The 72,089-nt window shown below is 44.8% G+C and overlaps 1 protein-coding gene across 4 annotated transcripts; it reads right to left on the bottom strand.

The window, feature by feature from the left end:
- Positions 1-13,979: 13,979 nt before the first annotated feature.
- On the bottom strand, positions 13,980-56,766 carry Kctd3 (potassium channel tetramerization domain containing 3). 4 transcript variants are annotated; one of them, XM_038348779.1, is made up of 18 exons: positions 56,479-56,766; positions 50,370-50,423; positions 49,959-50,004; positions 48,944-49,017; positions 46,071-46,129; positions 45,761-45,841; positions 44,668-44,808; positions 44,043-44,133; positions 38,507-38,697; positions 32,772-32,887; positions 28,510-28,597; positions 28,312-28,428; positions 26,716-26,886; positions 22,841-22,996; positions 20,232-20,328; positions 17,580-17,764; positions 17,023-17,161; positions 13,980-15,614 (listed from the first exon to the last, which is right to left on the bottom strand). In XM_038348779.1, the coding sequence occupies exons 1-18, from the start codon at positions 56,559-56,561 to the stop codon at positions 15,056-15,058; spliced, it is 2,448 nt and encodes an 815-aa protein (XP_038204707.1). In that variant the 5' UTR covers positions 56,562-56,766; the 3' UTR covers positions 13,980-15,055. The 4 variants fall into 4 exon arrangements, with proteins under 4 accessions (XP_038204707.1, XP_038204708.1, XP_038204709.1 ...); XM_038348780.2 differs by lacking the exon at positions 56,479-56,766 and adding an exon at positions 55,049-55,176; XM_038348781.1 differs by lacking the exon at positions 56,479-56,766 and adding an exon at positions 55,011-55,094.
- Between the last annotated feature and the right edge of the window lie 15,323 nt (positions 56,767-72,089).

Genomic DNA, 72,089 nt, shown 5'->3' with positions numbered 1-72,089 from the left:
CTGTGTCTGATGGCACTACCTCTTGTAGACCAGGCTGGCCTCGAACTCACAGAGATCCGCCTGCCTCTGCCTCCCAATTGCTAGGATTAAAGGGGTATATGTTCTTTTTGATGTGAAAAAAAAGAAATGTTATTTTATAAGGCAATTTCTAATAATTTCTTCTTCCCTTCCTTCCCCTCCCCCCCTCCCCCCCCCCCTCTCTCTCTCTCTCTCTCTCTCATTTTTTCAAGACAGGGTTTCTCTCTAGTTTTGGAGCCTATCCTAGAACTCACTCTGTAGACCAGGCTGGCCTCAAACTCACAGAAATCCACCTGCCTCTGCCTGCTGAGTGCTGGGATTAAAGGCTTATACCACCAATGCCCAGCTGACTTCTAAAAGGAGTTAAAGATTAGTATCTTATGCAGTTTGCATTTGCAGGTAGGCTGAAATATTGGTTCAGGTCTTATGGTATGTAAGCATCAACTTGAACTTTGATCACTAATATGTAATGAGAATGTTTGCTTCTTTGCCCATTGGGAATATGAGTCTACAGCTATTTTTGTGTGCAATAGCATTGTATGCTCTATTGTATTGGTTTCAGGACCCAGGTAATGTTAGCCTCATAAAGAGTTTGAAAGAGTTTTGGTCAATTTGAATTTCTGGGATAGTTTTTCAAAGTATGAGAAATAGCTAACCTTTAAATGCTTTCAGTAAAGCCATCATCAGATCCAAGATATTTTAGAGATTTAATGTTTTTTAGAGATTTTAACTATATGCTTGTGTGTTTGTATGTAAGTGAGTGCAGGTAGCTTCAGAGGCCAGAAGGTGTCAGATTCCCCTGGAGCTGTAGTAATAGCTGGGAACAAAGCTCAGGTCCTTAAGGGCCATGAACAGTCCTTAGAGTCAAGTCATCATCTTCCCAGTCCCAAGATAAAAGAATCTTGTTTCCACACCAGTTGCTGATTTCCATTTCTCCTGGTATTCTTAGATCGCAGTTTTAATATGTCACAGTCTGAGTAGAACTTTGCTTTGTTGAGATTTAACTGCTCTATCCTCAAGATCCTGATGAAGGGAATCTGTGCTGCTGCTGGAAGAAATGTTCGGTAACTGTTAGGAGTGTTTGCTTTGAAGTGTGGTTCAATGCAGCTGTTTCTTTGGTGATTTTGCATTTGCATGATGTGCCCAATTTGAAATTTGAGTGTTGAAACGTCCAGCTACTACTGAATTAATCTGTCTTTCACTTTAGAGCTAACTTTACTTTGTATTGGAAAGTCCCATGTTGGGCATTGTCTTAGTTACTTTTCTATTGCTGTGGAGAAACACCATGACCAAAGCAACTTAGAAAGGATTTAACTGGGGGCCTTGCCTAACAGTTTTGGAGAGTGAGTTCATGATCATCATAGCAGGAAACATAGTAGCAGGCATGCATGGCACTGGAGCAGCAAAGGAGAGCTTACAAGTTGAGAAAACCATGGTGTGGGGAAGTAAATGGAAATGGCAACACCCTTTGAAACCTCAAAACCCACCCCCTAAGTGATACACCTCTTCCACCAGGGCCAGACCTCCTAATCCTTTCCAAACAATTCCACCAACTGGGGACCATTTTCATTCAGACTAGGACATTTACATATTTTTACATTTTTTTCTGCCATCTCCTTGAGCAGATTCCTTTCTCACTATAATTGCCTCTTTGTAAAGATTTTATTTAGTATCTGTTTTTATCTGAAATGAATGCAGCTTTTCCTGTTTTGTTCAGTACCAGTGACTGAACCTAAGACCTTGAACATACCAGGAAAACATTCTGCCACTGAGCCACATCTGTCCTCCCCCACCCCCTTTTGTCTGCCCGGGGTGGCATTGAATTTTTGATCCTACTGCCTCAGTCCCACAACTACCAGGGGACTAGGAAGCTCAGTTCATTTTTGGTTCCCATTTTGTGTGACATATCTTTTCCCAAACTTTTATTTTTGGTATACTTGGTATATCTTTATAGTGAAGCAATTAAGTGAGTTTCTTGTAGGCAGCATACAGTTGGGTTCTAGGATTTTTGTGGCTTGTTCTTTTTTTTTTTTTTTTAATAACTAGGAATGTCAAAAATAGCTTGCAACTCATAATCCTCCTGCTTCTGGATACCATGTATTTATATATGTGTACCACTATATCTGATTTTTAATTAATTCTTAATTCTGCCATTCTATATTTTTTGATTGGTGAATTTAATCCATTTATGGGCAAGGATGTTATTGATAAACTAACTTAATCCTGTCATTTTAATAACTGTATTTTGCTTATTTGTTTGGCAGCATCTAAGTTTAAATATTTGGGATGCTGTTCCAATGAGTCTTATATATTCTTGTTTTTATAACAGCAGTTACCATCCCTTCATTTCTAGTTAGGATTTCCTAGTGTTGGCAAAGAATTCCCTGAGTTCCTTCTTATGGAAAAGACTTTACTTAGTATTATTTTATGCATGTTTCCTCTTCTGTATTTTAAAAATGTAACATTCTCTTCTAGCTGTAAGTTTTCTGTGAAAATTCTGCTACAGAACTGAGTAGTAGTCCCTTAATGTTTTGAGAATTCTTGGTCAACTACACAATATATACCCTTAAGGTCTATTCTGGATGAAGCTACTTTGGGATGTCTTTCAGACTAGGACATAAATCTGGATATCCATATCTCTGAGGATTTTTTTAAAATATTGTATTTATGTATTTATACAATATATTGATCATAGCCATTCACCATTATCTCTCTAATCCCCACTCCCCAAATCTTCTAAACTTCATGCTTTCCTTTCTAATTTGCTATTAATACTAACCCCAGTACAACTAGTGATGCCCACATATGCACGGATGTGTAGGCCCATCCACTGGGGGCATGGACCTACAGTGGCCACATCCCCAAATAAGAGTATGTTTCCCTCTCTCAGCAGCCACCAACTGCCCATAACTCTTCTGATAGTAGAGATGCATTCTAGAATTTAGACTGCCAACAGCTACACCCTACCCTAAAGTCAGTATTTCACAGATCCCTCCAGCCCCAACCAGCACCAGCTCCTGGGAAATTGTCAGGCATTATTTTATAAAAGTTTTTTTCAGTACCTTTCTCCCTTTCCTTACTTTCTGTAATTCTCAAGATGCAAGGGTTAGGTCACTGGAGGTCTTGTTGGTTCCATCACTCTTGGCTCACTTTCATCTTCACATCCGCTCGTGTGGGAAGTTCCTTCACAATTTTTCATTTCCTTCATGAGACTCCGGATTGGTTCTCTGAATGGTTCCTAACTCTTCGTGGATTCCTTGCTCACCTTCTGCATTGCCCGTCGCTGCTTTGTGCTATTCGTCTGTGTTTGAACCTCTGCTTCTTTAGGATTGTGCTTATTGTTTTGGGCATTTTTAAGATGTGTTCTTGGAGAGTTCTTACTACGAATTGGTCATATATCCTCTCATGTTTGTGTCCTTAGACTTATGCCTACTGTTAACATTTTTCTTCCAGTTTTATATGAAAGGGTTTTGTTGTTTATATGTGATATTGGATGACAGTTTGAAACATTTAGTTATAGGGGAGCTTAAAAACAGTCTCTAACAGTCTAGACTGTGGCAGTTCATGGTGGTACTTATTTGACTTGAGGTACACATAGGCTTAGAAGGGTATGTGTCTTTAGGCCCAACAGAGTCAGCTCTAGTAACACTGATTGGTGAGCAGCTGCCAATCTAGGTGACATGGGTATAGGAAGGACCAAATTCCTTGGGACAAGCACAGGTGGTGCCAAGGATTGAGACACAGGTGTGATAGTTCTTGAGCCCCGAGATGTAGGCTGGGGCCTTTTGAAGGTACCACAGATATTCCAAGAAGGTGCTAGCAGTTATGGACTTCCTTAGGTCCTGTACGCAATGACAGTGCCAGAAGACAAGCTCACAGGGCATCAGCAAGCATAGCCCCAAGTCCACAGGCTGTGATGTTCATTCCCTCTGTCATCTAGTGTATAGTATATAATGTTTTCATTTAGACATGTGTTCTGCCAAACTGGTTTCACAAGCCAATACAGGCTGTTCTGAGGCTTGTGGATTTGGTCTCTTAATAGTCCTAGAGCTTCAGAGACTGGAAGGAGATGATTCTGTAGGGAGAGCTGTTGTGAGGGTAACACTGTTCAGGATTTGATGGACACAGACTCTTTCCCTGATCCCCAGGGAGTCCTTTTCTCCCCATAGCTACAGTCTTAAAATTCCCAACTAGGAGGGAGAACATCTATAGATCCTGTTATGAAGTATAGCTGCTGACTGGTTAGAGCTACTGGCTACTATGTTTCTGTAGTCACAGGGCTTAGCACCCAAAGGCACAGATGCAACTAGCATGTCCCTGCTATTCCAAAGTTGCTGGCTGAGACGGGAACTCCCCTAGCTCACAAGCTGTGAAAGATAGGCGTGTTCCTGGAGCTACCTGCCGGGCTTTCCTGGAACCTTATCAGCTCTAGCTGTGTGAGCATGGATGAGACCAGGGATTTGTGGTGTAGAAAGGTCCTTCCCAATTCATGAGCTCGTTGCCACAGTGGGTACCAGACTATACTGCAGGATCCTGTGAGAGCAATCTTCCTTCCAGGAAGGTGCAGGTATACAATGGCCCAACGCTTTGGGTAGAGTCTATTATTTGACTGCTAAGATGTCATCATGAAGGGGCTGTTATTGTTGCTTGAGTTCTGGGGGTGCGGGGCAACTCAGAGTACCTTCCTTGGTTCATAGGAATCGTTTCTCTTTTTTAATTTGTGCCAAGACTGAGCGCAAGGCCTTGCCTGTGCTAGCGAAGGGGGTCTGTCAATGAACACAGCCCTACCTAGGGAGCTGTAAGTACTATGGATGTGTCTCTTAGGCTGCCTGTTTGCTGTGATGGTCTACATTACCAGCATTTGCTTACATGACGCCAGCAGAATTTGGTTCCATCCTGGCCAGGACCCTGGTGACAATGTCACACATTGCAACTCTCTAGCCTCTAGGTCACTTTCCACTGGTTGTTCTTGCTCTTTGGGGTTCTCACCACTTCTGCTTTGCAGAATTCATTCTCGCTCCTTTAAAGTTTCCCACTAGCGGCTCAAACGCTTCTCTGTGGTACACCTGTGTGAAGGGTACTTCTTGGCCATCTTGGTTCTAATCCCCTGAAACAGCATTAAACAAAGATTGATGCACCCATTTGTTTTTTATTCCCAGTTTGACTCTGTGGCTGATATATCTGATGTGACCAGCAATGTCACCCTAAAAAGTTACACCATGCACTTTGAGGTACCTCTGTGTGCTGCACGGATGCCGTGTGATTTTTGCATGTTGTGTTGACTATCCATGGAGAAGCAGAAATATTTCACTGTTGGGACATTAAATCAGAAACTGGCTGTTTCAGTCAGCTAGGATTCACCCTAAGATCACATCTTATAATTAGCCAATCAGTCAGCTAGGATTTACCCTAAGATCACATCTTATAATTAGCCAGATTTTTGCCTTGCTGGTGGTAATGACAGAGCTGATGACTTATGGACTCTAGATTCCTACAAGAAGGTAAATATCGGGGGAAGGGGGAGGAGGGATCACTTCCTATACCAGTGCAGAACTCTGAAAATGAAATATCTATTGGGCAATCATGAATAACATAGGTTAACTTTTGACAAGAGGGAAGAGAAGTTCAAGAGGCAGGCAGGCTCCATGTCAGTGTATAGTTAGAGTACCTTAATCCAGTCCCACCCCCTGGGTTCACTGCTAGGCACAGCAGTCCAGGGGCTCACAGCTCCCAAGTTCAAGTATTCTGTTATCCTCCCATCTCCAACAGCTGCTTTCCTTTCCAGGGATTGGCTGACACCAGAATCCCTCGGTCTGGGACGCCTTTGAGCATTCGGAGCAGCCGAAGTGTGTCCATATTGCGGATCCCAAGTCAAAGCCAAATCAGCCAGACCTACACCCAGGGCTCTCTCCACCGCAGCGTCAGCCAGCTCATGGACATTCCAGACAAGAAGGGCTTGGTGGACGACTCGCTCTGGGAAACTATTATGGGCCACAGCAGTGGGCTGGTGAGTTGCTGGCCTCCTGTCCACATGGCATGGTCCTTGAGCACTCCCTATAGTACCTGCCCAATTATGTTGTAAACAACTGGCTTGAAGGTGTGGCTGCTGCTGTTTGGTTAGCAGGTTAGAAACTGCTTGTTGACCTGTGTATGATAAAACACTCAGAAAATACAGAAACTGACCTAAATAAGGCATAAAATGCCATACTTGGTTTACTTTTAAACCCCCCAAGCCATGATACATTACTATTTATCCACCCAGTAAGACAAGATCACAGGTGTCTCACGATGACCTTGAACAAGTTTCTCCTTTCTCAACCTTCTAGATGCTGGAATGTGCTTCCAGGTTCTCCCTTTAAAAGTGAACATGCAGCACTGGGGATAAAACCAGGGGCCCTTCGTGCATGCTAGACATGCACTCTACCAACTGAGACCTCACCAGCCCTCAGCCACCACCTATTTGCTCTGTCTTTCAGAAAGTTAGCTCAATAGTAGGAATGATGGCTTTTGACGGGTCACCTGTCATCCCCTTCAAGCTCCCTGGTGGCTGAGGATGAACACAGGATTTTTACCGATGATCCTGCCTTGTCCTCCTAGACACCTATGGGAGTGCCTTTCCATTCAGCTAGCAGGAGGAGAAACTGGGGGTAGAGAGCTTAGCTCTCCTTCACACCCACCGCCTCCAACCAACTGCTTTCCAAGTTTTCTGTCCTTTCCCTTCACGGCATTAGTTCCTGACTAATGGTGAAATGACAAAGGAATTGATTGCTTGGCTCTAGATCTGTGTTCCTGCCATCACCCAAGTCCTTTGTGCTTATTCTGAAAGAGTAAATATATCCTGAAGCTAAACGTTATCTTCCTGGGGCTGGGAAGGCAGCTCAGTTTGCAGAGTGCTCTACAGGCTCGAAGCCCTGGGTCCAATCCCGTGGAACAGTGGTGCACACCTATAGTTCTAGCACCAGGAGGACCAAAAGTTCAAGGTCATCTTTACACTTGGAATACCTGTGAAACTGCCTTGCACACAAAACAAAAAAAACCTCAGGATTCCTTCTTGATCTTGTTACAACTCATTCAGTTACAGAATTCCATTCCAGGCCCAGGTTTTAAATGGCTGGGATGGTTGTTAAATGAATGTTTTTTTGTCAAAACATAAATGTACTCAATGCAACAATGAAGACACAAATGGAACATTTCACATACTCACGCAGTCTAGGAAGGGCTGTTACCATGGTTACAGAAGGAGTGTAAGGTCAGAGGTGAGTGGGGCCTAGCCAAGGACACAGGAGCTGTCTTTTTGTGGAATTGTGATCATAGGCTTTACCTGTGACCACTGCAAACAATGGCCATGTGTGCTTGGCTTGCTTGGTGTTCCAGTCCTAAAAAGGGCAGTGTGCAGGAGTCAGTGGACCCCTGTAATGGTGCCAACCCCTGGCAAGCTACTGCTTGTATGAAATCATAACATTAATCCTGTTGATAAATGCAGCACAGAGCAGGGAGCAACAGGGCATAATAGCTTGTGCCCTGGCTTTTACTCTTTTTGAATGAAGTTTTTTTTAAAAGAAATTTCCCTACTCTACAGTTAACCGAGGCTCACAGAGGCTAAGATATTGTGCAGTGTGACCTCTAGCTGTGTGCTGGCAGCTCATGTGTGTGTGTGATTCCTTCAGGGAAGGGAATTTAGAGGAACGTCTAAATCAAACCACATACCAGTCTTGAACACAGGCAGCCTTTAATTCCCTGAATATGTTTTATATCACAGTGGTAACTGTGAGCGAACATTACTGACAGGAAGTACTGTAACCAATGACTGGTTTGTTTTCAGTATGTGGATGAAGAGGAACTAATGAATGCCATCAAGGGTTTCAGCTCGGTAACCAAGGAACACACCACCTTCACCGACACCCACCTGTGAAGAATGGAAGTTGTAGCAAGGAAACCTGGGGTGCATGGTCTGTACCCTATTTTTTCCAGTTATCACAACATGTCATAAAAGCTGAAAAACAATAAAGAAGCGATTTTTTTTTAATTTTTTAACTTCTCCTATGAGGACCTAAGAACTATTACTTCTCTGATTGTCTCAGATAAGGATTCTACCAACACGTAGATGCTTGCATTGCCTCCTGGTTTTGTGGATGATAAAGCAAGCAGTTCTCTGAGTTCGGCTGGTGACACTGGGCTATTTCCAGATTGCACACACTTGTTATCAGCAATGAGATGCTACTGGTTAAACCCAAGCACGTCTGCTAAGAGGAGACTGAAAGCCCATAAGCAATACCCATGCTAGCGGTCACAGCTCCACACTGAAGCACACATCATGTGGGAAAGGATCCCACAGAGCAGGTGTGGTTCAGCAGCATGCAGCTCTCCTAGCTGCTCCTAAGGGCCAAGCAGCTTATGCCCACAACCCAGGCTGTGACAGCTGGAAAACCTTCGCTTGTTACAGAACTAAAACCTGTGAGATCATCAGTCAACTTTAAATTATGAATTTCTCTTCCTGGAAAACACCATCAGAAAACTTTTCTTCAGTCTTAAAAGTCCTAGGAAAATTTTCCGAGTTTATGTGACAATATCTTGTGGACCTTTATGAAGGACAAACTCACTTATTTTGCTTAAAAGCCACTACTTACTCCCGTGATCCAACAGTCTACGGCTACTGTTCTTTCCAGGGTACCGGACGTCATCCACACTGGAGGCACAGCAGCTCCTAGTCACTTGCTACCCTCCAGTGTCAAAGCACAGACCGGGATTAACACTTCCACCCCTTGTCTCAACTACACACATCGTAACATGCATTTTCCTGCCTTGCCAAAAGTTTTATACCTTTGGAAATGAAAATAGAACTGGCCAGCCTACTAAGCTTTATCTCATTTAATTTGTAGGTTACAGCGACAGGGGGCCTGTCTCTCATGGCTGCAGGTAGGCACTGCTGTGTTGAATTGAAGCATGAGGTCCTACATCTGGGCAGCATTTTTCTGATCATTAGTGAGAAATACTGTCTGAACAACACCTCCTGAGGACTAAGCCCTAGTGTCTAAGAAGGAAACACAGCAATCATTGATTGTATTCTTTGGCGATGCGGGCCTGCTGTGTGTTTTGAACTATTCAGGCAGCCAATCACTTCTTTAACTTCATGTGAAGGCCACTTGAGGTCTGCCCCTCAGGGGCCACCAGGGCTTGAGAGGAACCTCTGGCTCCTCTGGCCTTTCTTTTACAGTTGTTCCATCTACGTTAGGGTGGAACCCTTGTTTGCCCGTGGAAGCACGGAGGAAATTTCCCTCTGCTGACAGGCCTCTCTATGGACTGACCACAGTTAGGGCTGACTGGATGGCTTCTCCAAAGCCTCCCTGAACAAGAGAACAGGTTAGATCCTCTACAGTTAGGCCTCGGAGGTCCCTTGGGACCTAGTTGACCTTGAGAAGAAAGGCGGAAATATCCTTCCTTTAGGCTCCAGGTATGGTTCCCGAACACAAAGTTGGGGGGGATCAAACGCTTAAAACTTTGTTTAGATATGATTTTGTTCTTTAAGCCAGTCCTTGTTATTGTGACAGAGTAGATCAATTAACCCCACTGATTTAAGCAGAAGTTTGACATCAATGTATTGAACTGACCTGTTACACACCTGTAACTTGTCGATGCTTTCCGGCCTTCTTATATTAGATTTAATAACATGAACAAACCTACCTGTGACCATCTTTGCACGTTGGCTGGGCTGATGCCACGGCAGTTTTTAGCTTCAAAGATTAAGTATTGTGTAATAATAGTGCCTAGCGCCTTAATAAAACAAAACTGAATCCAAACTCCATTTGCAGTAACTTAAAATCACCTGTGTACACGCCGCTATACTGAGGGGCTTGGTGAGCTCCCAGGTAAAGCTTACAGAACACACAGTCCTCACACAGCACACGACCCGCCACGACACTAAGTAGTAGTGAAGGAAGCTCTGGCGCTGGGCTTAGGAGGTTTGGTTGGTTTGTTTGTTCACTAGCTGCTTTGTTTTCATCAGGAGACAAGTAAGTCATGACACCTTTACTGTTTGGCTGCTTCTCCTGCCACAGAAACAGAGGGCCAGCCTGACCCAGGAAACGCCTGGGTACGACATCTGCAGAGCCAGCTTCTCAGGGGACTCAAAGAGCACAGGAGAATTGAATGCACACACAAGGCATTATTTGCTCTTTATAAAAAACCGACAGAGTAGTTTACAATAAACTTGAGTGCTTGAGTCCACTGACAACTGGCTGGGCCTTCTAACCAGGAGAGACTGGCTCAGACGAGTCTCATCACCTACTGGGTCGTCCTATATGAACAGGGATGGACAGATACAGAAAAATTTTCTTTTGGAGTCTTTAAACTATAAAACTTTCATTGGGCACTAGAGTGAGCACCCACGATCAGGGAGGATCAAGTTGGTCTGCCTTTCTCAGTGGTCTAACTGGAGACCTTTCCCAGTTAGACTTGAGGGGCAACTGCTTGTACCCACAATTTCTGGGTGTTTGCAAATGGAGGCAGACAACCCGAAAAACTATTTTTCTCTCAGTTCTTCTAATGAGTAGACTCTATAAACAAAGGCGGGTGTGGATTCTCCCATCTCATGTGAGGGGAACATCCCAGAATAAACTGAGGCTAAATCTGGCAAAAAGAGAATCAAAAGGTTTTGTCCTGAGTGTCTAGTTATGCTGAGTGGACAATGGGAGAATCTGGAACCCGTTTGTCCCGTCTGCACTGAGACAGAGGAGGAAAGACAGTGTCCCACCCTGTTCATCCTGGGCAGAGGGATCTGCACACCTACCTGTGCCTCAGTCGTCCCCTACGGCTCCCAGTTCCTCCTCTTGTCTTTCTCGGGGCCATCTTGTCCCCTTGTCTGTCCCTGCATGGTCTTGGGTCCAGGTACTCACAGTTCCATTGGTTTCTAAGGTATCTGATGCCACCATCCCTCAGAATATTTAGCTTGCTTTAAAGAGCCACTTTGTATGCCTCAAAGTGACACTAAGCCACACAAACTTTTGTGCTCAGAGAGCACACACCATGTGATGGGCCAGGCTCTGCTCCGGCTTCACATGATCTGAAGGCCAAGATTAAGACATCTCCAGTACCAAGTAGTTCCCGGAGTGCAGAGCTGGAGGAGAAGCAGATACAGAAATGAGGCAAAGAGGCTCTGCCCTCTGGAGATGGGGGGCGGGCAGAAAGCAGTAAAGAAGACCTATGGAGCCTTCCCCTCCAGCCTCCCAACTGAGCAGGATATCCTTCTTTGTCTGTTGGCTGCAGCAGCTTGTCCTGCACCTGGCGCTGCACTAATGCAAACTCACAAGCGTTTCCCAGGTCTTGCAGTCATAGTCCAGAGGTACATGGCTGGGAAGGCTCTTCAGGCTCCTTCAGGAACCAGTAAGTTTTGAAAGCCTACATGTAAAAATTTAAGTCTTCTGAAGATTAACTTCAATATATAGAACGTAATGGGGCTGGTGAGATGCCTCATCAGTTAAAGGGACTTGTTACCAAGCCTGATGACCTCCGTTTGGTTCCCAGCACACACACACAGCAGGAGAGAACTGACCTTACTTTCTGACCTCCACCTGTGTGCTCTGGTAAGAAGAGCACAGGAACACGGGTGCACATTCAAGTGCACACATAAAATGTAATAAAATGTTTTTCAAAAGAATTAAAGTAATCAGAAGCCTCCATTACCACACTGCTCCTTCAATGTTTCTATTTCCTGCACGGGCTGACTACAACAGTGCTGAAAGCAAGAGCAGACCCAGGGCCTCCTACAAGTGTACTCAGCCCCGCTATTGCCACACCTCCCCCCTGCCCCCCCAGCTCCACAGCCAGTGCTCTTCCCTCTGGGGCCCACTGTCTCTTCCAATGCAAACAGAGTTTTGCACACAGTAAGTGTGTGGGGTGCAGGGCCTGGTCTGGAAAAGGTGTGTGGATGGAGCATTTGTAAGGTCAGAGCTGTCATCCACCAGGCGGTGTAGCTATGGGAGACCCTGTTCCTCGGCCTCCCCCCTCAGTATACATTTTAAGAGCTCCAGTGAAGAGCAAGGATCAGCTTGCAGTAGCCACGGTGTTCTGGACAAACAGCTAAAGCCCCTCTAGGGTACCAGCATGTAAAACCTTTTTTTTTTCCTTACTCAGAGATAGAACTTGTTCCCCCTCCTCTCCCCTCCCTCCCCCCCTCCCTCCAAGCGGCATCAATTGGAATTTCAGGTGCACTCCACCTCAAACCAGGGCAAGCTGGGCACCACTTTCTCTGCTGTCATAAGACAATACTAAGTACTAGAACAGCTCAAGAAATAAAATTGAACAAGTTTTTCCTTGTCCAGGCAGCCCATGCCCAGGTGCCTATACTCAGCTTAAATTTGAGGATGACCCGAGTTACATTCTCCATGCAGACCCAGTGAAGAATCAGCCTTCTCCCAACATCCATCAGGAATATGACCAATGACTATCAATGTTATTATTATTGGGGTCCCACACTTGTACTTTTTGGCTAAGGAGTAGCAGCAGAACTCCCCACCCAATCACAAGATAAAAGTGCACTGCTACCCCCTTCTCAGGGGGGGGAGCACTAACTGGGGATTCTGACCTTGCAGGTAGTGGAGTTCCACTGCAGGAAAGGGGACCCGAGTCCTTCTGATTGTCAGTCAGGCATACTTGCATAGACGTATTCTAAAATCCTGGATGAGTCTCCGAGAAAATGTAATGAGGTGCTGGTTCTTGTCTATGGGATCACTGAGCACTTTCCCAGGACTGGACAAAGAATTCTACATCTGAGAAAAACAGAAGACCCAGTTGCCAGGAAAGCAAAAGGCACAGCTTTATCCCTTCAGGCTGAGGGACACAAAGTCTAGGAGTCTGCTGAAGGGACTCTAAGTTGTACTTTATAAAGCCCTTGAGTCTTTCCCTTCCCAGTCTGTCCTGTCTAGACAACCTTCCCTATGCCTTCCTGCCATTTCTCCTCCCACCGTCTTCTGGGAACAAGATGACTCCAGCCTTCCTGTCCACCTGTGCTCCTCTAGCTCTCCCTCGACATCAGCTACACAGATGAAGAACCCAAGAGTTTAGGAATCTAGAGTTTACCACGCTACTCTGGCATTCATGTTGGCATCTACATAAAAATACAACTGGTGAGAAAAGGACAGGCAAAATAATACAGTCACAATACATGCCAAGGTGCTGCGAACAGATATTTAAATGTGAACTAAGTTTAATAAACTTATGAAGGACTATTTGAGCAACCCTGAATTACACATAGAAAATGAGAGAGGCATACCTATTAAAGAAACCAGAATGTGGGGAGCATGTTCTGATCCAGGGTGCATTAGAACCAATGGCAGCTCTCTTACCAAAATGAGTCCACTACCAGAGACTCAAATTCACCAAAGGTTGGAACGGGGCTAGAACAGCTCTATTTAATGCCAAGTAATCCTGATGAGGGAGCCAAGAAGGAAACTGTAGGCTTTCAAACAGAAGACCTCAGTCCAAAAGCTGGCTCGGCCACTGGCTAAATTTATCCCCTGGTCTGCGATTCCCGTGAGATGAGAACACTTACCTCACTCGGAACTGCAGCAAAACGGCTTGCGCTGTTTTCACCAGATACGTTTCATACTGTACTTGAGTCACAACCTTGGAAAATGGAGGCACAGCGACCTGGAAAAGTGGGATCCACTCTCCTACAGATCGGAGACACAAGGCTAGGCCTGCAGAATCTGCAATCCATGCTTTAGTCAAGGTACTCTTCCATGTTTTTGAGACAGAGGTTCATGATGTAGCCCAGGCTAGTCTCCAATTGTCAGGATGGGATGAAGGTTCACATCATCTTTCTATGAAATTTTAATCCCAACCAATTTGCATTCTGTTCGTTAGTGGTCTTCTTACATGGTAAATACAATGTTGCTTTTCTACAAATACATGTGGGTAGAGCTTAAACAGGATAGTGTTCCTTAAAGAACTGAAGACACACTGCCTTAACCTTTCTCATTTCATTTAATTGACAAATAAATACAAGGGATTTGTTTTTTTATGAAATCACTGACAATATAGTTAATTTTAAAGAATTTTTTTCCAACGTCATTATACTTCTGGGAATGGGAATTATACATCATTACTAGTGAATGCTCATGGGTTTACAGTTACATTTTCTCCATTTGCAGAAATATGTAAACCATTCCAATGGAATGAAGAAAATGTACAAAAATTTTTCTTTTGCCCTCAGAGTTCAAAATAAGTCAAAACAACAGTTTTACAAACGGAAGCATTTAACTCCAAATCTAGAACTGCAATCCCGTGAGACACTGCACAAACATAATGGCTGCTGAAGTAGGGCAGACCAGCAAATGGAGGGTCGCCCTTCTGGACACAAAGCTTCCTGTCATTATTATCTCATCTATTCAAAAACGGATAGTTGTCCCCACTTGACAGACTTCAGGTATCAAACACTGGTGACGCATGCTGCATTATCTCTCAACAAGAATCAGAAATGAGCACAATGAAACAAAACAACCCTAAAGACGTAGTGCACAGTGGAACCTGGGGTCCAAAAATAGTGTTTGAGTTACATGAGACTTCTTCACAACATAGCACCTCATCAGGTATCTAGTAAACACTTTGCAATCACAAGGGTTGGGTGCCACATTCCAAGGAGATTCTATGATTAACATTAGGGTACCACTGCAAGACAAGTCTTGAGCAACTGATTAGGAACATGGCCCGCTGCCTCACATGCTCTAAGGGCACTACCATGGTTACCACGGTGCTGGGACAGAAGAGCAGCACGGAGGGGACACGGAATGATTCCACTTACAAACCGCTGTTACATGTGCCCACCTGCAGGAGTAGGTTACTTCCGAGCTGCCAAGGATTGCACCACTTGCCTCCTTAGGAGAGTATGCTCTGCTCCTGCCTCAGGAGAGCCGGCTCAGAAGACACTTACCTGGTCAAATTGTATCCTATAGTGTTTTGATGTAAAAGCCAATGTAGTGAGAAACCCAGGGAATTTTACTCTCTGTGTAAATTTCCCGAAACTACCATGCACTGGGTGAGTTCACAAGCTGTACTCTTGGCCCGAGGAATCACTCTTTTTGTGCCGAGGTGACGGGGCGGTCTTTGTTGGAGATGGAGATGCTGTACCAGGAGAGTCGGTCCCTCCATCGGAGGTACTTGGTGAGGAAGCCAGATGGGGAACCTTCTTTCTTCCAAGGAATCCTCCTGCTTCAAATCCTTTCTTTCGTAACTCCACTTTATGCTCGGTTTCATCCTCCGCTGATCTTTTCTTGGACTCTGACAACACTTCAGCGGTTTTCTGCACTTCCAACCCCCCCTCTAACTCCTTCCCACATCTTAGCTCTGTCCCAGGGGACCTTCTCTCAGACACACCGCACTCCCCCGCTGCCCCTCTCACTTCAGCCTGCACGGGACCCATGTGACCATTTTCTGGAACAGCTCTCTCTAAGTTTCTGTTGAGATTAAGAGTCTGGAAGTCTCTGTAGCTGTGGAAACTCTCAGTTCTCCTCGCTCTGGCTAACAAAGGGCTCTCTCGGTAAGGCCGCGTGGCACCATAAGTGGCTGCTTCATGGATGGTTTCATGGTGCTGGAGCTGAAGGCTGAAAGACAGATTTTAAAACGACAAGTTATGATATTACTTCCAGGTCTCAGGAGCATATCTCAAGCAGTTAAACTGCCAACTAAACCATCATAAAAACATAATGCATATTACTATCCACACCTCTCTATAAGAATGCATTTGTCAAGCACACCATATTACATACAATTACCAATGTAACTAATACCACACATGAATTCACAATCAAGCAAAAATTCTGAATAGCAGGGGAAAAGGAAAAATAGATGCTAAAACCAATAAGGAATCAATGTAATTCAATTATTTGGCCCTTGGATTCTTAGAATTTGAAAGGTTTTGTCAATATGGTTGAAAAAGGCAAAGCACTTTATTATACTAAGTACACAATGCCTTAATATGAAATTAGACAAGATAACTTAAAACACTTTTGATTAACGTTGAACCTAAGCAATAAGAACGAAAACTCCACAAAGTATCCAATTGATAAGTGATCTTCCTAATTCAGGGTAAGTGTGATGGCTATTCTTGGTTGTAAACTTGACTATATCTGGGCTGAACCACAATCCAGAAATGGAGGGCACACTTGTGATCCAGATCTTGAGGTGGGAAGGCATACCTTTAATCCAGGCCACACCCTCTGCTGGGAACCTACATAGGGACAATGGCAGAAGGAAGGGTTTGTTCTCTGCCTGCCCTCTCCTTGTCAGTATGTCCATTCCCTCACTGGCACCGGAGCCCACTTCATCGGGACTCCAGCACATACACAAGACCAGCTGAGACGCCCAGCCTCGTGGGACTGAGCAACTCTAGATTCTTGGACTTTCCATTCACAGTTAGCCACTGCTGCATTAGATGGACTGCAGCCTGGCAGTCATTCCAGTAGATTCCATATATTTATATATAGAGAGAGATTCGTGTTCTATGTTCGGTGACTCTAGAGAACACTAATACAGTGAGTTCCTGATCACAGAATGGCATTCCCATTCCAGCTGGTCATTCCCCAGTGGCTGGAATGATAAATGTCCCCCATAGTCTCAGGCATTTAAACACTTGGTCCCCAGTTGGTGATGCTGCTTGTGAAGGCTCAGGAGCTGTGGTCTTGCTAGGGAAGTGTGTCACTGGGGGGCTCAGTGGTAAAGAGCATGTTTGGCATGTATGAAGTCCAGAGGTCAATCACAGCATACGCCACATTCATGAAAGAGCACAATATTTTTTCCTTGCACATTATACATGTATGAAACTGTCAAAGAAAAACTCAATAAAAGTTTAAAATGTTTTCCTATAAAAAGAATGTGCTATGCATACAAATAAAAATTGATTAATATTTGAACAATTCAGTATCATTGAATCTGACTTCAAGCTTACAGCAACAGATACTTTCCCGGAGAAACCAAGTTCATTTAGGATGTACTCCCTACCCTCTGACCCACCTGGAGTTGGACTCTCGAAGGCGGCTGTGCTGAAGGACAGACGTGGCAGGACTGATGTTGGGGGTAGCACAACGGGACGCGCTCAGGTCACACTGGTCCAACAGCTTGAGCAGCTCCTCCTCAGTGGGGCCACCCGCATCTGAGGAGAGAAGGAAGCAGTCATTACATTTGAGGTCAAAGGTCAGATTGTGACAAAATTGTACTGTGATGTGGGATTCCCCTCTGTATGCTGTGAAAATGTTTTATTACCACTGGTTAATAAAGAAGTTTCTTTGGCCTATGGCAGGGCAGAATATAGCCAGGCTGGAAGAGATATATATAGAGAGAGTAGGCAATGTCAGGGAGATGCCATGTAGCTGCCAAAGGAGAAAGATGCCAGAACCTTTCTGGTAAGCCACAGCCTCATAGCAATACAGATTAATAGAAACGGGTTAATTTAAGATATAAGAGTTAGGTAGGAATAAGCCTGAGCTGTAGGCCAAGCAGTGTTGTAATTAGTATAGTTTCTGTGTGATTATTGGGGCGGTCTCCGCCCACACCACTGCATGACTGCCTACCCTTGTCCTCGCTCTTGTTGACCATGTCCATAGCTGTGGTCAGGTCCCACATTTGGATGCTGCCGTTCGTGTGGCCTGTGAATAAGTAGCGCCTTGGCCGTGAGCCCATCCTGCTGGAGCCCTCACACTCTCTCACAGTGAACGAGGATATTGTAGTGCAGTCCACAGCCTGGATCTCACAGATCCTGTGAAGACAGAAAGAACGCTGTAGACTGAAGGGTGCAATGACTTACATTGTACAATTCAAACATTTCAGTAAGTTCTGATTTTCAAAGTCATACAAATGAATATGTACCTAAAATAGTTTTAAAATGCTCAAAGAGAATTGACAGAAAAAGCAAGTCTTGTTTTTCTGAATGAGAAAATCTCATATATTAGTGTGTTCTCAACTGAAAGAGACATAATTTTGTCACAAAAGCCATCTTGGGAATGAGGAAGTTTTCAGAAGAAAGAGGTGAGAAAACAGAGAGAAAGGGAAGAGGGAGGGGAGCAATGGGAGTAAAGGGATATACTGATGCTGAGAGAGAAAATCACTCATGCTTGTGCACAACCTTTTACAACGTAAACTCACAAAAGTTCCAGAACTGCATATGGGTGAAGCAACTCAGCAACAAAAAAGACACGACAGGGAACAGGCAACTGAGAGGACAGCACCTGAGGGGGGCGTGAAACACCCATGCCACTGGGGTGTACATGAAGCCCAGTAGGCACAGCCAGCGGAGCAGCCAGTCCTGTTGGCCACACAGGCCACACACCCTGGAGTAAACCATCTGGTGTAAACATTAACTAATTCCCCACCTGTAAGGTCTACTGTGATCACTTTTAAAGACACTAGCAGACTAAGTGATTTCTTGTTTATTTCAATTGGTAGAAATTTCAAAAAGCTTTATTTTATTCACGTATGCATGTCTGGTGCCCCAGCAGGCCAGAAAAGGCACTCCCTATCTGTAGGACGGTTCTAAGAACACACTCCCCATCTGTGGGACAGTTCTAAGAACACACTCCCCATCTGTGGGACGGTTCTAAGGACACACTCCCCATCTGTGGGACAGTTCTAAGGACACACTCCCCATCTGTGGGACGGTTCTAAGGACACACTCCCCATCTGTGGGACGGTTCTAAGGACACAATCCACCTGTGGGACGGTTCTAAGGACACACTCCACCTGTGGGACGGTTCTAAGGACACACTCCACCTGTGGGACGGTTCTAAGGACACACTCCGCCTGTGGGACGGTTCTAAGGACACACTCCGCCTGTGGGACGGTTCTAAGGACACACTCCGCCTGTGGGACGGTTCTAAGGACACACTCCGCCTGTGGGACGGTTCTAAGGACACACTCCGCCTGTGGGACGGTTCTAAGGACACACTCCACCTGTGGGACGGTTCTAAGGACACACTCCACCTGTGGGACGGTTCTAAGGACACACTCCATCTGTGGGATGGTTTAGGTGCATTAGTCATTTTCTGGACTTCTGTCAATAATTACTAATGGCTACATGCAATCTAGATGAAAATAAAACCTATCCAATCTCAGAGTATATTCAGGAACATGCCATGTAAACAGAGACAGGCCAAAGAGAGGCAAGCAGGGAACTCTAGAAACATCAGCAGCACCAGCAACACTGAAACTGTCTGCTTAATGACTGCTACTAGGAATTAGGCTTGCTCACTGTCTGGCCTGCAGGGGGGGGGGGGGGGGGGGGAATCAGCAAAGCTAGGGACGATGGTTTTCAAAGTGAAACCAAACAACAGAAAGCCCACTTCTACAATGTCCACTGAGCCAGCAACTGTAAAGACTTCTGCTTTTATCACTTTACCGTAAGGTACACTCTCTAGACAGCAGAACCTTAATCAGTCAGGCAACGGATGAGGCCACTTAGGCTGAATTTAAGTAGCTAATCAAGGGTAGTTTTAGAATTTAGTACATCTGTCTGCCATGAAATCCACCATTAAAATCAGAGAAATCATCTCTGAAGACAAAGAAAGCCCAATGTGCAGCACTCAGGACCAGAGCGGCACCCTGCTGCACAGGCACAGGACACAGTGAGACAGGCCACGGCACAGGAGCGAGGACAATGTGATCTGCGATGCAGATGCCAACTGGGCGCTATGGCAGCCAGGCAGGTCACGTGACCATCAGCCAAGGATGACCCGGGCAGGAAATCTGTAGTGTCCCATCTGAGAGACACAAGTAATGTATATAATATTTGTGCATGATGGGAACTGTTTCAATTCAAAGGTTTCTTTGTTTGGATTTGTTCTTTCTGTGGGGCTTTCAGTCTGTTCCGTCAGGGTCAGCGATGATTCTAAGTGGGTGTTACCTTGCTGGTAGCTAACTAGCACAGAACTTTGTCTCAATACGTTTCTAGTACATTCTTCCACCTCTAGCAAACTGCACCTGCATTCTGGGAGACAAAAGCATCTTCTTTTTTTTTTTTTCATTTTTCTTTTTTTGGTTTTTCAAGACAGGGTTTCTCTGTAGCTTTTTTAGAGCCTGTCCTGGAACTAGCTCTTGTAGACCAGGCTGGCCTCGAACTCACAGAGATCCGCCTGCCTCTGCCTCCCGAGTGCTGGGATTAAAGGCGTGCGCCACCACCGACCGGCTCAAAAGCATCTTCTTAATATACACGTCCTTCTGTGAAGCATTACCTTTTTCCAGTTGATGACAGCCTGACAAACAGCTTGTTAGTGATGGGAACAACTTTCTGGATAAACACTTGCTGATCATCTCTTTCTCCAAACGGCCCTGTGTCAGAAAACAGAAAGCTTGGACAAGAGCAAGAATGGTTTCACTTATAAAAGCACATTAATACTAACACTCCTCTCCCCAAACAACTGTCATGCCTGTTGTGGCACAAGCCCTAAATCAATGTCATACACACAAACACACACACACACACACACACACACACACACACACAGCAAAAGTATGTTAATCTGCATTAAATTTTACAATAGAAATAGACAATATTTATTCTTCAAGATTTATTTCTTCCTGTGTGTGTGTGTGAATGTGGGTATACCTCTGTAAGTGTTTGTCTGAGTGTGTCAGTGTGTATGAGTCCACAGAGGCCAGAAAAAGGCACTGGATCCCCAGGAGCTACCCCATGTGCATGCTGGGAATTGAACTCATGTCTTCTGGAAGAACAGGAGTCCTCTCAACTGTTAACCATCTCTTCAGTCCCACAATACTTCACAATTGCATTTTATGCATTAAGGATGTATAAACTGAGGGCAATCGTTCCTTAAGGATCTGCAGCATCAGCACCAGAAGGTCCCTGTGACAATATGCTTAGAAAAAGGCTTGGGAGTATGGACTGGATTCCTAGCTCCAAAATGGGCAAGTAGAGATATAAACTTCATGTATCCCTACTACAGTTCGAAAGCCTACATGTAAAAATTTAAGTCTTCTGAAGATTAACTTCAATGCATAGAATGTAATGGGGCTGGTGAGATGCCCCATCAGTTAAAGGCACTTGTCACCAAGCCTGATGACCTCCATTTGGTTCCCAGCACACACAGAGCAGGAGAGAACTGACTGCAGTAACTTACTCTCTGACCTCCACCTGTGTGCTCTGGTAAGAGGAGCACAGGAACACGAATGCACATTTGAGTGCACACACGCGCACACAAAATGTAATAAAATGTTTTTCAAAAGAATTAAAGTAATCAGAAGCCTCCATTAACACACTGCTCCTTCAATGTTTCTATTTTCGTAAGACACAAAGTACAAAGCAGTAATTTTGCATCGAGTTCCAGAGAAACACACCAACAGTAGCCACCAAGCAAGTGCTTGCGCAGGGTCACAGGAGCACACTGCCCAGTGCTCCCGGATGACCGCTTCTTCAGTTTGGAGGGTTTTAACTTTTGTAATTTTCACATCCATAATGAGACACCTTAAGTACAGGACACCAGTGTAAACACGGAGCTAACAGAATGGAGGAGCCGTGCTCCACATCCCACACGGGGCTGGAAGAGGTGACTGGGGTGTGGACTTCTGGACTACGGACACTCGGCCTATTTGGGGCAGCAAGCAAAGGTGTTCAATATAAAATGAAAGGCTTCAGCCGGAGAGATGGCTAAGAAGTTAGAAGCACTTGCTGCTTTTGTAGAGGACCGGGGTTCAGTGCCCAGTGCCCATAGGATAGCTATATATATATATAACCCCAGTGCCAGGGGATCAGCTGTCCTCTCCAACTACATACATACATGTAGGCAAAGCACCCATGCACATAAAATAAAAATACATTCTTTAAAAAAATGACTCAATTACTTCCCCTCTATTATACTGGGCAAGGCAGGGAAGACCAAGTCAAACTATAAAAGAGAATCCTGCCCTGAGACACTGGGGAGTTTAGTATCTCTTCTTTATTGCACTCATTAACAGATTTTTTTCATAAAAGTATGTGGCACACAACAAATTTCCACATAACAAGCTCTGTGTTGCTACTGACGTGCTGGGGAAGCACACAGAATTACATCCCCAGCCTTCAGCTCACATGCATGGGCACACCCACTCACCCCATGAGCTTTCTCACTGCTACCTAAGGAAAGCACCATCTTCGTCCCCATTTTACAGATGGTCAGTACACAGACTGTACCACTTTCGCTGGGACCAGAGTACAGTGATGTGCACACGCTGGCCAAACAACTCAAATTTCATAAAAACAATGACTTTTCCCAGCTTCAATTTTATTCTCAATAATCGTTAAAAACAAAAGAAAAAAAATGAAAAGTTTCAATTATGCACAGTCATCAATCACAGCTTTGGTAGAAACAAAAACACCCGGTTAGTATTTGAATATAACATTTAAAGGAAGAAATGCTAGTAAGAGAAAATTGTTTATCTTAACTTTTTAAATAATAAAAAATGTTTCAATAATGTCATTTTGCAAATTCACAGAACTAATAAGAAAACTACAGGGCATGGGAAGATGGATGCATTGGCAAAGCTCACAGACAGAGCCCAAGTCCTGGAGTCCATGGAAAAAAGCCAGGCCGAGTGCTGTGTGTGTGACATCCCTATGCTGGAGAGGCAGAGAGAGACAGATCTTTGGAGCTCACTGGCCAGCTAGTTTAGACTACTTGGTGAGTGCTAGGCCAGTAGAGCTTCTCTGTCAGCATCATTCTGAGGTAGTCCTATAGCCTACACACACATACACACACACACACACACACTTTGATGAATGACTTTCAAAATTAAAATATAAGTCCCGTGATAAGCCCAGTCCTGAGTTTCCATTTGTGAGGATGCCCACCTATGTCATTGCCAGAGGAATAGCTGCCATGGCTTTCTGTCTCCTCCAAGGACAGGATCTTGAAAGACGCTAAAGGAGTGGAACCTGGCTGAGTGGAGATCATCCCTCTGAACCGTGTCACTGTCCATGTGCGGACATGGTTGTTGTCGGCACACACTAGGGAAGAGCACAGGGTCACACACCACCCTGAAGCAATTCGACCTCTTGACATTAAACAGATCACAGTGCACTTTAAAAGGCAGATCACATATTTATCCTAAAACTGTGCTCAGTTATTTCTAGTTAACCAGAGTGAGACGGGGTCTGGGAAGATGACTTGGCAGATAGACATTTGCCACTAAGCCTGAAGGCACCGAGTTCCATCTTTGGGACCCACACGGTCAAAGGTGAGAATTGACTCCTGCAAGGTGCCTTCGGACCTGCACACATGGGCTGTGGCATGTGCAAAAACATAAACATGTATGCACACAAGACCAATCAATAAATCTAACAATAATAATGATAATGTTTTGAAATGAGAGAACCAAATAGAACTCTCTTGGTGCAAACATGAAACATGTAAGTAAGCCCGTGAGTTCCTTTAAAACAGCAGGAGCCACATGTGGAAGAAGGCACAGCATCAGGCCAGACAGACTGGAATACATAGTAAGTGCAGGCCAGGAAGATCACATCTGAAACAAACAATAAAACCAAGGCAAAAGCTGGTAAGACATAAATGGAGAAAGGTTTTTAAATTTGAGAGAGAAATGTTTTATGCCACTCAGACGCTAATCAGCCTAAGGCAGGAGAGCCTGAAAACTGGTGACGGGACTTCCCAACACCTCCCAGGGACCACTTATTAATGACTCATTCCTAGTCACGGTAGAGTCTGTGCCAGAGCTGGGCACTAGTTCTATCAAAAATGTAGGCATCAATAAACACACTTCAATTAGGTTTTTAAAATATTTTAATTAAACCTTTTAATTATTATTAATATGATTATTTACATTTGTTTGGGTGGGAGTCGTTATGAGACAGGGCCTTTCTCTGTAGCCCTGGCTCTTCTGGAACTCACCATGTAGACCAGGCTGGCCTAGCACTTACAGAGAGATCTGACTAACTCTGCCTCCCAAGTTCTGGGATTAAAAGTGTGCGTCACAACATCTGGCTATATTTTTTAATGTGAATGTCTTTTATATCATGTGTGTCTACCCTCAGAGACCTGGTGTTGGAAACATAGGCAGTTATTAGCTATCTGACATGAATGCTGGGACCAAACTTGGGTCCTCGAGAACAAGCACTCCTAAGATATACCCTAAAACATGAAACCAACCAGGGAGAAAGGGTACTTTTTTGCTTGGTCTAACAAGGGAAAAAAAAAACTAACTTGCCATTTGTAATGATTTTGCAATGATTTTTAGAAAACATCTATAAATGCTAGAAATGTAAAATTTCTATACAAAAATCATGGTTTGTATTCTAAAGCAAACTTTAGAAATTAACTTTGGCGACACTAACAATGACCCCTCTGCACTTTGGAGAAGTAATGAAATCCTCAGTTCTCCGAGCCCGTGGTGAAGTCCAGTAGGCACAGTGAGGGGTTCAACCAATCCTATGGGAAATGGCCCCTGACTTTACAAACTTAGTAGAAGACAAATAACTGAAGCAACTCTGGATGAGTCAAGCTTCCTCCACCATCCTGTGAAGCCTCACTTTGAAATACACTACAGAAGCACACAGCTGCATTTACGCCAGTAGCCACCAGGGGGCAGAAAGGCCGAGAACACAGAACACTCCAGACAAACTGATCCACTACATGTAATAAATACTCTGTGTTGAAATATAAATTGTTTTAGGCACTGCTTTGGCATCTCACCCTACACTAACAAAGCCACCAACGCAGTCATGAGGATCTCAAAGCACTGCCGTGACCAGCATATGTTTAACTAGCATGGCATGTCTAAGAGCTTTAAGTGCCCTCATTCCATACTGTCTACAGCATTTCCAGCGTCTTTGTGTAAACAGCTACCCTTGAGTGCTGAGAGGAGAGAGAGAAACACAACCTACTGCAGCTTAGGAGACAGATGAGAGGCACACAAGTAACAGCCACGTGGTAAGCCCGTGAAGAACACACGGGAGACTTAGGTGACACGGCTAGTTTTAAACAGACTGGGAGACCTTACCGAGGAAGTTTATGAGAGCCTCAAGGACAGAGGGAAGTGCGTGAAAAATTGAAAGGCGTGAGTAAGTGTGTGAGAGTGTGAAAGACAGTATGACCAAAAAAGTATGTGAAAGCCAAACATGTCAACCAAAATAACAAGAGCAAAAAAGGCTAAGACATGCTTACAAAATAGAAAAGCCAATAGTTTAGAGCCTCATGATCCAAAGACAGTTGGCTGGCACAAGGACAAAATTTAGAAGGTAAATAAATCTAGACTACAAGCTACACAGGGCATCTGGAGTTGGCTAGGAGAGTCAGTGGGACTCAGATCTAGTCTTTATTTCCATAGCGCCTGGGATGAGCTGCCCAGTACCTGCAGGAACCTAGGGGGGAAAAGACTTGAGTCACTCGGGTGAAGAATGGGGGAGATCAGCAAAAACCATTTCCTGGTGGTCTGGGTACATTCAGGTTAAAATCAAGGAAGAACCCTAAATTCTGAGTGTGAGTAAGTGGATGGTGATACTGTATATGATGTGACTTCCTAGTTCTCTGTCAGTCATAAAAGCCTCTGATTTGCCTCGGTTTGGTTTGGAACGCCTGTTGAACATAATACAGACACAGAAGCAGGACAGATAGGTTTTCAACTCTCTATGCGCTGACAGAGAGGAAAAGTCAGAGCATGACCAGCATGTACGGTACTGACAAACAGTCACCAGGGAACACACAGGCTAAGAAAGCACTCTCAAACGAACAAGGAACCAGCAAGAGAAGTGAGAACAGGGTTGGGTGGCCCGGGTGGGTGAGCGCTACTTTAGAAAAGCACACAGGTGCTAAGGCATCTGTGGTCCACTGAGGCGCCTGACGGAGGTCACGCTGTTCGCTCACTCACGGACAGGCACCCAGCTCTGCCCAGCATTCACTGCAGACAGTGTATGACACAAACTCTTTTAGTTCTGTTCAATAAGCACAGTCAACAAATGAAAATGACGCTTACGAAAGCACTGGGCAAAATTCCTCCACCGAGGGCAGCGCCCTCAAAAGCCAGTGCTACAGACAGTTACAATTTCACCAAGTCTAGACATCATCTAGGAATTCCTAGCGTGAACTTCTTCAATGGAATTTGACTTTGTTAAAAAAAGTGGGAGGCAGGTGGATCTCTGAGTTCGAGGCCAGCCTGGTCTACAAGAGCTAGGTCTAGGACAGGCTCTATAGCTACAGCCAAACATTGCCTTAAAAAACAAAAGAAAAAAAATTAAGAAAAGGGGCCCTCATTATGCTATAAAATTAGCATATAATATTTATTACTTCATTATCTAAATATTTAAAGTTTTGAGATTATAGGAAACTATAAACCCAAAAATGTTATTTTTTTCAAATTTTATATATTGTTACAAATTTTTAACATTTTGCAAGGTAATCAACTATCAAAATATACATCTAAGTCTACAGCTTTAGTTTTAAACTGATGATAACAAAACAAAATTAAAGTTCAAGCTTGGAAAATTTTGAAACAGAAATCTCAGCAGTGATCTGATATGCATCTTGAAATGAAATTTGCCATGAGGAAATATCAGAGACTAGCAGAGATATGTTATTTCGTAAGTTTCACGTACAGTACACCCAGGCCAAGTCAAAGCCACACCCTCCAATAACAGACCGAGCATGAACCACTCCTCTCCCCCGTCTGTGCAAAGGGAAACAGGTAGCAGGAGGCCTGCCAGGAGTCCTACCGTACCTGACACCAGGTGCTTCTCGGACAGCATGATCTTTGTCACAGGGCTGCGGTGGACTGTGAAGGTCTGGAAGAGCTGTGGCCCTGAGCCGACTGTCTCCGGGTGCTGCACAATCACTCGCACGGCTCCAGAGCTCGTACCGTAGGCGATCTCAATCCAGTTTCCGCTGACACCTAGGAGCCACAGGTCAAAGGCAGTGTGTTATGTAATGACCAAAAGAAAGGGGTGCTGCGAAGCCTCCCTGTGGTGACTGCCACGGAGTAGGAGTCGGAGCACAGGCTAGATGGCTCAGCCATTGCAGTCTGCATCCCTTCGAGTCTTTCCTGACCCACACTCTACAGTAAAACTGCGCTGTCTTAGGCTTTGCTTTGGCAATCACACGCTAATTCCACATATTCATGTGTCTACCTACCTCTTATTGACAGAAACTCAACCACCCTTCAGAATGCCTGAGATAGGGTTCTAACTCAGTACCTATTTAAGAAACAAAAGCCCTGCTATGCCAAGCCCACCAGGGAAACAGCACCCACAGCAGCACTTCCTGGGGCTTACAGCTTGGAGTGGCTTTGGCTCTTCTGCTGCAGTACAAAGCCATCCTTGAGCGACCAAGTGTCACCTACACGAACGCTTACAGATAGCACTAAGTGAGACGGGCACACCATCTGCAATGCTCAACCACACTGCCGGCCATGAAGCCTCCAACCCGGCTGGCCCAGCTGAAGCTCTGCATGCCTCTTCCTCCTATTTTAAAAGGCTTATTTTTATGTCTATATCTGCTTTGCCTGCTGCATATCTGTGCACCAGCTACATGCCTGGTCCTCCTGGAGCCACAAGAGGGCGCTGGATCTCCTGGAACCACAATTACTGACTCCTCTAGAAGAGCAGCGAGTGCTGGGGCTGTCACCATTCCTGCCCTGGTAGCTTTTCTTTTCTTAAAAGGTGTGCACACACATCTGCATCCTAACCAGCTTCTCAGGTAGAGAGCCATGAGCTTTACTTCCCGTTACCGTCACAGGGAGAGCACAGAACGGGGCACTCCAGCCACCAGAGATGTCATTCTCGTGCCAACACAAGGAAGGACTCTGATTTCTAAAACTTTCCAAGTTTTACCTCTTACTGTAAAGTAGGTTGCGGTGGGAATCCATACTTCATTATACTCATTCTAGAGCAGAGCCCAGCAAACTTTCTCTAAACAAACATGGAGTAATTAAATATTTCAAACTTGGTTTTCCACAATGTGTCACAACCTCTCAGCTCTATCACTGAAAACAGCCAAGAACAGTGCACAGAACTGAAAACAGAAATGAGGGAAGAAGGGAGGGAGGGGAGGGCTAGCACGAGTAACAGCCCATGGTTTTGTGGTCCCCAGTGGAAACAACGCAATTTAAATTAGACTACCCCTCCAGCCATTTCAGTGTGCACTGCAGTCTTCAGTGCTGATGACTGTCTCATCTAATGGTTCAGTAAAAGGACACTGTGCACAAGCACCACACTCAAGAACATGGTCTGTCCCCAGGCACACGCTAACATGCTAGCGTCTCTCGGCATTCCTTCATTACAAGGCACCTCAAAAACCCCCAAGCTGGCCATGTACTGACTCGTTTTGGGGGTGAGGTAAACACTCAGCGCAGTGATGGCATCGTTGGAGGGGTCGTGGTAGAGTTCAGTGACCAGGAGGTCGTTATCCTTCATCCGTAACGGGAACTTCTGCATGTCTGCAGATAAGAACACATGTAGTCAGAAGACAGAGGGAGAGGTCTCTGTGACTTCATGTATAAAGTATGCTCAATACTCACCTATGTAATATATGGATCCATTATTGCATCCAAGGAGAAGGAAGGAGCCCGCAGTGTCATAACTGGTTATTGGAACAACATCCTGCACCTGACACGGTGAGATTGTTACACGTTAGGAAGCAACTTTTCTGTTTCTGTTCCAACTTCTTCAAAACACTCTGGTGTTTTGGGTACTTGGGAAGGCTTAGATAACGAAGTGTCTTTAAGCTCCAGTGAACTGAAAAGCACCCACTCAGCTTTGAAGAAACATGTTTGAGCTGCAGCCCAGAGCAGCCCATAATCTCCGAAGTCAGATACTACAACCCTGAAACTGGAAGCCGAGGCAAACCTCAACCTCTCCTCCCAACTCACTCACATAAAATAAAGCCACACAGTGCATAATCAGAGAGAATGACCAGCACAAGTGACTTTCAGGCAGAGTGCAGCTGCCAGACAGCCTGTTACAATCTCTTCAAGTGCACAGTGGCCTGCTTTTTCTGTCCTTACTGAAGACTCTTCCATGACTTTTTCTCCAGGTACTAGAATTAAATAGCACCTCTTCAAAGCAATTAGTCTGTTTGCAAAGAAGTAACTGTAAATCCAAAGGACTAAAGTTATCACAAAAAATAAACCCAAGAAAAGGAAACAAAGTGGTGGCAGCAGGAGACAGGGTTAAATGTCTACCCCCAGGCCAGAGCGGGTCTACCCCCAGGCCAGAGCGTGTGTACAAACAGTAATGGCACCATGTTGTGAAGCTGTGAGTTCAGAAGGCCACAGCACATGCCCCAGCAATGAACTCCTCAGTAAGGAGCAAGCTCTTCTCATGCCTGCTTTCCAGCAAGGTAAGATTTACGTGCTCTGCTTCACGCCTGCACTACTTGTGCTACAGCCCGTCTAACTACATGTAAGAAAAGCGGGGGAGAACCTCAACAGAGGTCAGGAGAGGAACCAGAGAGCAGACGAACTCTAGAAATCCACACTAAGGAAAGCATCTTCCAGAACAAGAGGAGCAAGGCAGAGCCTATGTCTGCTCTAGCTATGGAGCAGGCTCCGGGAAGGAACAATTCCTCTACGCTGTTCAAACACAGGACCTCTGCTCTGTGCACAACTTTTCAGTTCCAGTCACGGGCTGCATTAGGAAGTCTCTGCAGACAACCCAGGGCCAGGCTTCTCAGAGAACATGACGGCATCTCATGCGGCTGGTCACTGCCCACGCTTCCAGCTGGAAGTGAAGCAGTCTGAGAGTAAGGCGGCTTTGCCTGCACGCACCCATGCTCTGGTCCAGCTGCAGCTCTAGCTCCAGCACCACACCCCACACCCACACCTACACCAGGTCTCTACAGCCCCAGACTCTGCCCTTTGGAGCTGCTTTTTGCTAAGATTGGTAGCAGCCTGGAGCTTCCAAGGCTCATCTCAGGAAAATGCTGTCAGTTGGTCTGCAGGAAGATGGCCACAGGAGTTTACTCTGGATCCTCGGTCAGGGTCTCCTTGTCAAGCTCAGCCTCCACTACTGAGTCATCACTGCAGCCATTTTGGCCGTGAGCCTACACCCCTCCCAATGAATACGTAAAACATTCTCCCATCTCTTAAGAGGCAAACTATATACACCCCACTGTTACTTTCCAGGACAGACATTCGCAGGATTCTCCATGTTCTGATATGAGAATAAAATGGGTAATCAATCTTTGTTTAAAATCTATCTTTTTAGTGTAAGTCTAAATTTAAACACAAAGAACTTGGGGAATGATGCCTACACAGTGCTATTTTCTGCTATGGAACTTAGGCTGAACCGATGCTTAATTTCTAATCCTTTGTGACATTATGGTGTGTGTGTGTGTGTGTGTAAGCTATATAAGAGGGGAGAGATTAAATTAAAAGGGAGTGAGAGGTAAAGTCTGATTTGATATCTTGACTAGACTGGTTTTTATAACATTTCATCAGCATTGTATTATTAAGGCAGAGCTGAGATGCTGATAGAAAACTATGAATTTTACAATGTTTTTTAAGGTTAAATGCAGATGTGAAGCTGAGTGAGTCATCTAATATTTCAAATCCATCCTGACTGTACATTTACAGTAAAAAAAACTCAAGGGTCACCTTGTGCACTTCTTCTGCTATTTGTGGCCAGACTGTTGCTAACGGCCACCTAGGAAGCTAGTCCACTGGTGCTGCGGCAGTACTGGGAGTCAGCCCCAGTCAGAACTATCTACTGAAATCTGCAGACAGGAGACTGAGGCCACGCGGCAGGCCACCTCCAAAACGCACTAAGGGAACCAGTTGGATTAGAAAGCTCATTTGCTGTGCAGATGCACAACTTTCCCAGAGTCTTCCTGAAATGTGAACAAATCCTCATGTCAGCTGTGGTTTTCAACCAAGCCTGCACCAGGCATGAAGAACCAAGTGATACACAGACAAAACACCCAAGGTCAAGGCTGGCATGATGTCACCAGCTCAAGCCTGAATCTCAGCGCTATGAAAACATATAAGCTCAGTTCTAACAGCAGTGAAAGGCCAAGAAGACATTTAAGGAGCTACTCCTTCCAGGGTCACAGGACAGCGCGTCCGTGTGTAGACAATGTAGCTGCATTGTTAACACAGCTGACAGAGAGCAAAAGTCCCATAACTCAGTCTTCTTCACAGGGCGGCAGCAGCAGCGTCCTGACAACTCTCCATCTGCAAGCTCCACCTAGGCAGGGCCTCTCCACGTTCCTCAGCCTGTTCCACTTACACAGACAACACCTGCAACGCCTTTGCTCCCGTTATTACAGTCCCTTCTATGCAAACCTGATTTCTGTATCTTCACTGAAATTCAGACAATTTTCCCGAGACGCAACCACAGCGTGACCAGTTCCCTCAGTCCTAAGATCTCAGGACATTCCTCCAGAACCTCATGTCAGTCATGTCCCATCCCTCCCCACCCTTCCCCTCTGCTGAGTATCTTATCATCTGGCTCAGTTCACTTGCATCGTACTTTCTGTTTCTGATGCCTACACAGACGCCCCTAGGGTTCGCATCCATCAGTATATATGCTGGGTTCATTCCAAGACCCACAGCATGCCAAAACCTCGATGTACAAATGTAACAAGACCTAGTATCTGCAGGTCACCCCCACTCACTCCATCATCTCTAGACTCGCGCATCTCCTAATGTGAATGCTATTCCATTGGCTGGGATCTGTGTTATTTAGGAACAACAATAAGGAAGATGTCAGTTCTGTTCTAGAAAGCTCTCAGGATCTATGGATGTGAAACCCAGGGATGTGGAAAGCTGGCTGCGCAGTTTCAAGTCAGCTCAAGAGGAAATGAAACAGGCTGCAGTATGAAAATGGCTCCAACCCTTCACCGCCACCACTTTCTTCCCAATTCCTTCTAAGTTATCAATCCGCTTACATCCCCTGTAGTCCCGACACCCTGCAGCTCTCCCTGCCACCCCAGAACTTCTTTGTTATCTTGGTGTCACCAACCGTGCCATCCTTACACTTTCTCAGCCCTTGCTACACTGCGTCCATAACGAAACACCCTCCATGTAGTGCAAGCTGACACCATACTTTCTTTCCCTCGTTCCCGTCCCAGTTCTCGGTGCTGAGCCTATGAAAACCCACACAATTCACAACTCCTTTGATCCTTGATACGCACGCCTACATACTCTCTTTCACCACCATCTGCCCTGGAGAGCAGGGGCCTGGTTAGCCTCTCTAGCTGTGCTCTGCATCCCACACCCTCCTCACTTCTGGGGAAAAAAAGCCACACCTTCATCCTCCCATCTCCAGGGTATTCTATGCAACTCTCTCCACCTATGACATGCACAAGCTTCATCTACCCTAGAGAAAACAAAAGTCTACTACCTTCTGTGTAGTTAGCTTAAAAAGACACCAAAAGATCAAACATACCAAACATGAGAATCTTTCTTGACTTTCACATTTTTACATCTGGAGCCCTTCATTCCCCCCCCCCTCCTTTTTTTCCAGTCTCGTCCCATTCTCTAGGCCCCAGAGGTGTTTAGCAACGACATACTGTCTCTGGACACCTGTCCACGTCCAGTCCCAGCTGTGCTCTCCCTCGATACATGAAGTTTGCCTTGATTCCCATGCACACAGCAGGGCTCTTAAAACTCTCAATGAGATGGGGAGCATTATATAAATAAAACAAACCCCCTTAAAACAGTAAAATTTCTATGGAGAAGCAAATCTTCCATGGGATGCACTCATCGTTGGAATTCTATAAATAGGGGCAGTCAGCATGAAACTGTGTTCACTTCTATAATGGGCATTAATTGAGACTAACCTGCCAGTGCTGAGTGACAGCATTCCATACTCCCACTTTGCCTGTGTGACTTGTGGCCACCAACTGGTTCCCAATAAAGAAGAGCGCATCCACAGGAACACCAAGATTGAATACACCTTAAATGGCAAAAGCAAACAGATACATTAATCAGGCATCATTTTTATAGCCAGTTATAACCTAGATTAAAAGCATCTCCAGGGTTACTGATTTAAGCCTATGGACTGTGTCCCATGCTCAATAGGGACCAGAAATAAGGCAGAACCTCTAAGTAGTTAAATCCTTGCAATTGTCCAGCAATTTCCCATAGCTGTGTTGTCTCACGCTGGATCCTAGTTCAACATCACAGCAACCTGCCAGGCAGGAATAGAAGGACTCTGGGATTAAGTAAGAACTGGTAAAATCTGCTGGAAATTCAAAGGCAGCCTGCTCATGGATTAGATACTGGGGACACTGACTAAAGACAGACTCGACAACCCAACTATCCTGAAGGGCTATAAAAATGCAGAAAGAAGCAAACAGAAGGCCAAGAAGTCATGATGGGCTCAAAACAAGCATTTGAGCCTTTAATTACAAGCTTATTTTAACCCACTATTTTCCAGTATTTGCATTTCAATCAAACTAACTGAAAATGAACTGAATAAAGCAGAGGATTTCTAGAAGAAACGAACAAGGAGACTGATGTTAACAGAAGAACAGTTTAGCAGAGGACAGTGCATTCAACTCTAATATAACAGAAGGCTGTGCAGAGGCAGCAACATGGAGCGGGATAACAGACAGGCAGAGGGCTGAGGAGAAGGTCTTTCAAAGGTCTAGTCTACAGTGTCATCGAGCTGGAGAGTGGGTGAGTTTAAACTGTAAGAAAAGGGCAGTGTGGTCTAAGGGACACCCACACTAAGGCAAGAGTGAGACTTCCAGGCTCCTCTCAGGCACTCGTGGGACCCAGGCACTGTGTCTGCACAGGAAGCCTGGCTCTGATGACTGACCGTCATCACCACACTTCCTGCTCTCCCTACGCCATCTATGAAAAGCTCAAGTCAAATGCCTCAGTCACCATTTTCACCATGACAATGGTATGTTGCTTCATGTAGACCATCATTATAGCATTTCAAAGACGAGCCTGTGTGCCAACGTGAAGAATTGTTTTCAACATTTAGCTACCAAAGCAAAGACTCATGAGGCCTTAAAGAAATCAGGGGGGAAACAAGGTGTGTGTTAAAAAGCACAACCCACACAAGATGACTGTTTCTCCGGGGCCTCTAGCAGCATGGGCCTCTTCATGTTCAGGACTGTACTACAGGGAAGACCAGTGCATCGCATCGCACATTCTAAAGCAAACCCGAGAGAAGCCAATGGGGCCAGTGAGATGGCTCAGAAGAGTGCAGGCAGTGCAGGCTGACGGCCGGCGTTAGAGCCACACAACCTAGACCTCCCAGAAGATGTGCACCACCACGTGCTCATACCTGTTCGCATTCACACATCTGAGATGTCAGAAATAAAGCAGCAAGAAAGATGCCATAAATGGACAAAGCCAAAATTCACAAGAAAATCTGAGAAAGTCCTGCTGGGAACATCTCCTCTTGGACATTTAAGAGTCTGTATAATACATATTTCCATATCAGACACATGGCTACAATACTTGCAACCAAGACAGAGCAAAATAAGCCAGAAGATACACAAACCACTCCTTCTGCCCTCTGACAAAAACAGGCAAAGAAAGAAAATGCACCCAAGCAGAAGGCAGTGATCTACATTCTACACAATTATTTACATAGTGGTACTATGGTTTTGAGGCAGGACAACCTTTAAAACAACTGAAGCCAACTGCATTCAGTCCTGTGGCAGAAATTAAAGCAAGCTGGCTTTCCTCTAGAGAAGGGAAAGGTTTTGGGAAATGGAGGAGAAGACATCTTGAATGGTTGATGGGGAAGCTCAGCCAATCACCTTGTTTGTGGGGTATGTCCCCCCCTCCCCCGGCCCCAAATAGTCTATAAAACCATCGTTGTGCGCTTGTTTTTTCCTCTTTGGTTTCCTGCTCTCCTAAATTGCTGCAGCTTTGGCTTTTGTAAGTTCCTCTTTCTTCCCTTTATTAAAGATAAATATTTTATATTAAAGCTAGTCTGGTAAATTCTAACTGCCGATCGACCACGCCCCAACAAATGGTCTCAGGAAGGAAGTGTCACTCCCACTTAGGCTCCAGGATCTTGTCCACTGTCTGCAGGGAAGGCAACAGCATGAGCTACTGCAGCCTCTGTCCAGGCTTACGCATACAGTACGGCCTGCAGCAGCAGTCCTGAGTCTCGGCTGAGTCTCAGGGCAGAGTTCAGCCTTGGGAGAGCTATCATGGACCCTCCAGCCCAACAGTGTTCTCTGGATGGTGTTGACAAATTCCAAAGGACAGCACACAACAGATGCTACCGTCACAGGGCTACAGGACAGCTCTTACTGAGGCTCCCCATCATGTAGTCTTTGGAAACAAGATGAGGAGTAATCTCCACTCACAATAGACTTGAAAGGAGAGGTTCATAACTAACTCTCTCTGCTTATTTACTGCTGGCTCCTGCAATAAACACCATAACCACAAGCAACTTGGGAAGGAAAGAGTTTATTTCATCTTACAACTTACAGTAAACATTCAGGAAGTCAGGACAGAAGCTGGAGGCAGGAGCTGATACAGAGATCATTGAGGAATACTGCTTACTGGCTTGTTCCTCATGGCTTGCTCAGCCTGCTTTCTTAAATAATGCAGAGCCCCTGCCTAGAGGTGGTACCACCTGTAGTGACCTGGACCCTTCGCATCAATCATCAATCAAGAAAATGTACCACAGGCTTGCCCACAGGCCAGTATGGTTGGTGGTGGCATTTTCCCGACTGACGTCCTCTCTTCCCTAATAACTCTAGTTTGTGTCAAGCTGACATAAAACTAGCCAGCATGGCAGTGAGTATTTAATGTTAAAATGTGTTTTCTAACAAACTGAAGGGCAAAGGTTATACTATCAACCATGATAAGATAAATTATTCCACACTTTAAACCACTAACAGTGAAACTGGATAAAATACAAGGTGACATTTTTAAGCAATGGACATCAGACAGCCGAGAATTCAAGATATAAGCAACTCTTGTCTTCTTGCTTCCAGGCATTCCCATCACCATACAGAGATGAATACTGTGCGGAGGGATACACATGCACACATGCACACCTGTGCATGCACACACACACACACGCACGCACAGATGCACAGACACAAAAATTGCAAAGGGGTTTCCACTAAGGTCCCATCACCATTCAGAGATGAACACTGGGGTAGAGGGAGGGAGGGAGAGAGATACAGGCAACTCTGTCTTCCTACTTCCAGGATTCCCACCACCAGAGGTGAACACTTTGTGTGTGAGGGGCACAGACGTCGCACAAGGGTTTCACTAAAGACACCCCAGGAATGAATGAAGGAGGGTGCTATGAGTGTGTGGAATGGTGGGAAATCCCAAGAATCCAAGTAGATAAGGTACTATCTCAGAGTGGCATGCTTTACTTGAAGACTTTAAATACTCACGGAGAGGAAACAGGAAGAGAGAGAGGGAGAAGGTGGAGAAAGAGATTTGGTATCTGGCATACTGCTCCCCCCAAATAAATAAAGGAAAGCATTGGATGGTATTTGTTGCCAGCTATAAACCTTCAAGGTTTCATGTTGTGGAATTTGTGCTCCATGTGAAGGTGTGTTACTGTGAACAGTGTAATAAAAAGCTCAACAGCCAATGGCTAGGCAGAAGTATAGCTGGGACTTCCAGGGACAGGAAGAGGAAGAGAAATCTAGGGTAGATGCCAGCAGATTCTGAGAGGAAACAGGAGGTTCAAGATGGAAGAGACATAACACCACATGATAGAACGCAGAATTATATAAATGGGCTAAGTTATAAAAGCTAGTTAGGAACAAGCCTGAGCTATAGGCTAAGATTTTATAATTAATGATAAGTCTCTGTGTGGGGTGGCGGCTGACGAAAATCTACTACTACAGTTTCAAGTGAAAATTAGTATTCCGAAGTTCTCAGCTGACACAAGGATGACCACTTCCTGACCCAGGGAGTCAGATGTGCGACCCTGGAAGCAGCTTATAGTGAATGGACTCAGCATCTGGAGTAGCTGCCTACTCAGTAAGCCAACATGTCCAGTTGACCAGCACCACCGTCACAAAGAGGCCTGGAGTAAAGACTGTTCACAGAACAGAACAGGCTGGTGGGCTCAAGCAGCAGAGCTAGAAAACTGTCACAGCTCTGGTACAGGAGCGAAGAGAAAGAGCCACAGCTGTCTCAAATATTCACAAGAAAGAAAAAGGCTTTCCAACCGTTCATCTGTTTCGGGCCACCCTGTCTTCGCACACACCAATGAAAGCCATGAATCAGCAAACTAAATACAGACAGACTTAAGAGCTGCAAAAGACGCCACACAGGGATGCAGAGGGTCAAATTAGTAACAGCGCTTGCTGCATAAGCACGAGGGCCTCCCCAGCACATTCCTGAAGAGAAAAATGTGCTACCTGCCTCTAACCTAGCATTAGTGGTAGTGTATGAGGAGACAGCGGGATCACTGGGTTTGCTGGTCAGCCTGGGCAAAACCCAGAAAGCTCCAAGTAGGGAGAGACTCTGCCTCAAGGGAGTAAAGTGGAGAGAGAGAGAGAGAGCAGGACACCCCATGTCTTCCCGTGACTCCCACAGACAGGTACACGAGCAGGTAAACTGACACGTACACAAGCATGCATGCATAAACCACACACATGCACATGTACATAGGCATGCATGCATAAACCAAACACATGCACACGTATGCAGGCATGCATGCATAAACCACACACACATGCACACATACATAGGCATGCATGCATAAACCACACACACATGCTCACGTACATAGGCATGCATGCATAAACCACACATATGCACACATGCACACAAAAAAAGTTTAAAAAGACACCATGGAAATCTACAAACTGCAACCAATATCACTTGTCTCAAAAGTTTTCTTTTGTTAACATGTATAAGAAACATCTCCATCTACATAAGGAAGTAAATTACAGGATATGGCAATGGTGCTTGAAATATTTTGTGGCCATATTATGAGAATGAATGACAGCAGATACTCAAAGACAGCACTGCTTAGAGGAATGCATGGGATAAGGCAAAGAGAAAGGCCCAAAAAGGGTGGATAGACGGCATAAAGGAAGACTGTGGAACCTTGGTATGACAATAACATAAGCATCTGGGACTGCCCAGGACAGGAACAAGGGGAGAACCGCCATAAACGGGCTGCCCATGCATGCTTAGCATTGCCGGGGCATAAATGATGGTGATAAATCTGAATCACCATGCCATGAGTTAAGTACTGCTCACTTTTCTTATATCCGTAAGTGTTTCGAACTGTAGTTTAGTCTCTAGGAAGGTGAATGCCCATAGAGAACAACCTGTACAACAGCTGATGACCACTTACCCACCACCGCAGTGTGAGAGTGGAGGAGCACCGAGGGGCGGCTTTCTGTGCCACATCCAGGCTCTCTCAGAGCAAACTGAACCCCAGGGCTCCCTCCTGAAGCATCAATGTCTTCCTCTAACACACCCTCCTCTCATTGAGCAGGCCTATGGCTACTGGGCCCTGGTGGCAAGTGTCAAAAGTCCAGCTGGCTGTCATACTTACAGCCAATCAAACTTACATGGACAACAGCCAAGCACAATGTAAAATTCTTCCTACCAATCTCAGTTCCACTTCCTCCATCCTGAACGCTCCACAGGATGATGCTGCTCTCTGAGGCGACGGCCACCATTTTGTCTTTGTCTCCATGAGGACCTCCAACCACCTTCGCATTTAAAGCCACTCGTTCAATGGTCCAGTCCAGATATGGGCTTGTAAACACTTGCTGCCACCCGGAAGACTCTTTGATTCTGTTAATAAACATGAAAAGAAAACTTAGGGTAGATGAGAAACAGAACAGACATCAACATAGCAAAAAAAGACCACACTCTCCACTTACCTGTATTTACTGAATGCAACTGATGTATCATCTCCTGTTGTTGAATATTATTTTTACTGGGCAAAGATGTGTTACATTTATTTATGCTGCATTTGTTTAATGATATAAAAATGTGTTGCGCCTGTTTCACCTTGCTTGGCTAAGGTACCTGACTGGTTTAATGAAAGGCTGAATGGCCAGCAGCTAGGCAGGAAAAGGGTAGGTGGGGCTACCAGGCAGAGAGAATTAACAGGAAGAGAACTTTAGGCTCAAGAGAAGAAGAGAAGAGAACAAGAGACACCCAGGGCAAGAGGTCAAGCGGCCATCAGTGAGCCAGATAGAGAAATAGCAAGAAGGTAAGAAAAGGTAAAAAGCCCCAAGGCAAAGGTCGATAATGAGAAACAGGTTAATTTAAGTTAAAAAAGCTGGCCAGAAATGAGCTTAAGCTAGGCTGAGCATTCACAACTAATAATAAATCTCTGGGTCATGATTTGGGAACTGGTTGGTGGCCCAAAGAGAAAGCCTGGTACAATCTACAGTATTATTCCTGATCTTACATTTACATCCATAGTGAAGAGTCTAAGAATAAGAATATAAAAGTGTAGATTCCAGAAATAAGAATGTAGAAATAAAGAAATACAAAGTTGTAAGCCAAGAGAATGAGAGCAAACTGTCAGCAGTTTGATTCTCAGCAGCTAAGAATTAACTATTAACAGTGGGTTACTTTGCTTTACAGCCCATAAACCTATTTGTGAGGCTAAAGCGGCCCTCTGCAAACTGAGGATCAGCTTTTAGATAACCCCCTGGCCACTCATTACTAGAAATTGATGTGAGCTGACTTTTAAATGATGGTATGTCCGTGACTTTTGACTTTTTGGTTTTATACTGTCCCACACCCTTCCTTGCTATGAGAAACTGTCAGTGTCAGGGGAGGTGCAGAGCCTTGGAAAACACTATCAGGGAACTCTGGGGCAAAACAATGGACTAAATACAAACACCAATTTAACTGAAAAACTCTTGTTAATGGAAATTGCAAAGAAGGGTAATTGTACCTGAGTTTTACCCCGAGATTGTAAAAATTCTCTTGTTATTGCCTAATGCTTGCTACAAGAATCAGCCTTGGCCACAGCCTTACAATCCACATCTCTGGCTGTGGTCTCAGCTAGCTGACAAGCTTTTTGTGCCCCATGGAGATTTATTTTTTATTTTTTCCTGTAATAAAGTTTGATTCTGGTTTATTAGACTGTGGTGGGCTGTCCTCATCTTAGAGCGACTCCCGTGGACCCCACACATAGAACATGTGGCCACAAAAAGGACTAGAATATATATTTCTCCAAAGAAATTAAGTTTTATAAAATGTTCTAAAAATTAAATAAATGAAGACAGTTGTATTTCTCACACCCCCAAAGCTACTACACTGTTGTTCTGTCTGGACAATGGCGGCCAACCACAGACAGAATTTTACTTTTTACTTTTTATTTTATTTTTTTTTTTTTATTTTTTTTTTTGGTTTTTCGAGACAGGGTTTCTCTGCAGCTTTTTTTTTTTTTTTTAGAGCCTGTCCTGGAACTAGCTCTTTTAGACCAGGCTGGCCTCGAACTCACAGGGATCCGCCTGCCTCTGCCTCCCGAGTGCTGGGATTAAAGGCGTGCGCCACCACTGCCCGGCCACAGACAGAATTTTAGATGGAATCTGTATTCCTTCCTGTTAGCCATCATGTTAATGATGTCACTAGTGTGAGGTGGCAAGACCTGAAGTCTCTGTACCCCAGATGACATCACATCACAACCTTAAATTCTTAGAGCAAATGCACAATGGGGCTGAGAAGTCTTCTCTGAGATGGTTTACACGAGTCTAGACTTCACAAGGCCACTAATTCCCCGACAAGAACATCTTTCAGCTTCCCCAGCAACTACAGGTGCTCCTTTGGTTATCCTCTTTCTCCCCCCACTCTGAGATAACGTCTTTCTAATGTACCTGACGCTGGCCTGAAGTAGAACTTATGATGTCTCCAACTCAATCCTCCTGCCTCAGACTCTCAAGAACTGGTATTGTAGACTGGTACCACCATGCCTGGCTCCTACTTTTAATACATTTCTCTGTTCTATGGGAATTTAGGTCTTCCAGACAGGTATTCTATGTGACTGCCCCCAAGGTTACAGCCTGATTACATCACCAAGATGGAGTCAGCAAAAGTACATCCTGGTCCTGCCCAACAGGTCCACTGAAAGTTGCTCTTTCACACTGACAGGCAGTGTGAGCTAACCTGTGGTCATCCGTAGAGCAGGTGCTGCTTAACTGGCACATGCGCAGGCCTGGGCCACCACTTTCATTTAAATAAGCATGCTCAAGTAATGCAACTACAGCTCCCAAATTAAGCCTTAACTGAGAATTAATGTTTTCTTGCCTTAAGCTTCAAAGCAATAAATTGATATGTTTTCCCCCAAATTTAAGGTCTGTAATTACCCTTTTTGGCCACCAGATGGGAGTGATGTATTAAGATAAAATAAAAATACTCATCCAATAAACTAAAACTGCCAACTATTGAGGAATGAAAGGTGGACTTTTAGGCCCTCTCAGACTGGGCACAAAGCAGGGATTGTCCACACTTCAAGACTAACGCCACATGCTGTGTGGCGATGTGGACACAGTGCGGCTCCCACAGATCCCAGCAGGTATGTGGTGAACAGAGAGGAGGGTGTGATCTTGTAAGCAAAGATGTAGGGACACACAACACTCTTTTCCAGAGTGCACACTTTTTACTTGTGTGTCTGCAATAATTAGGATCTTATGGTATGAAATTCAGTCTGGAGAGCATGACTACACTGTAACAGACTTTAACTCAATGAGGCAGGTGAACTTGTGTTTTCAAATTGAAATGCATGCAAAGAAATCTATCAGCTACCTAAATTTCCACGGAGGTGATCTGAAACTGAAAATATGTTCAGCGCAACGAGAACTGACAACCCAGCTCTTTACAGATGACTCTGGAGTTAGGAAGGCAGGGCAGAGAGTATCGTATTTTCATAGTCAAACCTTACCTAAAAGTTTAGTTAAGTATGATTACTAAACATGTTATTCCTCAAATTAAACGAGTGTGTTTAAGTACTAAGCATATAGGAGTTCAAGATACCCAAATACACAGATATATAGACATATGTACACGTACATGTACACACACGGGGGGGGGGGGGGCCCACATTAAGCAGGAAGCTGACTTACATAATAAATGATGTCAACATAATTACTCACTCACTTGGAAGAGAGCAAACACAAAGGAAATTCTGCCGAGATTAAGAATCTAAAGGAGTCTAGATGCAAGAGGGCAGCAATTTACACAAGTTCTTTATTTACTCAAAAACTGTCAAACTCAGGAAGGAAATGGGACATGGAACTCAAGCCCAACCACACTGGAGTCAGTGGCTACCACCATTCTCCATTCTGAGGCTTTGAACTTACACAAAACTGTCAAGAAAGTCACCTTGTAGAAAAGACCATGATCTTACAAACTACTATGAAATTTCTTCTGAAATCTTTTTATCAGTCTGCTGCGTGATTTGAAGCTAATAAAGAAAGCCAGCAAGATCACCCTTCCCTTCCACACTGCTGAGTCCCCAGCTCTAGAGAGACTGCCCACGTAAGCATGGAGAGACTGTGATCAAAGGCAGATGTGAACAGCATTACTCTTCCTTCTCCCTTTCTTCCTCCTGTGAGATTTTCTTCAACATTCTCTATAGCTAGCACGGTGACGGGGCAAGGGTGCCATAACCTAAGCATCAGAGCCATGCAAGTTCTGGAATCCTTGTCAATAGTCAAATGTGCAGCCAGTATGAAACAGCCACTAGACTGGCACCCAGGGAGCTTTTCAGTTTAGACTCAGAGGGTGGTAAATACAAAACAACTCTAAAAAGTTCCCCTTACTAAATTAATCTCATGATATGTAAGCACTATCTACAAAATAACCACCCCAAAACTAATTTCTATACTCCTTGGTAATTGAATTAAAACCCTGTAAAGTGTCAGAACAAAGTAACCTATTCACAACTACAACCAAAGCCATGCCCAAGCAGGTGGCATGCAGTTCCTTCCAGAGGCAAACCTGTGTGGCACATTGCAGTATTTACAGACGCAAACCTGTGTGGCATATTGCAGTATTTACAGACGCAAACCTGCGTAGCACGTGGCAGTATTTACAATGGGACTATAAACAACTGAAGAATATTTTTTTAAAACTTCTAACCTTCAGCTATTTTTTTTCCCTTAACCAAAATGACAAAATTCTCTAACTTCTCTGACTTTCCAACAATAAAATTTAAAAAGAGTAAATTCTGGCCACCTCTATGCCTCTTCCATCAGAATAATAACATTGTCTGTGGTCCACAGCCCATGGGGCTTTGAAGAAAGAGTCAAACTTTCCCCAGTTAAACACAAACAAAGTCACTTTGTGGTGTAGGAGGTTCTTCTGTCTATGTGTTGCTTTCATTGGTTGAATAAAGAAACTGCCTTGGCCTTTTGATAGGACAGCACTTAGGTAGGCAGATTAGACAGAACTGTATGCTGGGAAAAAGGGCAATGTAGCAGACGCCATGGTTCTCCTGCCTGAGATGGACACTGGTTAGAATCTTTCCCAGTAAGCTACAACCTCACGGTGATAAACAGATTTATTAGAAATGGGATAAATAAAGACATAAAAATTAGCCAATAAGAGGCTAGAGATAATAGGCCAGGCAGTGATTTAAGTAATACAATTTCTGTGTGATTATTTCAGGAGTTAAGCTAGCTGGGCTGCAGGACGCAGCCCGCCACTCCTCCTTCTACAACTTTGGACCCTGCACACCTCCCCATTGCCTTTCAGTCCAATCCAACGACTGTGAACTCCTACAGTGCAGACACTGAGCTGTGTCGTTCACACACAGCAGCCCTGCCTGACTCCGCCCCAGCGTGGCCGCTATACAGCACAGAGCTCCACTTGACTGCACAGCGCAAGACTGACTCATCATAAAAAAGAGATTGCAGGGTTCACATTAATAATTCTGCCTAATGTCGTCAGCCAGAAAAAACAACATATCTCATCTGCATCAGTTTCTACCACCTGGGAAACATCCAGTAAGGCTATCAGAATTATGAATAAAGTAGGCATCAAGTAAAAACAAATTTCTACCAAGTGAACTGGAAAACATGCAGGAGAAAACTGATGACTAAAAGAAACAGATATTCAACCTAAATATAAAATAAATGATCTAAAATAAAACCAAATGATGCTTAAGGACGAGGTACCTGTAGCACACAGCGAAGTGTGCATATGCAGCTACGATCCAGTTGTGGTGGCCAGCGACTATTAGCACCTTTCGTGGGTCCACTGGAAACCCTGCCGGTTTTAGAGAGAAGCATTTACATCTTAAATGAGTTGGAAAGTTCTGGCTCTGAGGCCATTTCATGCTTCTGCCTGTCTGGGTGAAAGGGGGTCAGAGCAGAGCAGGCTCATAAATTATTACAACAGAGTATGCCTGCAACAGACAGAGGCAGAGATAAGTAACAGAGACCACACAGTCCCAGGAGCCTAATGGGAACTCATTAGCTAGCTCTCAACACAAAGTTTGTCAATTGCTCTACAGACAAAAGAAAAAGAGAAAAAACAAAGTCAGAGGATCATATTACACTTCAAATAAAAATGTGTGTTAAATGAGATTTTCCAAGATATAAATGATGAGTCTAGATATGGCTTGGTACCACAACACTCAATACTGTAGCCATGGGTATAACACACAGTGCCCTAAGAGTGTGTGTGTGGTCTGTGTCTGTGTGGAGCAAAAGAGTAATATTCAAAACTCATGCAGCCTGTCTGAGAACTAAGTACAAGCTCTCCTCTGGGTTCCAACCCCCTACCCTACCCCTGGCTTACCCAGCCTAACAGTCTCATCTCCATTTCCAGAGAGCACAGGCTGGGTAACACTTCCCTGGGCTTCGCCTTCCACAGAATTCAGTCCATTCCTAGCATCCACTGAGGATCTAGCTGTGCTGGTTATTTTACGGCTGGGAATGCCTACAAAGGAGAAGAGACAAATTTATCTGTTTCCCTTCTACAAATTAAAAATATGCCATTGTAACAGAAGGACATGAACATCTAAACTTTGTTACACCTACAACAGGTCTCCAAGCACGTCAGTGTGAGGTTACACCTACACCAGGTCTCTAAGCATGTCAGTGTGTGGGTTACACCTACAACAGGTCTCCAAGCACGTCAGTGTGTGGGTTACACCTACACCAGGTCTCCAAGCACATCAGTGTGTGGGTTACACCTACACCAGGTCTCCAAGCATGCCAGTGTGCACGTTACACCTACACCAGGTCTCCAAGTACATCAGTGTGTGGGTTACACCTACACCAGGTCTCCAAGCATGTCAGTGTATGGCAAACAATTTAACTATAACCAAAAAAAAAGAAACAATCCAACCAATTCCTGCAAGTTTTACTATTCACAGCTAGTGAGATTAAGGCTTATCATATGATGTGCCCTTTGACCCAGCTTCAGGGTACTGAGCAATCAATCCATCTAGTCTAAGCTGCTCTTTAGGCTTATGGTAGTCACATGCCATCCTAACTATGTCCAAATTCACTGCCTCAAGACTTCGAATTTCCTCATGCTTTCAGCAGGATCTTTTCAACAAAAGCACAATGCTACACAGGCAAAGGCCCAACTCTTCTAAGTAACCAAGGGGACACTAACCCAACTCCTCAGAGCTCCAGGGCTTAAAGCCTCGGGCTAAGGTGTCAGTGGTATACATGGCAGCTGTGGGGCAGCCATGGTGTATTTCTTTGGCCCTACAGAAGAAGGCATCAACCCCTGCCTGTTCTACATACTGTGTGACTTCACTATCATAAAATGACACAGCCTGATGAGGTTCAGATTTATCCAAACTCAAATAACCAAGACGGTTTTTCTAATTTTTGTTTGTTCCTGCTCACCAAGTCTGAACAAATGCGAGCGGCAGTACCTGGTGGGGGCAGGTAGCCGTGGAACAGGACGCTGCCACAGGACGACCGCTCCAGCTCCTCACACAGCAGCAGCCTCCGCACTGGAAGACAACGCAGCTTGTCAGGGGCACATGCACACAGACCTGCTCACGTAGACTTTCTCAGGTTAAGGGCGGGGAGAAAACAAAGGAGGAATGTTTAAGGGAACTCACAGTTGGGGTCGTCTTTTTACTAGGAAACACTGAGCACTCTCAGGAGGGACCTGATAGAAAACATTCTGCCTTTGGGCAAGTCTGCAGACAGGGTAAGTCCTGGGAGATCAACACGTACCTAGCGGAGTGATCCCGTAAAACTCGGCTTCGTGTCTGAGGACACTGATGCTCACTCCCCTACAAAGAAACGAAGAAGGCTGTGAGCTCCCTGACACCGACAGCCTGGGCTGCCACTCAGACAACTGAGAAAGCACCAGGGCTCCTCAAGGGGACAGGCGTCAAGCTTAAATCTTGTTTTTCTCACATTGTTTTGCTAACACCATTAAGCACCTGAAAGAAACATCACATAGAGCACAGCGTTCTGTTAGGGCTGGAGAGGTGTTCGAGGCTAGGAGTGTGCACTGCTCCTCAGAGGAGACGGATTCAGTTCCTACCACCTGAAGGGCAGCTCACATCCACCTTAAACTCCAGTTCCAGAGGCTCCAGCTTCTTCTCCTGACCTCCAAGAGCACACTGTATGTACATGGTGCAGACTCATGTGTGGACAAAACACACCCACATAAAACAAAAATAAATAAAACTTTAAATAAAAGCATTTTGTTACTGACATAAAGATCATACATATTTGTGTGAGCAAGAGGGATTTGAGGGCTAATACAAATTATCAAGAAAAAATCTGACCAACAGAAAGCAGCAGAAACCACTATCTTATTGGACTTCTTTCTATTCATACTGTAACCTTCCCCATTGTACTGTAAGACCCTGCAAGCTCCCCCTCCTCCTGATTGTTGACTGTGCCTACAACAGTACTCACTTCCACACCTGCAATGTGCAAAGTAAAATCAAGTGAGACTTGGGTTTTAAAGGGCCAGCAAGGACACTATCCAAATAAAGACAATGCTACAGCACCCTAGTGAAGTTAGGAACCCGTAAAGAACTGAAAGGAGAGGAAGCTCCAGAGCCCACAGCACTCATGAGGCACTGGAAGGCTCAGCTGTGATCTGCTCCTCCTCTGAGAAGAAGCCTTAGCATATATAACTGAGTTAACTGTTTCATTTGTTGCTATGAGAAGGTATTGGCTAGGAAAGGTTGGAGTAGGGCAGCTGCAGCCCAATGAGGACACAAGCGGTAGGAGTTCAGACTCGTCCACATCACAGAAGTGACAGATGGATGAGTGTGGCAGCTCACCTCTAACCCCAGAATGTGGAAGGTGGAGGAGGAGGAGGACCCTAGAGCAAGGTGGCTAGCTAAACTAACCCAAGTAATGGTAAGATCTGGGCTCAACTGAGAGACCCTGCCTCCAAATAAAAGGCAGAGAGAGAGAGAGAGAGAGAGAGAGAGAGAGAGAGAGAGAGAGAGAGAGAGAGAGAGAGAGAGAGAGAGATATCAAGGTGCCTGACATCAACCTTAGTTTGAAAACACACACACACACACACACACACGAATGCTGAAAACTTCCCAACTCCCCTTTAAAACCAAATGACAATGGTACAGTAGCAAAGGCCCAAGACAGCGAAGGGTTCAGGACAAACAGGGGACTCCTCAAGAAGCAGCAGGCAGTCCCCTGAACAACTGGGAAACAAATTCGTAATTAGTGATACCAGCAATACAAAAATGTTGTGCAAGAAACGGTTAAAAGAATTGTTTTACAAATTTCTTCCTTTCTTTTTTTAAAAGGAACCATTCATAAAATTTAAATTTGGTGGGCCTCTTTTAAGCACCAAAAGGTGTTAGGTGCCATGAAGAGAGGCAAAGAAACAGTGGGCCTTCCTGTGGATGTAACTGTGGGTCAGTCACAAGTAAACAGAAACTTTTGAATTAAGTGAGGTGCACAAAAATGATCTCTCTAAGGAAACTGACTGCTCATCTCTTACTGATTCCAGGCCCAGACAGAAAACACAAACAAGCACACCTCAATGCTCTTCAACTGACGTAATACGTGCCTGGCTTGCATATATATAAAATAGCAGAAAACAAACTGGACCAAAATAAATGAATACACAGCTTCATCTGAAAAGAGCACACCTTCAGTGAGTAGGAGCCAAAATTAGGTGAAGTAATAGCTAATGGTAACTCCAAGGTTCCTAAAAGGTGACCCTACAAAAACCTTTGCCAAAAATACTAACTTTTCTGGTAGGAATGTAAACTAATTCACGAAGGCAAATTCACAAATACGGTCTAAGTAACCGTTCATGATCCATAACCATCCATAATCTACTACATGTCCATCACAAGGCTGGACTCGGGACACAGTGAAGAGTGGGTGTCCATCTGGAGCTGAGGTCTGCTGGAGAAAGATCAGTAAAAAGGTAAGAATACACAGTAAGAGCTGAGGCGCTGGCGGGCACAAAGTCCTAGGCAAACGTAGCAGAAACAGACACCAGAGAGCTGACGCGACTGAGAGGTGACGCACAGGCAAACCCAGACAAGCATCAGTCATTTGTCCGAAATAACCTCTATGTTTTCAGCACAACAGCCTGACCAAACTCAGACTGTTGGCTGCAGGACTGAAGGACATGCAGCGGTGCAAAGCAGGGAACTGCCCAGGGAGCTGCCACAGCATCCTGAAGGACAGAGGCCTGCTGGCCTGTACCCATCCAAGTTCAGCTGAGGATGCTTGTTGTCACAGGGTAGATCAGAGATGCTCAGAGGCTGGAAGTGGGGGACCGAGGGGAAAGAAAGTGCAAGAAGCAGCTAACAAAGCAGGTGGAGAGTCAGCCAAAGTGCACAGCATAGCTGGCACCATGGCCTACAATTAGCTACCAAGGACGCACTAAAGGTTCCCAACACAAGATCATTTGAGGAGACGACACAGTAATTACCCGCCATGACTGTCACATGCTGTACACTTGTATCTTACTAACTGTGAACACGGTGTACTGGGTGAGTACAAACACACCAGCTAAAAAGCAGTCTAGGGCAAGCTGTTACTTTGTGAAGAGGCCCAAACACTGGCTGCCAGCAAGGCCTCAGAAACGACGGGACTCTTACCTTAAGTCGAGTTCTTTTGTCCGAAGAAAATTTAAAATAGGGGCGAATGCTGCCGGGTCCCTATCAATAAATATCTGCAAGTGAAGAACTATTTTATTATCAAGTCAAAAATGTATGTCCCTCCTTCAATACCTGAAACACCAATGAGGAACAGAGACAGACTGAGATTTCCTTGGTTTTGATGCTTCTCAAACTGAAACGGTGTAGCCGTGGTCAGTCAGTGTGATCACATAAGTATTTTTGTTTCTAGTTACTGAAAGGCTTGGGAGAAAGTCACCCGGGAAACCTCATGCTGTGGCAGCACACATGGCGGCAGCACACATCACTCACAGGGAGGACCCCACAGGCTCAGCTGACAACCTCACCACCTCTGCTTCAAGGGAGGAGGATAACTGATGGAGGACCACAGAATGCCGAGGACAAAGATGCTTCCAACAGAAAAACCAGGAACTGGGTTTTTAATTTAATTTTTAACTAAGATAATTTCATGCAGACACATCTGCTTTGCTACTTTGTTTTGCCTGCAAATCTCATCAAATAAACAACTACAAATGCTTCTGTGGGCTGTCACTCTCATTAACACTAGTTACCTGAACATAACTGCACCCACAGCAATGTTTTCAGCGCAGAAACCAACCTCTTGGCTTCAACTGCACAGGCCTTTGTTCCCGCACTGTATTGCTTCACAGTTCATAAAAATTATGAGACTACCACCTGCGAGTTCCTGCCACTCTAATACCAAAATATTTTATTTATATTATTGGCTACTAAAGTTTCAATTATTGACTAAGAACTATCCTGTCAATTGTCAATACAAGTTACAAACACCTCAAACTGCTGTATACAATAGATAGTTACTGCTTAAGGGTCTCTCTACAGTTTAGAAACCTTGTATGTGACAATTCACAAAAACAGCCACACTAACTTTATGTTGACTAAAATGTGAGCCTTCTGGTCACTATACACTAAAAATAATAAACATCTGCTGTTGAATTTAGAAACACATTATACTTACAGCACCAGTTTCATCCCGAAGTGTTGAAATTCTCCCACTCAGCAAACTAGGAGCCATTAAAACAAGCTAGAGTTAGTTACAAAATCTCAACATAAGCAACTTCCTAACTAAATGCCAAAGCCAATACAAGCAAATTTTCTATCTCCAACTTTAAAAACAATCTCAGTTTGAACCAGGTGTGGGGTGTATGTCTATAACTCCAACAATTAGAAGGCTGAGCAGGAGGAACAAGGGTTAAAGATCAGACTGGGATACACAACAGAACCTTCTCAATGGTACGAAAACAATAAAATTTCTAATTTAAGAGTTAACATTTTTAACTATAAAAAAACTTAATTTAACTAATAAGGAAAAGGTTTCATATTCTGGCAAGTAATCAAGTGTATAATAACAAAGAATTACATTAATTACCTGGAAAAAAAGGAGTCTGGAATCCACATAAGTGTCTGTCTTGAGGTGCTGAACCTGCAATTGAAGCAGCCTTGAGTTATAACTGAGAACACCTTGCGACAGGAGACAGCAACACACACAAGCGGGTATGACTGGATTCGCATTGATTATCCTGTCTCCTACTTACAGATTTTCCTGCTGTGCAATCAGTTAACAGCAAAATCAAAAGCAAGGCTTCCTAAACCCTAACTTTTCTAGTCCATCACAACAAATCCCAACTTCTGGCTCAGCTATGCGTGAATCTCTGGTGCCGCTGCTGTCTCTCCACGTTGTGCTTTGTCTCCTGTCTTCACCCCAGCTCAGTCACCTTCTCCACGGCCAATACTCTAAATCCCAGCCTTCTTGCTGACACTGAGGTTACCAAATCCACAGCGGTGTTTCCAGACACTCTGTCCTGTATGACCCTTTTCTGAGCAACTAGTAACTCGTGTAAATTATATCTGACACTCTCTATACAGCACCTTGGGCTAGCTCCAGTTCATAAGTAGAGTGGGTGCTGTTTGCTCCTTGCTCATCCCAGCCGGTCATTCAATGTCATTCCTTTCCTTTCTCTTCTTCCAAGTGGCACAGCAGATGTCAGCGAACTGCAGGCCAAGCTGAGAACTGCAGAGGTCGAGTGCACACCTAAGCACTGAGACAGCAAGGGCTTCAAACATTTCCTTAAAAGCTGTACAACTCCAAGGCTACTTTCAGGAGTTTTATAACAATAATGATGATGTTTTTAAAAGTGGGTGGCAGTGTTTGCAGAATGACCTGTCATCCTGTAGTCTCACGCTGGCACAGACCCAACAGCTACTCTGAAACAGAGGTGTGATAATCAGATGCACAACTAAGTGCTTTGTACAAACAGACACGGGTTCCTCTGTAAAACCTGTGTACTTTCTATGGTTACAACAGAACATTTCTATATAAAGTATTAGAAAACATGTTACTAAGCTGTCCGTGTGGCCACTGGCATGACCAGGCCTTGTCACCTAATGTCAGTAACAGCAGAAAAAAGTACAAGTTCCCTTCCATAAAAATGTCTGACACCGCCCAATTATCTCACAGACATTGCCTACTGTTATCAAAGGAAGTTTCTTAATCATAGAGAAAAAATGATCTCTGCCTCCTCCACCCACAAACTCAGTCTGTGAGAAAAACAAGCCCTCACACTGACCTACAAAGGGAAAAAAGGAGATAATCATTCCTTGAAGATTTATTTATTATCTGTGTGTATGAGTGTTTTGTCTGCATATCATCAATGTGCACCATGTGCGTGCCTGATGACCAGTGGGACTGCACAGCAGTTGTGAGCTACCATGTGGGTGCTGCGATTCAAAACTGGGTCTTCTGCAAGAGCAATAAGTGCTCTTAACCATTGAACCAACTCTCCAGCCCAAAATAATTCATTTGCTGTAGATAGATCTCTACATATGTTCCATTGAAAGATCTCATAGACACAGAGGGATGCTAACTCCCAACTAATTTCACAAGTCATAAATAATCTACGTGTTGTAAAGCAATTCCTATGCTCATTAATCTGACAAAGAAAGGAGCTAAAACCAGGTTAGGTGGTGCATGCCTGTAATTCCACTAATCCAGAGGTGGAGGCAGGAGAATGGTCTGAGCTTCATGCCAGTCTTAGGTACATAGCAAATTAGAGGCCAGTGAGACTTTGTCTCAAATAAATCCATAAAGATATAATAAATAGGAAGGAGTTCGTATCCTCAAGAAAGCACGCCAATTTTTCCTAGCAGTGTGTCTGCAAAGGAATTCTAGATTAGATTAGATGAAGTGGGAAGATCCACCATAGTCCTAGCTTGATTTCTGATGCTGTGATAAAACACTGACCAAAATCAACCGAGGAGGAAAAGGGTGTATTGGGCTTCCAGGTCTCAGTTGATCACTGAAGGAGGCCAAGGTGGGAAATCAAGGCAGGAACTGAAGCAGAGCCATGGAGCAATGCTACTTGCTGGCTCCCGTGTCCTCAGCTTGCTGGGCTCCCTTTCTGATACAGCCTACACCTGCCTACTTAAGGATGGAACCACCTACAGCATGCTGGGCCCTCCTACATCAATTAGCAATTAAGAAAATGTTCCTCACAGCTTGTTCAGCTTGCTTTGCACAACCCAGGACCACCTGCCCAAGAGAGGTACCACCCACAGTGGGCTGGGCCTTCCCACATCAATAATCAAGAAAATGTCCCAAAGATTTGCCTACAGGCCAATCTGAAGGAGACAATTTCTCAACTGAGTTTCCTTCTTCCTAGATAACTCTCTCTTCCCTTACACAGACAAAAAAAAAAAATACAAAATAAAACCAACCAGCACCATTCCATTGGCTGGTGTTCAGGAACTCAAGGCAGGAATCTGGAGGCAGGAGCTGAAGCAGAGGCCATGGAGTGGTGCTGCCTGTTTCTGGGTGAAAGGACTGAATTAAAAGGAAAGGCCTGAACGGCAGTAGGCATCACTCCCTGCGTGAGTGCAGACAGCGCGGCCACCCCATTAAGCTTCTGCACCATGGCCTACAGCCTCCAAAAGGAGCCCAGAGAAGCTCTGACCTCTGCGAGCTGCTTTCGTCGGTATTCGTCATAGCAAAGAAAACAAACGTGTATAGTTTACTGCTTCTGATAGTCCTTGTTCATCACTTTCAGGAAAACATATTAAAGTACACAGGCCTGCTTAAAATCATAATGCCCCACTAGGCATGGTAGCACACTGCTGTAATCCCAGCACTCAAGAGGTGGAGACAGTCAGGCAGCAGGAAGGAAGCCTGCATTATATAGTCAATCAGTATCAAGCCCACCCCAGAAGATAGATAATCTGAAACTTTGGGCAAAGAGACAGAAATACACACACACACACACACACACACACACACAATTAACATAGCTTTCTGTTACGTATATGAGAGCCTTTTCCATTTTTATCTCATATCTGAAGTATGTCAAGGATAGATAGATGGATGGTAAACATATCAAAAAGATGACTAAAGAAATTAGTATATGCAGTTATTCTCCACTCTAGTGGCTTGCTACTAATCTGAAAATATGAAAGCAACCCAAGTCAAATAATTTGTTATAAAATATCACTATGATGCCACTAACCCTCACGTTTATTTCAAGTTCTATCAGTCTGAGTCTGGTATTATTTATTACTTTGTTTCTGGGAACTGAACACAACCAAGCAACTTGCCCAAGGGTGCTAACTCAGAGGGAGGGCCTGCTATACGCAGAAGAAACCAGCTTCTTTCCCAAACTGCCCATAAGTGGGTCCCCACCAAGTGGCCCTCTCCTACCTAAACTGATAGCTAAGTTAATAGATCTTGAGCACTGGGATTCTTCACTGATGCTGTAATAGTAAACACTACCAGTTTTTAAAGAAATCCCCATCAAGTACTAAGTCGAACAAAAAACTTGCTCGTTCTTCTCATTCCTTGAGCAGCATGCTTCTGTCTTTCTCCTGTGCTCCGGACAAACACTTTCTCGTCTTACTCTGTGACTTCAGAGCTTCAAGCCAGCCCACAGGCCATCTTCAGCGGTCAGCGTCCTTGCTGACTCTCACGGCCACTCACTATCTCTTCCAGGGACTCTCGTGACTGTCGTACCTGTGCTAAACTGTACAGATAAGCAGGGCTTCTGCCCTCTTTTAGCTCTCTAGTGCTAACAGGCTGTGTAAGTCAATGAAGACCTAGAAGGCGGGCTCCAACCCTCGGCATCAAATGCCGCCACTGCTTGCGATGTATTCAACCCTAATAACTCTGTTTCATTCCCACCTAACAACCTTTATCTGTCTTCTAAAGTGTTTAAACCAGTAATAAAATTATGTATGCCAATTTTGTATTCTCTGCTGGTTAGCACTTTGAAAAATTCAGAATCAAGTAAGAATCAAGTTCCACGGAAGACACGAAGCTTGAGTATACTTGTAGTCCCTGGAGATCGGCCGTTAAGACACGCACTTTCTTTTCGATTATTATTTTATTTTATTTTTTATTATTGATACAGGTGTGGACTGGGATGGGGAGGGGCATGCCACGGTGTGCATACAAGGTCAGAGAACAACTCTGTGGGGTCAGCTTTCCTCTTTCACCTACACACGGGTTCCAGGGATGTCACTCAGGTTGCCAGGCTTGCTTCCTTGAGCGCGCCTCTATCAGCCTAGCCATACTTGCTGGCCACACCATCTCCAGTATACAGTAAATAACAACGTAAGGCCTGAGGAGATGGCTCAGTGATTAGAAACACTTGCTGCTCTTGCTCGGTTCCCAGCACCCATGTCAGGTGGCTCACAAGAGAACTCACCACACCTGAAACTCCAGCTCTAAGGGCGTTTTGACTTCCACAGAACCTGCATTCACACACACACACACACACACACACAAGACAAAATCTTTTCAAAACTAACAATATAGCTTAGGATTTGTCATAATGCTCTGTCCTTCTGAATGCCTGAAAAGAAATATGTCAGCCATCCAGCATCAAGATTTTAAATATCATAATCCTGCTCCTCGTAGTGACACACACCACAGACCACTTTGTGAGGAGTAATTCACCTCTGCATACTAAGCTACTCACAATACGTTCATGTAATTTTAGGTGGGCAGGGAAACCACATTTCTTACATTAGGAGATACACATCTGCGCGTGACCTGGCACGTACACAATGCGGTAGAGGTGCATCGGCTTCACCTGTGCACACTCTGCTTTGGAGGGAAAAGGTGAGAGAGCAGGAAGACAAATCCTAGCCCAGACTTCTCCAGCACCCGGAGGGTCACGGCACTGTTTCCACTGCTGCTAATCTGTAGTTTTGAAATAAGCAGAAGCGTTACATCATTAAAGTCTTACAGAGTACCCCACTCCCTATGTCCTTATGTGCCTAAAACCCGTGCTCCCCTCAACTAGGGCCAACACATAACCCTTTCCTGAGAAGAGTAATGTGTAAGTCATGGCAAACCTACAAAGATGAATTTGGTTGTTTTTGGGGAGGTGTTTTGTTTTACAAACTTAATAAAAGGCACAGAATGTTAGTGGAGGGCCTACGAGAGGATAAAAAGAGTCCAGCTAGTTTTCTCTTGCCAACACCTAAGGTGCTCACAAGCCAGTTTTTTTCTGTGGACACACTCCTCTACACGTGGAACAGACAGACCCTTGCCCATGCACCAAGAGAAACTAGAAATAAACAGCGATGTTGCTCTACCTCATCCCCTGCACTGACATTTGTATCACACAGTCCCTACCGAAGCAGGCTTTCAAAGGCGCACGAGGTCCCTTGCAGAAGCTAAGCCCACAGCTAGGTAAACCTAGAGAAAGGGAAGCCCTCTCCTAAGCAACAGTTCAAGCCCCAGACCAGGCTTCACTGGAGACTACAACCTGCTGGAATGCTCACAGCTCCGTGTCAGCTAGCTCGCTCAACAGGCCGGAGGCCATAGGCAGGGAGTCACTCGCTCAGGCAGGCCCAGTGTGCCACTGTGCTCTTCTAGCCCGACACTCAGGAACCAGGAGGAATAAAGAAGACTGCGTTCTAACAGTCTGTGCCCTCGACCCGGGACCAGACTCTGAGGAATGGGCGGGGCTGCTTGGACCATGCAAACGTGTCGCCGCCTGCAGCAGGTACCCCATCTGGCCAAGAAGATGCCGCCCTACATGCAGCGGGCAGCCCATCTGGTCGTGAAGACGCAGCCCTGCCACAGCGGGTACCGTACCCACATGGCCGTGCAGACGCCTCCCAGGCTACAGGGAGCACCCCACCTGGCCGTGCAGACGTCGCCCAGGCTGCAGAGGGTACCCCACATGGCCGTGCAGACGCCTCCCTGGCTGCAGAGGGTCCCCACATGGCCGTGCAGACGACGCCCAGGCTGCAGAGGGTGTCCCACCCGGCCGTGCAAACGTCGCCCAGGCTACAGGGAGCACCCCACCTGGCCTTGCAGACGCCTCCCAGGCTGCAACGAGCGCCCCATCTAGTCGCAGTGAAGACGCCGCCCTGCCAGCAGCTGGCACCCCACCTGGACTTGCAGACAGCGCCCCCGCTGCAGCGTGTATCCCACCTGGGCTTATCCCGCCCCACCCGACTCAGCGCGGCCGCCTGCTCACCTGGTCCCCCCTACGTTCAGCTGCACGATCTCCCCGCTGCTGGCCGCTGCCGCGGCGAAAGCGCCGCAGTGCCCGCCCGCCATGTCTGCGGCCGGAGCCGGGGCCGAAGCCAGGAGCGGCGGGTCGCTGGCCGGAACACACACAGAGCACCGAGCCTCCCGCGGCGTCCCGGCTCGCACCGGCCTTCCCCGCTGCGTGCCTCCGGCCTCCGCCTCCCGCGGCTAAAGGCCGCCGGCCCAGCCCGGCCTCTCCTCAGGGCTCACTCGCCTCCATGGCGGCCGCCACAACCGTCGGGAGGACGGGTCGCCGCGTGGGACAAAACGGCGCGGCGCTGGCTACGGAGTGGGCGGAGCCTGAAAGAAGGAGGAGCTCCACGCGGCGGGCGGGTCAGGGGCGGCGGGTCTAGAGCAAAGGAGGCTTCGCAGTTGTTTGGGTTGATGTCTTGTGCACGTCGTGTGCACATTCAGTGCAAAATTAAGATTCTGAACACCTTACAGTTCATAACCTGCAAAGTCCAGAACTTCCATGCTGCCATTGCTCAGAAAACACCCATGTCTGGCAACGTGTTTCTAGAATGCAGATGCACACCATTTTTTGTTTACTTGGATTTTTTGCTCTCAGCATTATGTACTGCAGCCCCAAACCAGGGGCATTATGCTTGCTAGGCACCACTGACCTAAATGTCCATCCCCTAAACCATACTTTTAAAGTCTTCTATGGCAGTGCACCCTAGCTGCTAATAATGACAAGACTGAAGTTAATCTGTGCTAATTGTGGGTTTACTATGGGTTCACATATATGCATGTATGTATTCCTGTTTTACTGGGAGTAGTAGGGATTGAACCAGAACTTCATACATGCAGAACACTCTCCCAATCGGCCCTAGGACACTTTGAAAATATAAGACCGAGGTTTAAAATCACCCCAAAACTTGCTGAAAGTTACAAACAACTGGCAAGGGGGAGGGGGGAAGGAGAATAGTTCTGATCAGATTTCATTGCATTCATATATGAAATTCACGAAGTATACGAGTTTAAAATGCTGTGATGTTGAAGAGGGATCGTGTTCTAGACAATGCTCTAGATGGATATAGAGGGGCAGGATAAACTACGAGGCAGACCCATGGTAGAGGATGATGGGAAAGAAAGCTGCCTGTCTTAGTCTGGGTTACTATCGCAATGATGAAAAACCACAGCCAAAAGCAACCTAGGGAGGAAAGGGTTTATTTGAATCATGGAGGAAGTCAAGTCAGGAACTCAAACAGGACAGGAATTTGGAGGCAGAAGCTGATGCAGAGGACATGGAGGAGTGTTTCTTCCCCTGGCTTGCTGCTTTCTCAGAGAACCCAGGACCACCAGCCTAGGGATGGCACCACTCACAATGGGCTGGGCTCCCCCATCCCCATCAATCACTAAGTAAGAAAATGCCCTGTAGGCCTCCCTACAGCCCCGTCTTATAGAGACATTTTCGCAGTTGAGGCTCCCTCCTCTTAGAAGACTCTAGCTATGTCAAGTTGGCATAAAACTAGCCAGGAACACTGTCTTTAATTGAAAGAGAAATATGAAAATGAATGTTCATACAGAGAGATAGCTTTCATTATTCAGAACCAGAAATAGTCAAAGGAAGGACCAGATAAGGACAATAACAACATGGATTAACCTCCTACTGGCAATCCATAACAGTCTTTCAAAAGCTGTGGTATGACAAAGAAATGCTCCCACAGGCTCATGCATTTGAACATGCTGCTGCCATGCCCTGCCCCCAAAGCTAGTGTTGCAGTTTTATAAAGCTGTGAACCTATGAGTTGATAAGGGATTCCCCTCTGTGTCCTGTGAATACTATTGGCTAATAAAGGGACTGTCTTGAGCATGCACACACATAATAGAGGTAGGTGGGGAAAACTAAACTGAATGCTGGGAGGAAGAAGGCAGAGTCAGGAGAAGCCATGTAGCCCCGCCAGAGATAAATGCTGGGACAGAACCTTGCTGGTAGGCCACAAACTTCATGGTAAAATATAAAATTATATAAATGGGTTAATTTACTATGTAGGAGCTTACCAGGAATATGCTATAGTGATTGGCCAAGCAGTGATTTAATTAATATAGTTTCTGTGTGGTAATTTCGGGAGTCTGGGCAGCCGGGAAATGAACAAGCAGCCTTCTACTACAATGAGCCATGGAAACTTGTTGAAGGAAGTGGATTACTGGGGGTGGGCCTTGAGATTTTACAGTCCAGCCCCACTGCCTGCCTTCTCCCTGCTTCCTGGTCCTTCAAGATGGGAAGTGTGGAGTCCTACTGCACATGCGGCCACCATCCTGTGCCTTTGCCATGTCCTCCTTTCCAAGATGCACTGTAGCCCTTCAAACTATAAGACAAAATAACCTTTCCTTCCTTAGGCTGCTGCCTGTCACATATTGCTCACAGTAAGGAGTGAATTACAGGCTCTGCATATTGAATTTTCACTAAAACTCAACACATCAACTCCTTCCTTTGTGGCTGCTCTTTGAGGGGCTACCCTGGCTGTACCAGAGGAGCTGCTCTCACAGAGACAGCTTTCCTTGTTTCTTGATAGCCTGGGCCCTGGTAGACTCTTGAAAAAACTGTAGCTGCTGAGACAGCTCACTGTTCACAAGTCACACTGTTCTCACAGAGGACCTGGTCAGGACACCAGCGCCCACATCAGGCAGCTCACTGCCACCTGTGACTCCACTGTCAGCGGATCCTGGCCCTCTTCTGGTTTCCTGGACTGAATGCTGGGAGAAAGAAGTCAGAGTGGGAGAGCCTCCATGGAGCCGCCAGAGACAGACATGCTGAAACGTTGCTGGTAGGCCACGACCTCGTGGTGATATACAGATTAATGGAGATTAAATTGAGATGTAAGAGTTAGCCAATAAGAAGCTGGAGCTAATGGGCCGAGCAGTGATTTAATTAATACAGTTTCTGTGTGATTGTTTCAGGACTAAGCTTGCCGGGCAGCTGGGAAGAACAAGTGGTCCTCTCTCCAACACACACCCCAACACAGACACATGCACATAATAAAAAACGAAAATAAGTCTTTTTCAAAAAGAAATAACTATTTGGCTTTTCCTCATTAGGATGGGAGCATCATTATCTTAGGGCTCTTTATCTCTTACGTGTAGGCAGAACTAAAATGGGATTTAATTTATAATCCCCAGAATAATAGTCTACATCTCTTGGGGTGACCTTCTGTTCTTTAATTTATTTAGTTATTAAATACTATTTCAAAGTAATCAGTGTAGGTCTACAATATATGACGGGGCATCTTTGGGCAATCTAGAGCAATCCTAGGTCAGAAATTAAAAGTTTTACTTCTACAGAAGAATAAACCAACACAAGGTATCACTAAGAGAATTTTCTGTTCAAAGAGAAAAACTATTCTCCTGCCATTGATCAAATTAGTCATATTTATGAGACAATGGACAGTAATTCAGAATTCCAAGAGGCAGAACATTCAACAAAGTCTCTCTGTGTTCCATTTGGTACGCAACAGCAACACGCTCACAGTGTCCACATTGTTCTGCGTTCTGCTGTTGAGATATTTTCCCTTTAAAGGTCAGGGCAGAACTGGGAATGGGAAGCAGTCTTTCCTGCTCTAGGCCAAAAGGAGGTCATGCAGGGTCAGGAGGGCATGCAAGGTCAAGCTCTGGACTTGTCCTGCACTGTCCTTCTCCACACTGGAGGAGCCTGGCTCCTTCCTATGCAACATGACCGACAGGGATGGCTGCGATTGAACTGTTTTCTTTCTCAGGAGGAGCACAGAAAGGCAGACCCCTCTCTTCTGTGGAGGTAAGCGCGCTGCTGAAGTTGCTAGTTGCTGAGGGGCAGAAAGGGTGTAAAACTCCATATTCACTCATTTTATTATCCTTCTTGTAACTTATCTAGAACATTCTGTGAGGCTGGAATGGACAAATCCAGCCATTCTGTGCCATCTGCCTATGTGTCCTGAGGTGAAGGAAGTCCATTTGCACTGGTCAAAGAACAGTTGACCCTGGGAATGGTAGTTTGAGTCCTATTCGGTGCCACTCGGAGGAATCAGAGGGCAGCCTAACAATGAACCATCCAGCATACAGAAGGTCATTCAGAAGAACTAACTAGGGGAAAGAAATGTTCAAAAGTCCAGAATCCAAAGCTGAGAGAGGCATGGGAAGAGAAGCAAAGCAAAAGGGCGAAGGGAAATGGATCGGAGGCTCTAACTGAGAGCTTTAGTTTTGAGATAAATCCTTGCCACAGGCAGAAATGTCTTTCCTTTATGCGTTTCCATTACCCTGGAGGCCAATTCCAAGCTCCTGTTAATCGGGATGGCACTTAACTTACATTACTGAACACATGTGTCATTCACTGAGCACACAAGAAGCAGAGCTTCTTAAACATCTCCCTTTCGTGACCTGATTGTTTAGCCCCAGAAAATTCTGCAAGCCTTTGTGCAAATGCGTATGTGAAATAGTATACAAGTAAAAATATTTATTGATAAGTCAGAAAGAAGAGAATGAGATAGCTCAATGGGTTAAGACACTTACTGCCCTTGGGTAGATTTGTACCTGAATCTGACTCCCAGAACCCAGGTGAAGGTGAAAGAGAACCGGCTCCATCACCTGTCCTCTGTGCACCACATGTACACAGCGGCCCGGGTGCCCCCTCCACCAGTAATCACCAACTCAAGTTTAAAAAAGCATGATAGAAATTTACTACAAGGCATTTCTTTGGTAAATATAATTTTGCCATTTGCATACTGAGATGGATGTCTTGGCTGATTTTTATGTGCATAATTGAATATTGGTTGATTATTGGAGACTACAGGGCACCGCTGATGTTTCTCAGCAGTATTCTGGTTTGGTTTCTCTATGGTCCATACTGAGAAGGCTGCTGTGCATAAAGATAAAGTACAAAACAGCAGAAGCACATGCAGGGCCGTTTTCCAAGTCATGAGAAACAGTACCAATATTCACTGGTTGACCTTTTATGAATCTCAAGAGAACAAGTCAAACTATGGTTTGAGAAGAAGCAGTCTCACACAGGTTGGTGCCTGGGCCTTCTAGCCTGGTTTAGACTGAGGAGCAGCAATAGGGAAACCCTGGACGTCTACATGTCTAGGTCACGCCATTGTGTTTCTGTGAGAGAAGAGGTTGCAGGCAGCAGTAGAAACACTGCAGCTCACCACGCATGACTGTCCAGTCTGAACCCTCATGCTTTGGGCAGCATTCCTCTCTGATGGGTCCCGTGACTGCATGTGCCTTGCAAAGTGTGCGTGCTCATCTGTATGTTCAGAACCAAGCCACAGAGCAAAGCAGGAGAGTGCTCACACACACACACACACACACACACACACACTCTCACACACACACACACACACACACACACACACACACACCCCGACTTGTTATGTGTTTGATTTTTGGATAGAATTTTGGTCACTGCACATTCAAGAATATTCTAATGCTTCCAGAGCTTTCCTGACCTCCACCTTCAGTTACACAACCTGTAGAGGGGTTCAGAAGCTGAGCTCAGAAACTCAAAGGTGGTGTATAAATTGCAACTGTTCCACAAGGTGAATTAGGATAGACAGAGTGCCGTGGAAACAGAGAGGAGCCTGTGAAGTTGTCTGGGGAATGTTGAGTAAGCATTCAAACTTCTCTTTAAGGATGAATATGAAGGATTTGCTTACCAGAGAGGCTGCTCAGAGCATAAAACTGTGCCTGGGAGAGACCATTATGTAGCTGGGGAACTGAGAAGGAAGCATGATTGACACTATTGCCAGGGGCAATGCTGGAAGAGAGAGCTAAGGGTGGATGAACAGAGAGAAACAGGAAGGAAGACAAGGTGTAATGCACAGGACCTTATCTGCCAAGCTGACACGTTGACTCACTATTCTAGATGCTGGTAGATGTTGGCATCTCTTTAATTGTAGGTTTGGCAAGACTGATATTTATTTGGTGGGAAACTTGGAGTTTAGAAAAAGTTGGTAAGTGAAAGAGGAGTGAAGTCTCTTGCTCAGCAGCTGTTACATCAGGTAAAAAAAGGATGAAGACGTGCATTAGGGAATCAACTATAAAAATATAATATTATTATCGTAACCTTGCTCTTCCTGTGGGCTTTAGATACCACCCTCTGCCCTGTGTGCATGGTGTGTGTGTGTGTGTGTGTGTGTGTGTGTGTGTGTTGTCTTCCGATGCACACCACTGGTAGACACACTTTATTCTGGAGTAGTTTGCTTGTCAGTACCATCTCTTCCACCTCTTCCAAGAACCTTCCAGTGAATGTACACTCATTTGCTAGCATTTTATAGATGTGAATTTGGGGAGGTAGCTTCAACAGTAATTTAGGAACTATTGTGATGCTTAGGTTATACATTAAAGGGGCAGGTGTGGGGATTTCTGCAAACACCATGGCCAGCAGAGTGTCATTCTGCAGGGGGGTGGGGGAAGGAAATTCAGTTCAACATGATTCAGTGGATGATGTTTCAGATTTCAAGAGTCTGATTCCAAGTAGTTTATCTTAGGAATATTTAAGCACAGCACAATTTGGTGAACAATGTTCCTGGTGATAGTTACTCAACAGCAAAGCTTAAGACATGACTATATAGAAATTCTTGGTATACTACATGCGACATCTTCCATAAGGATAGGTTGCAGAGACTGACTGAGAAAAACAAGCTCATAATAAGGACCTGGGGAAAGATCTGGTGAGGTCTCAGTCACATAGATAGGGCAAAGGTCACCAGGCTATTAACCACATCCACTCCCAGCCTTCTGGGTGGAAAACAGGTCATACATCTCTCTCTTTGAAGACAACCCTGTGCGTTTGACATTCCTAGTTCTCCTAGTGCTTACCTGTGAGCACAGGGACCTCCTCGTCTCCTAAAGGCAGTTATCTCAATATGAGAGTCAGTCGTTGCTCTCTAGAAGACACGTGATTTGAACCACATAAGGGAAGAGAAGGATTCAGACAAAAGAGAGTGGATGGGATATCTTGCAAGGGAGAGGGCCCACTTGTTTGTCCCGGATAGCTTAGTTGGAAATAACCACACAGAAACTGTATTAATTAATTTACTGCTTGGCCCATTAGCTCTAACCTCTTATTGGATAATTCTTACATCTTGATTTAACCCATTTCTATTAATCTGTGTATCTCCACATGGCTGTGGCTCACCAGCAAGATTCTAACCGGCGTCCATCTCAGGCGGAGGATCCATGGCTTTTCTCTCTCCCCGTTCTTTTTCCTCCCAGCATTCAGTTCTGTTTTCCCCATTTACCTAAGTTCTGCCCTATCAAAAGGTCAAGGCAGTTTCTTTATTCATTAACCAATGAAAACAACACATACACAGAAAGACCTCCTACACCAGAGATACAGGGTGGGCCAGACAGACGGGGGAACAGAGAGAAGATACTGAGTAGTCAGGAACACAGTGTATCTGAAGATCTGAAAAAGTATATTGTTGTGGAATAATCCTTCTGCCCTGTGTGAATATATGTTGCTATGGTTGGTTTAATAAACAAGCTGACTAGCCAATAGTTGAACAGGATAATGTTAGGTGGGAAAGCCAAACTGAGAATAATGGGTTGAAGAAGGGCAGAGTCAGAAGAGTTGCCAATCAGTCAGCAGCCAGGGAAGCAGGACATATACAAAATGAGGTAACAAGCCATGAGCCACAAGGCAGCACATAAATGTGTTAAGTTTTAAGAGCTAGTTAGTAATAAACCTGAGCTATTGCTGAGCATTTATAATTTATGCTAAGTCTCCTCCGAGTCAGTTATTTGAGAGTCTCTGTGGGACAGGGAAACTCTGCCTACAGACTATTGAGAGGACTTTGTTCTAGTTCCTTTGTTCTTACTTGCCTTTACTAAACCATCTACCCAACTATGGGATATTTCAGTTGTCTTCTTTTACTTACCTATTGCCACTACCATGCTCAGCATCCCTGCTTTCCCTGGTCTTCACACCTTTCTGCGTCTACTGACTTCTTCTGACCTCTGTGTTTTTCCTGCCTTCACACTCACCACACCCCCTGATGGGGTGGCTGGACTCTCAACTGAATCCCGCTACAGTTTGTTTTTCATACAGCTCCTCACCACTGTGACATTCCTGGACCCATTTTCTTTGTCTGTAAAGTGTTTGAGGAGTAAATACCTCTGCCATAAAAATTCTGCATTCCTGTGATTCCAGCCTTCTGGGAAAACACGTGCCTCCCTTAGCATCTGTCTCCTTGCTTTTTACTAGCTTTCATGCACATATGTTTATGCGTGTACCAGGTGTTCTGTAGGACAAAGTCATGATAAAGATAAAATCTTGAGCCTGCAAATTTACAACTTAGTGATGAGGGCAGACAGAAAAGCTACCCATAAGCCAATTGCAGAAAAAATATATCTCAAGTGTATAATCTGATTTTATAAACTGTAGGGAGTGAAGCCCTGAGCTCACGTGTATTGTTGACATGTGTGTGGCCGTGTCAAGGACCAGTGCCTCAGATGCAGGGGCGACAAAGCTATACCCAGGTCTGAATGGGAATGTCAACAGTGTGTGCAGAAAACTCCACCATGGCTTTCTCATCTCAGATATTGCAGCCTGAGGACTACTCCCCCTCAGGCTGCTCCTACCCAGATTAGCTAAGCCTGCCTCCTTGTTAGCCTGTGTCTAATAACCCTGCCTCCTTTCTCGGGTATATATAGTAAAATTGCCTCCATGTTTAGCTGTATTCAATAACCCCATCTCTGTGTTCCATTGCATATAATAAAATGGATGGTGCAGCTTGTCTATCAGAGACCACTTCTCTATGTCCATATTTTCTTCATTTTCTTGCTGCCCTTTGTCAGGATTCTGAGACCCAAGCCATGCAAAGGCATGGCAAAAATCAGAACTATAAGTTGCTCTCGGCAGGACTGTATCTTTCTGACACAATTGTCCAGTTACACAAGCTCCTCTATGCATCCCTCCCAGCTGCATGCAATCTCCAGAGGCACTAGAGTATGGAGGTGTATGGGCTGATGGAGTGGGGGCTCTGTTTATGCAACTTCTGGAAGGCTGTGCTTGGGTGGCACTCTTCCGTCATGCAACTGTTTTAGAACCACCCAAGCGCCAGTAAGCAAACTCTCACACATTCTCCTGTATGTAAACCAATATTCAAACAAACAAAACAAAAAAAGGCACTTGTTCACCAAGATGGACTTGGATAAAACATTCCCTTGGTCTCTCATGGGTCCCTGCCTTGGGTGACCAGGAGGTACTGCCAGGGAATAGGATGAGCTAAGGTCAGGGAATGGTACTTTAGGAGACCAGCAAGATCGCATTGCTGAGAGATGATCCATGGGAACTTGCCTTGTATTTGGGTATAAGAGCAAAACTGATGGGGGAAAAATGCCATTGCCAAGGAGAGCAGAGGATTAAACATAATGCCACAGAGGAAGAGCTGGGGCACAGCACTGAAGGAGTGAGCTACAAGGACATGCAGCTCTATGAGCTCTCGGAATATGACATTAAATGGCTGAAACGCAAGTGACCCCCTAAGAGGGAACCAGGTTCTCCCTGAAAGGGAGAGTAAGGGAAAGCGTCGAGTGTTAGAACCAGGGTGCCAGATGGAGCTGTGAGACACCGTCAGAGTTTTACTGTTCATGCCAACTGCACAGTTGTCAAGGGTCCATAGCATTATTTAAGTATCTAAGTGCAGACAGGCGTACATGCAAGGAAGAGGGTCTGCCCAGAGGGTTAGTATCAGCTGAGACAGGATTTACCAAATGATTAACAAATGCACAACTTGCTTGTCCCTGGAGAAATTGCTTCCTTTGGGAATCTGGCCAAATAAGACTGTTTGGAAGCCTAATAACTGAGCACAAAAAGAAATTATAACAGTTAGTGGACAGAAAACTATAACATACATTTTTAGAAAACACGATCATGCCTACGTGAATTTCTCAACTTGACCAGTAGATGGAAACATTCTTCCAAAAATCGCTTTATGTCCATCTTTAACATTTTAAACTTGATTTTTAACTACCACAAAGTGGCAGGCTTTTATGGTATTTTCGATCACATGTAGCTCTGCCTGACCTTTCCACATGCCCCTCTCCTACATCTCCTGTCCCTGTGTCACGGGTACCCTTCCCACCCCAGGATTCCCTGTTTCACGTCACGCATATCATTCCTTCACCCTCCCCATTTCCTTCTAGTAGATGCCGGGACCCAGGGATGAGAAAGAATGTGCAGTTTCTGTGTTTCTGAGCCTGAGTTGCCTGATGGATATACTTTCAAACCACAGTGTAATAAAACTAGCAAGGATACCCCACCCCACACACACACAAGTATGCTTGCTAATACTTGCAGATTGAACAGTACACGTCTGAATTAACAGTGAGTCACTGAAGAGCCCAGGAGGTCATTTGTACTTTCCTAGAATCACGTGAGAATGAGGACCCTGCCTACCAGACCCTCTGGGAGCAGCCAAGGCAGTCTAAGAGGAAAACTTACGTCTATAGCTGCCTACTCTAAAATATTAGAGAGATCACAAGTAAGTAAATAAAGCAATGATCTAAAACAAATAATCTCAAAGCTATAGAAAAACAAGAAGCGAAACCCAAACCAGGTGGACAGCAAGAAGTGATAAAGACCAGGGCACAAAGAAATGAAATAGAAACAAAAATAGATCTTGTAGAACTAACCAAATAAAAAGTTGTATTTTTGAAAAGATTGCCAACTCCCTTGCCGAGAGGATAATATATATTTTCAATCTATATATCTATCTATATCAATAGATAGGTAGGTAAGTAGGTAGGTAGGTAGGTAGATAGATAGATAGATAGATAGATAGATAGATAGATAGACAGACAGACAGACAGACAGACAGACAGACAGACAGACAGACAGATGGACAGTTTGGAGTCTGGTAGTCTGGGAGAACGGCTCCCAATAAGCTCACAGATTTCAATGCTTAGTCACCAGGGAGTGGAACTATTTGAAAGGATAAGCAGGTCTTTCCTTGTTGGAGATAGTATGTCCCTGGGACTTTGGGATTTCAAAAAGTCCATTCCAAGCCCAGTGGCTCTCTCCTGCTGCCTGAAGATCCAGATGTAGAACCCTCAACTACTTCTCCAGCACCATGCCTGCTGTCATGCTCCCTACCACGATGACAATGGACTAAACCTCTGAAACTGTAAGTCAACCCCAATTAAATGCCTTCTTTTACAAGAGTTGCCATGGTCATGGTGTCTCTTCACAGCAGTGGAACACTGACTAAGACAGACAGACAGACAGATAAAGAAAAGAGCCCAAATTAATAAAATGAGAGATGAAGGAGAGTTGTTAAGTAGACTCTAGCAAAAGCCAGAACATCATTCAGTAACACTCTGAAACATTGTTACTGAAAAGGGGATCAGGATGAAAGTCAGATAATCCCAAACTGAATCCAAAAGATTCCAGTTATTATTTTTTATTGTAAGGGGAAAACTCACAGAACAGGAACAAGAAGTCCAACCTTAGGTGTGTAACACAGGAACAAGAGAGAGAAAACCTGAGCAGGCAGGTGGTTTTCTCTGGGTACCCAAAATGTCATGCCCCAACCTGGTCCAGTCTCTCAAAGGTCATTGGCTAAAGGAGGTTCACCATTAAAACATAACTTACATGTTGAAAAAAAATCTAGAAGAAATAAATTGTAAATACATATGAATAACAAATTTAAAGATGTAAATCACGAACAGCTAAAATATCTCAAATAAACCACAGAACTGAACAGCAGTTAAAATTTTCTCAACAAAGAAACGCCCAGTTATGGCTTGGTTCACTCCTGAGTTCTACTAGACTTAAAAGAAAGATCTAATGCAACATTTTGTAAGCTGTTCCACAAAAGAGAAACATACATACACACACACACACACACACACACACACACACACACACACACCTCTAGACCAATTTCCCTAAAAATATAGAAAATCATCAGATAAACAAAATTCTCAACAAAATACTTGCAAACCAAATTCAAGGTCACATGAAGGTCATATGCTATGATCAAGTTAGTTTCATCACAGGGAGACAAAGTTTGTTCAATACACATAAACTAATAAATATACCATATTAATAGACTTACAGGCAGAAATCACAAGATCACCTCCATAGCTGCAGAAAAGCTATTTGGAAAAGGCATTTGAGAAAGTTCAACATACCTTAACAATCAAAGACCCAAAGGAACTAGGTTTAGATGGAACCAACCTCAACTTAATAAAGGCTAAATATGACACACCTGTAGCCAACATTATACTAAATGGGGAAAAACAGAGAGCATTTCCCCTAACAGCTGGAATGAGATAGAATGTTGCTCTCTCCACCCTTATCCTACCTAGTGCTCAAATCTTAGAGAAATAAGGTAAGAAAAATATAAAATATAAAAATGGGAAAGGAAGAAGCCCAACTACCTCTATTTGTTGGTATTGGGTTTATTTAAAGAGCCCATAGATGTTAGAAAATTTTAGATCTGATAAACACTTCCAGTAAAGTGACAGGACACAAAACCAACAGAAAAAAATGAGTGGCTTCCTATGTACCAGTGAGCTGTGGGACAATGGTTTTTATCCTGTCACTTGCAGTATTTCAACAAACACTGACTGGCCAGTAGCCAGGCAGGAAGTAGAGGCAAGGTGACGAGAACAGGAGAATTCTGGGAAGAGGAAAGAGTTCAGTCTGCAGTCGTCACCCAGACACAGAGCAAGCAAGATGAGAATGCCTTCCTAATAAAACATGCCAAGCCATGTGGCTAACACAGACAAGAACTATGGACTAATATAAGATGTAAGAGTTAATAAGAAGCCTGAACTAATAGGCCAATCAGTTTATAATTAATGTAGACTTCTGTGTATTTCTTTGGAACTAAACGACTGCAGGACCAGGCAGGACAAGACACCTCTGCCAACACCAGTGCCTCTTTCTTGAGTTTGCCTTTTAATGCAACTGCATTTCTCTAATGGGACAAAATCCAGAATATATCTTGCACTCAAGAATAAGTATATAACATTATGTGATTGTACTACAATATTATGAGCCTTGTTTTTGAAAATTAAACTACTATTGTCTATCAAAGCTGTGACATGACTAAAAAGAGCCTATTTCCTTCCTCCTGAGATCGTGAAGAGACATAGGAAGAGAAGGGAACACTAAGACAGACATAACAGATCCTAAAAGTGAGTGGTCTGCCCAACACGTTACATAGAGCCACTTCCCAATTCTAAAACTCTCTCAGTCTGGGCTGTGAATTTTGTCTAGCTCCTCCTTTCTGAGTGGTACCCACTGGGCCGTTTGCTCATTACCCTTCACCCTCAACACAAAGCTTGCTGCCTCTGAGCATATCTCCACTTCCCAAGAGTGCTGTCTCACTGCCCAGGACTTGTTTTTTTGTTTTTTTTTTTTTTTTTGGTTTTTCGAGACAGGGTTTCACTGTAGTTTTAGAGCCTGTCCTGGAACTAGCTCTTGTAGACCAGGCTGGCCTCGAACTCGCAGAGATCCGCCTGCCTCTGCCTCCCGAGTGCTGGGATTAAAGGCGTGCGCCACCACCGCCCGGCTGCCCAGAACTTGTGATCCTTGTCTGCCTCCCAAACTTGCTGTGAACTGTATGGAGCACAGAAAATAGGTCTGCAGCCTGGCATCAGTGTCTGTCACTGGAAAGCAGAGGTGAAGCTTGCCCAAATATATGAAAATACTGCTACCTAACAGACCATGCCATTGCTTGACCCAAAATTCATCAAAAGGAAATTGTTGTCTGTATTCTTGCCACTGCTCTCTGGCGTTGTCCACACTGGCACAGATGTGGGGCTGATGGTGTGTCTCAGTGGTCGAACATCTACTTAGCATGTGTGATGTCTGGGTTCATCATGGAGAAGGAGTTAAATGAATATGTATGTGCCCTTACTCACTAGAACCACATTGTGGCGCTCTATACTCACTTAAGAGTTTTCATTTCTAATATTCTCAGTAAATTGTGGCTTGTTAAGGGCAGGGCCATGTTATGGTAGAGGAATTCACCGTGCTTTCTTACACACAGCATCTCAATTATTGAAAGTTTCAGAAACATGAAGATAACAGTACTCAATAGCCCCAAAGAGAATTATGCCCTTGGTAATGTTAACCCCAGATTCAGAAAACTCTGTGGTCCTTGACTTTGCTCCTGGAAGAATGTGAGGGTGCACATGTGTGAGCGAAGAGACTCGGGAACAAAAGCATCAACTCAGGAAGCTTCTAGAAAGCTACTTCAACACCATTCTCCATCCTATCAGGCATGTTGAACAGCAGATTTTGGTTTCCTAAGGTGTACTGCCTTAATCCTAATTTTTTTTAAAAAAAAAAAAAAAAAACAGGAATAGGATTACAGTGTGTGGAATTTACAAAGTTCAAATGTACCTGCAAGTCTCTACCAGTACGATGTTCACAGCAGTTCAATGCCATCACACTCCCTCCATTCATGAGTTCCATGCAAGACAAAGAGTCTATGGGGCTGGAGAGATGTCTCAAAGGTTAACTACTTGCTGTTCTTGAAAAAGACCAGAGTTTGGATCCCAGCATCTACTTGGGGTGGTTCACAACTCTAGTTCCAGGGTATCTCATGCCTTCTTCTGGCCTCCACAGGCACCTTCATTCATGTGCACAGAAACATACAAACAGCCATGCAGTCAAAATTAAATAAAAGTAAAGCAGGCAAGGTCACTGGGAATGTCTGAATCAGTCTGGAAGACAGTTGGGCTTGTTAGAAGATGAAGCATTTCAGAGACATACTCTTGGGGAATCTAACTGGAGACACCTAGGTGGGAGAGAGGACATGGAGCCGCCTGTTGTGGACCATCTTGCTTTGTCGATGCTGTGAAAGGTGGTGGAGGAACGCCTGAGCCAACTGAAGAAACCTGGGAGGCCCAGTTGCTCTCACTGCCAGCAGTTACGGAGCACCTAGCCCCTTCTTCCAACAGGCTATAAAGTGTTGGGTATAAAAGCATGTTTGCAGGGAATCTCAAGGAATACTCATACTGTGCGAGAGTGGGCACAGGTGCAAGTGACCACAATGCAAATCCAACTGGGAAAAGCTCCCTGAGCATGTTCCATACATAGACCTGTTGATTGTATAGGCATTTCAGCCAGTGGTCAAGCACTAAATAGACACCCGAAATACTAAAACTATTTCTTTAGCATTTGCTATGCACTAGGTATCATTTTAATTCTTTTTCGAAATAATCCAGTTTCTTACAAAACTCCTGAAGGATCATGTCGTCCCTCCACTCACGACTTAGAAAAGTAGAATTATCTGACCAGTCACAAATTGGAAGAACAATGCCAAGGTTCATGTTTTGGAAACTGTAGTCCCAGGTTTTCTGATTCCAGCTCCAGAGTTTCCTTAAGTAAGGAAGAGGAAAACTGCTGGGCAAAAGGGGATGCTCCTGAATCCTGTCTGTGGAGCTGAGAGGGACACAGGTATGGAAGGCTCCTTCAGATAAAGGAACAATTTGAGTCACTACACAGTGAACATTCATCAGATTTCACTCTGATTGCAATGGGGCAAGTGTGGCAAACTCCACGGCACCCAGCCACGGAAGTCATTTTGTTAAGGCAAGAAGTCAATACCGATGGTGAGA

Source organism: Arvicola amphibius, chromosome 12, assembly GCF_903992535.2.
Source record: "Arvicola amphibius chromosome 12, mArvAmp1.2, whole genome shotgun sequence".
Classification (NCBI taxonomy): Eukaryota; Metazoa; Chordata; class Mammalia; order Rodentia; family Cricetidae; genus Arvicola; species Arvicola amphibius.
Note: the sequence above shows the minus strand (reverse complement) of the source record. Positions and strands in the feature narration are given on the sequence as shown.

Bases quoted from the DNA above. Each gene is read 5' to 3' on its own strand.
- Kctd3 (XM_038348779.1), bottom strand. From the start codon at position 56,561: ATGGCGGGCGGGCACTGCGGCGCTTTCGCCGCGGCAGCGGCCAGCAGC. The intron at 50,424-56,478 runs GTGAGCAGGCGG...CTTCAATTGCAG, and splicing joins CTGAACGTAGGGGGGACCAG to GTTCAGCACCTCAAGACAGA. The intron at 45,842-46,070 runs GTACGTGTTGAT...GTTGTCTTCCAG, and splicing joins TTACGGGATCACTCCGCTAG to TGCGGAGGCTGCTGCTGTGT.